Genomic DNA, 72,089 nt, shown 5'->3' with positions numbered 1-72,089 from the left:
TTCAGACATGCCACTTTTCAAAGAAAATACTTCATTGACATGAGTATGCATGTAGACATAGATGTTTGAATGTATTTATACCCTGCCTCATTTCACACTTCAAAAAATAATTTGAGATTGCCTTAAAAATTGTGTACTATACAAATTATTCCAAAATTGATTAACAGCTAAACATTATTGAGCTCTTACCAAACACTAGGTACCATTCTTTATTTCAATTAACTCATTTAATTATCCCAAAACTCTAAAAGGCAAGTGACTTTATTTATTTTTATTTTTATTTTTATTTTTTTGGCAAGTGACTTTAATATGAAAACTTTACAGTCCTAGAAACTAAGTCCTAGAGAATATATGCAGCTTGCCCAGTGTCACTCAGATAAGCATGTTATCAGAAGATATATAAAATCAGGCATCTAGCCCAAAGATTGCTAAAAGGAAAATACAAACACAGTTACAAAAAACATTATTTTTTCTTATAATAAGAATTTTGATAATAGTGAAGACATGAAACCTCCTATGACTATTATTTTGAAACTTGGATTACTTTTTGGATTTGGGTTAGTTGTTTATTTTATTCTAGTTTTTAAAAAGATTTTATTTATTTATTTGAGAGAGAGAGAGAGTAAGAGAATTAGCAGGGGTGGCAAGTAGAAGGAGAAGGAGAAGCAGGCAACCTGCTGAGCAGGGACCCCAATGTAGAGCTTGATCTCAGGACCCTGGGATCATGACCTGAGCTGACAGAAGATGTTTAACCAACTGAGTCACCCAGATGCCCCAGGTTAGTTGGTTAATATCATGTCAGCTCTTCAATGATTTTAGCTTGATGATTTTTTTAAGACATTTTAAACCAAACACATAAATTATTTTCAATACAAGTATTGGTCTCAATAATACCATCCACCATTCTTAAAAAGGGGGTCTCAATATGTTCTTTCAGTGTATTTCAGGAAAAGCAGATTCCTTTCCTTTGATATTCATCATTGAAGAAGGAATTTTTGCCTTTCTTTTGTAAAGAAAAAAAAGAAGAGATTCCAGAATAGATGACATTCCATCTCTGCACAGCAAAAGTAGAAGAGATACCTGCTGGATACAATGATTTACTTCAAATAATAGTTCTCAATTTCTTTCAACTGATGTCAAATAGGCAGTAGATTACTGGTTTTAAAACTACATTCCCTGGGTAGTTAAAGGGTTGTACAGTGACCCCTTTCTTTAGTTAGGAGGTTCAACTTTAGTGTTGAATTCTATTTTAGATCAAATTGAAGAAAGGCACTTACTAATGAAAAAATTAAATAGCTTTACATCATTTTTCAGATTCTTTGAAGATGGTGATTGGAATGTCTGCTGCCTTGACTCTGCTACCAACTCCAACTACATTTCTCTCCTGAGCAAAGCAACTGCTGGTTCTTTCCAGCACCTGAGACTTGCAGTGTGAAAATGTGCTCATTGATGCAGTGAGGTCTTTAAGAGTTTCTGTAAGTTCTCTCATCTCTGGGCCATATAGGGCTTTAGGAGTTAGGGTAAGAACATGGAACATGATTATCTGAACATAAAGCTTCTGGGAAAACCTCGGCTCAGAAGCTCCTGGACTTCATTAGAAGACAGTGACAATTTCTTTCTTTGGGGAATCTGGTTTCCTTGGCTCACAAAAAGCTAAAGGAAACAAACCAGATGACATGAAGATGCTCCTGCCATTGAGGAATGGAGCCTGAGAGAAAAAAAGCTTGCTCCTGGTATCTGGAGAATTGATTAAGGATTTGCTATTAATCTAAGGATTAACCCATTGATGAAGAGATCATTATATAGAGAGTTCAAACCTTTGCAAGACTTTTACAACCTTAGGGATTAGAGCTGCTCTACTCAAACCCTCATGAAAGATCAGCATACTTAGAAAATCCCACCAATTTTTTAATCACAGCAGATAAAATTTAGGGGGAAAATAACTAGAACATCATAGAGATTCAAGGACAGCAGAAAAAGATGGTCCACAAGTAAAATATACACTCTGTTTTTAAAAATGGTAAGATTAATAGAAGGAGATGGCCACATCATTGATACCTGATTTTAAAAACTTGAAACAAGATGGAACTTGTATCTCGAAGCACTAAAAGAAATACTGGTTACCACTGAATACACAATATTTCCTTTCTCCTTAGTAATGGATATCTCATCTTATTTAAAGTGGTAAAACATCCATTTTGAAGACTATTTTCCCCAGATTTCTGTGTAGTTATGCAGTTAGTTGTGGCCATGTGACTCAAACCAACCTGGTGGAATGCAAGCAGAGTTGTGTGGGATAATTTCTGGACTAGAAACATGATGACTGGAGCCTCAAAAATACACTTTGACCTGTGAAGGTAAAAACTGACATTAGCATGGTATAGAAAGAGCCCCGGTCCCTCAAGACCTGAGAGTCTTTATATCTGAACCAAACTACCTACCTCAGATCTTTTATGTGAAGGAGAAATGCATTTTATTTTATACCAGGAACCGTTATATAGCAGAAACCATTTGGAACTGATTCTGAGGACAGTCATAAGAGAATTGTAACAGACTTGGAAGAAGATTTCAAGAGACATAGTACGAAAAATTAATCTTGTAGATGGAAAAGAAAAATGGAAGACAGAAACATGTTTTTATATGTTATAAAAGATATTTCACTGAAGTTTTTGGGGCCCCTGAGTGCCCAGCTGGTTGAGAGTCCAACTCTTGATTTTGGCTCACACTATGCTCTCTCGGTTGTGGGATCGAGCCCTGCCTCAGGCTCTGTGGTCAGTAAGGATTCTGCTTGAGATTCTCTCTCTTTCTCCCTCTACCCCTACCCTGCTCACAGTCCCTCCCTCTTTCTATCTAAAATAAATAAAATAAATCTTAAAAAGGAAAGATACCCTAGCTTCAATATTGGTTAATTTTTCTCTCCTCTTCCACACTCTCCTCTCTTTGCTCTTTCCCCCTTTCACCTCTCCTCCTCTCTTCTTCTCTCCTCCTCTCCTTCCCTCTCTCTTGGGTCCATTATCATCCAAGGCTTAATAAAATGTAGCTATACGTTATAGTCATAGAACACAAAGCACAGCAACATAAGCCATTTCGTGAGACAAACTTGATCTAAACATAGGCTTTGCCCAGACTGGGCTGTAATTATGGAGTGGGATTCTAGTGAGATTGAGATCAAATAAATGTGATAAGAGAAGAATTTCAGGAGAAGCATAGAGATTTGTAAAAGCAATCCTTGCATCGCATTCTTCTTAATCACATTCCTATGACACTTCCCTGAAGTTTTATTCATTCTCAAGAAGGAGCTTTTCTATGTGAAATCCTTTCCTTCTGCAAATTGATTTAACCACTTCATTACTTTCACTTTTGTTCTAACTCATAATTTACTTGTATTTTATCATTGAAAATTTTGTTGATACTTCTTTCAGTTAACTATAGCTGATGGTTAGGGCAACACTGTTCCCATTACCTAGCATAAGATCTAGCATGTAGTGTATTCTTATCATACCTTCCTTTAATAAAATAAAAGGTGGCATCAAGGAGCTATGAAGCAAAATGTGGGGATACATCCATGAAACTCCAGCTCAAGAACAAAACTCCAGGTTTTGAAGGGAATAGCAAAGATGGTAGGGAACCACAGGGAAATGGCATAAATATAAGTCACAAAACATAATCTAGGGGTTGTGTACAGAGAAAGTATAGAAATCTAAGGTCCGGGATCCCTGGGTGGCGCAGCGGTTTGGCGCCTGCCTTTGGCTCAGGGCGCGATCCTGGAAACCCGGGATCGAATCCCATATCGGGCTCCCGGTGCATGGAGCCTGCTTATCCCTCTGCCTATGTCTCTGCCTCTGTCTCTCTCTCTGTGACTATCATAAATAAATAAATTTAAAAAAAAAAAAAAAGAAATCTAAGGTCCTAGAAGTAAATCTGATTACCTGCTGAATCATGTGAATGCAAAACTAGAGCTCTTTAGAACACCTTTACAAAAGGGAAGAATTGATTTCAAAAATTCCAACAGGCTGAGCTCTAAGGTTGGTAAGGAGGGAACACCACACATAACTGATTCTGAGCAGAAGTAGTTAGAGATAGAAATAAAATACTAGGACCCTAAGAGATACAGATTCCCTCAAATAGAGAAAATCCCCTCTTTTCCTATATTATTTTTGAGGTTTTAATAAGAAAAATACAATTTAAGCCTTAAAATATGTAATATGTTTTTTTCCTGCAATATATTCTAATTCAAAGTGAATCAATAGTAAAACGCCATGAATTCTTATTTTGACACTCATCAAAATAATCTCCTAGAAAACAAGATTTTTTGTGTGACAAAATACGGAAGGCTTGGTCCATTTAAATCACTAAGAACCTGAAGGAAATACTGTTGCAAACCGTAATCAACATCATGTCCATAAAAATCTTCTCACTGTTCATTTTACTATAGCCCAGTGTAATTGCTACATAACTAACTAGTGTAGCATAGAAGTAAAAACAGATTTAAATAAATGAAAGAAAACCACAAATCTAAAATGGTTAAACAGATAACAATCCCAAATTAGTAATCACATTTATATCTTTGAGTTTGTTAAAATAAATACTTTTATATCTTGCAGTGTATGATTTAAGATTTACTTGATACGAACCAAGTTTAAAATTAGTAGCTTGAGTGGCACAGTTGGTTGACTCTCTGACTCTTGGCTTCAGCTCAGGTCCTGATCTCAGGATCCTGAGATGGAGCCTATGTCAGGCTCCGTACTCAACACGAACTTGTTGGGATTCTCTTTCCCTTTCCTTCTGTCCCTTCCCACTCATACTCTCTCTCTCAAGTAAATAAATAAATCTTTAAATCAGCCCATCAATCAATCAAATTAGCAGCAGGTTTAAAAATGTAAAGATTTTGTTATTACAGTAACATATTTAGTTAAAGCACCCTTGGGGGGGGGAACTAAGTATCAAGATATTTGATAAAGTATAATTTACAAATTAAAAGAATATGAAATTATGCAACCTAGAAGTCATGCCGTGTTTTATTTAAGAAAATTTTTTTTAATTTAAGAAAATGTTAAAACCCAAAGGAAACTGGTAAAAATGGTTTTAAAGAGAGTGTGCAGTAGGTTTTGAAAAACAGATTTGGTAGGACTTTAAACTGGACCTGAGGTCCAACAGAATACATTAATAAACACTAGAATAATCATTTATCATTGGCAATTTTCATGACTGAAATAATTTTTTAATTGCTGTAAATTACTGACGCACATCGTTCCCTGAGACTTTTAGTGATGTCATTTGTAAGTTGCTCTTTTACAGGTGAAGTGTAGAGAATGTGTATATCTGCACAATACACAAGTGCCGTATTTCCTAGTGCCCGTATTTCAAGCTCCTTGTTAATGGAATGCAATAAATGCATGGGTACCATCATCTGAGTGTCCCCCGCAGGTGTCTGATCCCAGTGCCACTCTCCCCCACATTTCTGTCCAGAATAGCAGAGGGAATTCAATTGAATATAAAATGTATTAAAGGTGTTGCAGACTTTTTTCTTCTTTCTATCATTATCACACTTTTTAAACTAGTTTGAAATAGACAACTTATTGTTATCTGTATTTGGCATTATGAAAATATAATTTTTCTTTCATTCTTCTCCATCTCCTTTCACTCGTTTAAAAAATCATATCATGGCAAGCTTTTCTATAATTATTATTTTTTAATATATTAACCAAACATTGCTTTTATCATCTTCTACTTTTTTTATTAACGAACTGAACTAATGATCAGAAAATAGCATAAAGAATACAACTTGATGGAACGCCTAGGTGGCTCAGCGCTTGAGTAGCTACCTTCAGCCCAAGGCGTGATCCTGGAGCTCCAGGATTGAGTCCCACATCAGTCTCCCTGCATGGAGCCTGCCTCTCCCTCTGCCTATGTCTCTACCATTCTTTTCTCTCTTTTTGTCTCCTAAATAAATTAAAATTTTAGGAAAAGAACGCAACTTGAAGTACATATATCTATGTGATATATGTGATTAGAGTCTGTTTTCTTAATCATTGAACTGAATGACATTCATTTACTGCAAGGGACAGCTGTTTCATCATGCCCCTACTCAGATTTTAAATCAACAGATAAGTTTCCTTGTCAGTGATATGTGGTTGGTAATGGTGATGTATGGTACCAACGACAATTTGGGGATTTTTCATTCAGTATCGAAAAGCATCAGAGTAGAGAGAAACTTGCTGAAACAGCATTTAAAATGTAAAGGATGACTCTGGGTGAAACCACAGAGTGCCATAAAAGCCATTTTGCATTTTGTTCGGTGAACAGTACACTCTTAAAATATAGTTTAATCCATCTTAAAAATAGCAGCATAAATAACTGATTAGATCAATGGGCAACATTTTGAGAGTTTGATAAACCAAAGAAAATCCTCCTTTATCCGAGGGACTCATATAATAGATTGATAGAGTTTGCATCAAAATCAGCATGGGAAGTGTTTAATTCCATCTGATAAATGTTGAGGCAAATTAGAATTGATTAGAAGATAAACAGCATATTATAGACACACTTCATCTTCCTCCTTAGTATCAAGTTTAAATTTTATTACTCTATTAGAACTTACTGTCTACACACTTACTGCTTTGAAGAAATGGTCTTTACAGATCTACACTAAGAATTCTAGATTTTGTATTTGATATATTTATCTATTTATGTTTTCTTTTTCTTCTTTGAAGCTTAGGAACACATATAACACATTGATGAATATACTTCAAACCCAAAGGAGTTTCATGTCACATCACAAAGGAAAGTGAAAGGAAAAGAACATTATGGAGATAGACCTTCCTCTTCTGATAAATGATGAAATAACTTTGAAAACCCAAATGACAAATCCTCAAAAGAAATTTACTATCATGGTAGTAAATATTAATATATTCATTTTTCAAACTCACTTTTGACAAAAGTTTTACTCCTTCCCATTACAAACAAAGGGCCCCCCCCTTTTTTTTTTTTACAAGTTTATGTACTTGACAGATCTGTATCCCATAGTACAAAGTATTGTTTCCCAATTGTATGTACTAGATATAGGATCTCAGTTATGAATTGTTTCAGAATGCTGGTTTCCTGTTCAACAGAAGTTCTCAGAATGTTTGATATGCTAATTTTCATTATAAATCTCAAAAAATGAAAAAAGAAATCCAATGTGTCATAAAATTTACTTGGCAAAAGACATTACACTGAATATTGTTGTGTGAATGAACTTGAAGAAATGATAGAAGTTTGAGTTAAGTATAATAAATAGAAGGTTTTTAGTTTTAATTTTAAATACTCCCTAATGTTATTTATGTTCTCACATGTCAAGTTCACGTGTTATTATACAAATATGGAAAAGTATAATTTGAAAAATAATTCCACATCATACCACTTAGGAAAAACTAACAAACTTAGGTTTTATTCTTGTCATTATATTTACCCAAACTCACATACACAAACACATTTAAATATTAAAATATTCATACTTATAAATATTTTGTATATATATGAATATTGACTAGTTTTATAACCTGCTTTCTTCCTGTAAATCCCTTAATGATTGATTCCTAAAGAAAGTATCCATTTTATAGCTTATATACAATTAAATAATAATGACTAAAATATAAATAAAATGCATCAAGGCACATGTGAACAAAAATACTTCATGGTCGTTATATCAATACCAGAGTAGTATCAGTGACCAAATACCATATGATTTCATTCATATGTGAAATTTAAGAGAGAAAACAATTGAATATAAGGGAAGGGAAAAATAAAAGGGAGAGCGAGAAGGAGGCAAATCCAGACTACTAATTATAGAGAACAAACTGAGGATTGATGGAGGGAGGTGGATGAAGGATGTGCTAAATAAGCGATAGGCATTAAGGAGGGCACTTGTGATGAGCACTGGGTGTTATATGTAAGGATGAATCACTAAATCCTACTCCTGAAACCAATATTACACTATATGTTAACTAACTAGAATTTAAATAAAATATTGAAACATAAATAAATAAATAAATGGAAGCTACTTTCAGAGTAGCCTCATATTGGAAACAATCCAAATGTCCATCAGGTTGTAAAAGAATAAAGTATATATCTATAGGATGAAATGCAATTTCGGAATAGAAAAATAAACTTCTTGCCTGTGTAATAATTCAGGCAAATCTCAAAAGCATTATGCTGAGTAAAAGAGGCCCACAACAACAGATGCCATGCTATATTATTCTATTTATATGAAATTCTGGAAGAGACAAAATTATTGCAACAATAAGTACGTCAGTATTTGTGAGTGTTCATAGGAAAAAGTTGACAGAAAAGGGTCAATCCCTTTTTAGGGGAGGTGATATAAATATTCTATATCATGACTCCGGTAGTATTGATATGCCTGGGGGACATTTATCAAAAGTCATAAATTTGTTAACTTAGAATATGTAAATTCAATTATATGTAAATTTACCTCAATAGTGATGTTCTATTTAAAAAAAAATTATCGCCTTCACATAGCGTTTCTTAGCAGCTCATTCCCTATTTCCTGATCTCCTATTGTTCCACAAGTTCTCTTATCATATTTATATTTGCTCTAGTCTTTTGAAAAAGTTTTGATTGGTCCCCACTAGGTTGTCATTTTAAAGAAAAAAAATATCTCATGACCATTCTATGTCTAGAAAGTTTCCTGGCAATACACAGTCACATAACATTTCAGAGAATAAGCAACTCAGAGAAGGAAGTCTCTGATGACCTATAATGTTATGCTTACTGAAATAACTGATTGATGGGGCACCTCGGTGGCTCAGTCAGTTAAGCATCTGCCTTCCACTCAAGTCATGATCTCAGGGTCCTGGGATTGAGCACCAAGTCAGGCTCCCTTCCCAGCGAGGAGTCTGCTTCTCCCTCTCCCTCTGCTGATCCCCCTACTTGTTCTTGCTCTCTTTTTCTCTCTCTGTCAAATAAATAAATAAGATGTTTAAAAAAGAGAAAGAAATAACTGATTGAAACTCGAGTGCAGTTAGAGAACTCATAAGACATTACTGACCAAGCTGATCACACTAGTTAGATGTGTGGTCAAATATTTATGATAAAGAATTGTGAAAAACCATCTCTAAATTTGCTACATTAATACAATTTTTAAGGATAGTCTATTTGGGTGTATTTATGATTGAAGGGAAACGTACAATTTTTTTTAACTCCTTGTGAAATATCCTATAGCCTCTATAACAACACGACATGGAACTTTATTAAATTGTTTTAAAAGTGATTTTTAGAAATCAACAAATTTTAGGAGACCCCTGGGTGGCTCAGTAGTTTTGCGCCTGCCTTTGGCCCAGGGCATGATCCTGGATCCCGAGATTGAGTCTCACATCAGGCTCCCTGCGTAGAACCTGCTTCTCCCTCTGCCTGTGTTTCTGCCTCTCTCTCTCTCTTTCTCTATCTGTCTCTTATGAATAAATAAATACAATCTTTAAAAACATCAACAAATTTTTTAAATGATCTTAAATGCAACTGTTTATGCAGTGATATCAATTGCTTGATATTTCTAAATGTGTCTCCCCTCAGGCCCAAGATGTAATCTTCTTAAGTCCAAGGGTTGGCATTTGCTTCTAGTTTATTCCTGTTTCAGAGTGAATGGTAATTATTTTTCTGCTGTCTCACACATATAAATGCCAATCTAACATGGATCATGTATGTCCTTAGTTTTGATCAAGGGTAACTTTGAAAATTAAGTAACTTTGCTTTATCAGAAGAATAGCATCCATATTATTAACACATATGGTAATGACTATTTTTTTGTGGGCACAACATAAACAATTAAGCTATGTTAATCATGTAAAATCATATACAATTATTTAAATAAACGTATATGTATTGGGTATATGTGTATATAAGTCTATCTATCATAAATTATAGCGAATAATATCTTTAACCTGAAATTATTAGGCACATGCAATACGCCCAATGTTTTGTGTGCTTTAAAGGTATAGCAAGGTAATATTTTTTAAAAGCATTTAAATTATTTTTCATTGTGGGTAACTTTTCATTGTTAAGATGAGATCATTAACCTGAAGTTTATTCCCATGGGGACTGGAAAGAAGGATGGTATTTAGAATAAAAAATGTCTTTCTTTGGCTTTTCTCTCTGCGTACAATATCTTTAACCTTAGTAAAATAATAGTCTTGAAATTTCAGAAGGAGAAAGAATTATATTTTCATGAGATTTTTCAGATTTTAAATATTAAAATATTTTAAAAGATTTTGTTTATTCTTTTGAGACCAAAACATACAGAGATACACAGAGGGAAAGAGACAGAGAGAGAGAGAGAGAGAGAGAATGAGCATGAATAAGAGAAGGGGCAGAGGGAGAAATAGACCCCCAGCTGAGCCCAGCAAGGGGCTTTATCCCAGGTCCCTTGGATCATGACCTGAACTGAAGGCAGATGCTTGCCCAATTGAGCCACCCAAACACCCCAGATTTCAAATATTTTTTTCATATTTTAAATATTAAGAACTAGAACATTTAAGAAAGATTAATGTATCCCATAATATGGGAGAGATAGAAAATGTCATGCAAATTTCCGCCTCATTTGAACAGTTCTGGGGAGACCCAAGGGAATAAGATGTAGAGTGACAAAAGTTAGACTCATGGGTTTTGCCTCCCCTTAGTTACAAGTTAAGAATATCTGATAGAAATATCCAGATAAATCTCTGGGGTTTGGCAGTAAAGTTCAATAACTTGAAAGTTTGTAAGGTTTTAAAAAAAAAATCTCATAATATTGTCTTAAATCTAACATGGCATGTTTATGATAAAGTATCGATGGCTATGGGAGATACTAAGTAGATGGGCTTGGCTAAAACCTTGTTAGTTTACACATTATCAGAGTAGAAAAAGCTGCAGAATGTTTGTTTTCCCACGGACTCAAGGGCAGAGAACCAGTGCAAAACAGTCCTGAATTTGGAAGGAGGTGACTGCAGAATACAAGAATCTCCCAACGGAAGTCGACAGCGGGTACCTGGTAATAAGCAACAGAGTCTGGCCCCAAATGCAAAAGGCCTCTAGGACTTGGCACAAAGCAGCATATAACTTGCAGGATGCCCAGCTACCCACTTGGCCAGGATCTACCAGAAGGAAGAAAAACAAAAAGGAAAAGCAAACAAGTAAACAAAAACAGAGGCCAAAGAATGTAGGCCAAGTAGAATTAAACACTTGCATCAGTGCCCAGGAGGAACCAATCCCACTCAGCCAATACCCAGGTGGAAGTGAAAACTTCTCCTCCCTCCTGCCATTGAAGAAAGAGACACAGGGCAGACCCCATGGAAGGAGGGAACCTCCAAAAAAGACTTTGTTGTAAGCAACAAACAAATCCATCTAATTAGAAAGAAGAAAACATTCCTGCCATTAGTGTAATAGAAGTCTGAGACCAAGGGAGTTGCAGGAAATAGAAGTTTTGCCTCATCTTATGTATGCATAGTGAATAAAATTGTCGCAATAAGCTTGGCAAGTGAACAACATCATCCTCCTGTTCTTGATGAAACAAACAACAAAAGTTCAGACAGGTCACTAGATTTTCTAAAGTTATCAGTGCAAAGGGAGAGGCAATGACGAGATTCAAAATTGTTTCTGTCCAGTTCGGATTCATACACACTTAGACTGTGCCTCTGTGTCTTTGTCTCCACTTTCTTTCCGCACAGAAGCTATAATTAGTGGCTACACTAACATTTTGTGATCTTTCCACTCTGTGGAAATATCTGACAGGATCTCTGCAGCAAAATTATTGTAAAAAGATTATTTCTGCCTTTTCCCATTAAGCCTCAGGCTGTGTGGCTTGGGATTCAAATGATGATACAAAGACAAGAGTGCCTTGCATAGTTGGGATTTGTATTATGCTGCTAAGATTTAGTGTTTGAAGACTTCAGTTTATTTATTAAATCTTTAACTTCCTAGGGGTATGAACTTTGCATAACTTTTCTGAGACTTAGGTTGTGGTTGTTTTAACCTGCAAAAAGAAGATGACCTGGCTGTTCTATAGTCATTACTTGAAATAATCAACATTATTTAGAATAATGTATGTAAAAGAGGTTTTTGCATGTCATATAATATGTATTGTCATGTATTTATATTTATATATTTGTATAAAATATATACTTTTGTAAATATATGAATGTAACTTATTACAAAGGGCAGATTTCAGAAGGGGTTGGAAAAAAGCCTTGTAACATGTAACATGAATATATATATCTATTATACACACACACACACACACATTCTCTTTTTAGGCCTTATTTAAAGTCAGATTCCAGTAAAACCTATAGAACAATTTATTAGCTCTTTGAATGACATTTAGACTAGATTTAAGAACAGTGTGAAAGTTTATTAATAAAATAGGCAAATCCTACTTAAATATGGGAAATTAGGGTAAATGATCAACAGGGTTTCTGTTAAGTCCTTTTATTACATTGTTTCTGTGCATTGCTTTTTTATTTAAAGAGGAGTAAAATCTTTGAAGATGAATATAATAATGTATTTTCAGTTAGTGAAATCATTTTCTAAATAATTATAGATTGAAATAACAAATATAGATTGAAACTCAAATATCTTTAAAGATTTTATTTATTTATGAGAAAGAGAGACAGAGAGAGAGAGTGAGCATGAGCAGGGAGAGGGGTAGAGCAAGAGGGACAAGCAGACTCCATGCTGAGTGTGAGGCGAGACCTATCCCATGACCTGAGCCAAAACCAAGAGTCAGATGCTTAACTGGTTGAGCCACCTAGCTGCCCCTAAACTGGAATATCTTCAAATTGAATGTATGAGTTAATAATTTGCCTAAAATACAACTAACAGGTTTTGCTGTAATGCCCTATTATTATAAAGTCTACCACAGTTCTGTATGGAGCTGGTGTGGATGAGCCCATGGTGTGGCACCTGTCAATGTAAAGTGGTAACATCTGCTTTTATTTCCAGATGTAAACAAAATTATTTTGGAGGGCTTTCAATTTTTTTTTCAATTTTTTTTCTTGGAGTCTTGTTTTTGAGTGAAGAAATAAATCTTAACATAAATCTTGGATGGAATTGCAGCTCTAAATAGTTCAGAGTGCTATAGTTTTATTTCATGGAAGAATAAATCCCTCTCAGTGGCATTAAAAAAAAAAGACTCAATGAATGAGACAAAGACTCAATGGATTTTTTTAATGTGTGTGAACAAATGAGCAAATAGTTGAGCAGCCTTTGGGTATTTCTGATTAAAAAATATTTTCCAACAAACATCATTTTTAAGGTCATATTCCTATTCCTATTCTCATAGATGTGATTAAGTACCTTATTTGAGAATAAAAAAAAAAGATACAGGGTAGAGTGCATGCCTTGGAAAAATAATAGACATTCAAATTTTGATTATAACTTCTCTTTGTCTTTGGCCTCCCCTGCTTTATCCTTACAGATTTATTTTTGTAACCTCCCTTTCTCATATTGAAGAGGAATATTTTTTTTATCTTTTAGATTCTTCAAATTAAGAATTAAATTGACATGAGAAAGATTAACATAAGAATTAAATTGACATGAGAAAGATTAACAGGAAAAATAATCCAAAGTTTAATTAGATACATACAGAGACCCAATAACAAACTTAAGACTAAGAAATGAGCAAGGCAGGTAGTGTTTGTACCTTTTGGACAAAGAAACATAAATCTGTGAGAATTTAACAGGCCAAAGAAAGCTCCTTATGTTCAGGAGCTTCAATTAGTAATGAATTCTGAGCAGAATTATTTGGGCTTGGATAGTAAATTAGTAAAAGTAACAAGGTTTGTTTATTTGGGCTTCTGAGGCCCTAAATTCTCTATCTCTGATGATGAGGATGCTTCTCTTCCTCCTTGTCCAGGGACGGTATCTTTCATATGGGATATTTATTTCCTGTTTTCTGGAGACAAAGTATGTGTGGTGGAAGGCAGATCATATTACTGTTCTTGCACTGCCTATTTCTTCAGTAAGTTTAACTCAAAATAATCAGTATAGCAGAATGGTGCATTTTGAAGTGGCCTGCTCTAGACTCCCACACTCACATGACTCCTTAAAGAATGCCAAAATTGGGGGATACATATGTAGACTAATAAACATAATTTGAAGGCCAAATATAAACAAAGCTGTATATATCCCTTTTCTTCTTAACATTTAAATAAGATTATCAATCTATCATCTATATCTGTCATCATGGAAATGTTGTTAGGAATAAGTGGAATAAACATTGATTTAACTCATACTACCTGACTAAACTCTGCTCAGTGCTGGGATACAAGGATGAAAGTGATGGTACTTGACTGAAAGATTTTTACAATCATGTAGCTGTAGAGTTCAGTGCATCAGTTATGATGCCAGGAGGGAAAAGGACAGCGCACTCAAACAGAGTTAATTGAGGAAAGATTAATTATGCTTTTCTTCAAGAAAGATGTGCACAGGTCTAAAAGAAAGCAAAATGAATGATTTGCGATAGTAGGGAGTCTGCTAACCCTAGCACTGGAGGATTGAACAATTGGACTAAATAGTTACTGAAATCTAGATAGAATTCTAACTGTTCAACAAAACCAATGTGTTCAGCAGAGAAACATAGAAACTGCAAATCTGTGACCTCCCAGATATATTTATCATATCCCCCTTTCCTGGGGGGGGGAATATAATATGTTCTTTCAAACTTCTGTTTTCCTCTATGTTTCCATTAGCTGAACCAAATCAGAAGACAAAGAACAAGAGAGCTCTAACAGTACACCTAGAAGTGTACTAGAGGTGAGCTTTCCTTGATGTACAGGGTCATTATTCTACCACATAAATGGAGGAGGTGAAAGAGCTAGTTTGGAGGGATCCGTAGACAATATCCAATGACTCAAAGAAACAAAGAATTATAAATTCTACATGATACTTTTATGATAGAGATATGGGTATGACATGCATTGGATACAAAAGAGAGTGTATCAAGTCTTTTTTTTTTTTAATTCATGGATTGATTAATGGATTTTTTTGAGAGAGAGAATGAGAGACAGCATGAGTGGGATGAGAAGGCGAATCTCATGCATACTCCTCACTGAGCATGGAGCCCAACATTGAGCTGGATCCTGTGACCCTGAGACCATGACCTGAGCCGAAACCAAGAGTCAGATGTTTAACTGATTGAGCCACCCATGTGCTCCTATATCAATTCTTATAACGAGATTCAGGGTAAACTTTATACTTGAAGTGACATATCCATATATACCCATAGCCTCATGGCTGAGGGATGTTGAGGATAAGTTCTGAACGAGACAAACAGAAGCTACATTTGTAAGGCCTTTATGAGTTACAATATTTGATAAGCTAACATCATGATACCACCTTTGAATAAACTCTCAATATCTTTGCCTAGTATTCTCACATTCATAACTACTCTTCCCTGGAACAAATGGATTTATTATCCAGCTTATTTTCTAAAGGACATGGGTAAATTGGTTTCATAATTTTCATATTTTATTCAACAATAAATATTCGCTCAATACTGCTATTTTGGGGAATATGTGCATACATGCAATATAACGATGGAAAATAAATTTAGCTTGCCCTCATAGAGTTCACATTTTCTTTGGCTTTTTTCCCATCATTTCCCATTCTTTAAGTAAAAGAGTGGCTGAAAAATTCACAAACGCATTTAAATCATATGTTGGCAGTTTTAAATGAGCATGATGAATCGCATTTGCTTTAGGCTATGTGCAGTACTCAGTCATTTTCATGGTGATTGTCTGGAGATGAACTTACTGTGATTATTTCAACAACTCTCAGCACAAAAATATGATGGTGGGAATGAGAGATCTGAGAATATCTTTCCTCTACTCATTTACCACTGGATAAGAGGAAGGAGTATCAGAAAATGGCATAAATATTCATACTTCTTTTCTCAAATTTATCATTTCCAGACAGTGAAAGTTTGGCAGATATATATGTCTGATTATCCATATTGCATTTTTGGTTTTATTTTCAGGTGCTAAATGTTTTAAATTCTTCCTTTAAAAAATATTTTTAGGGATGCCAGGGTAGCTCAGCAGTTCAGCATCTGCCTTCAGCTCAGGATGTGATCCTGGGTCCAGGATCGATTCCTGCATTGGGCTCCCTGCATGGAGCCTGCTTCTCCTTCTGCCTATGCCTCTGCCTCTCTCTGCATCTCTCATGAATAAATAGATAAAATCTTTAAAAATATATAAGAATTATTTTTATTTGTGTATGCTTGACACATAACATTATATTAGTTTCAAGTGTATGACACAGTTCCAAGTCCATGTTTAGAACATTTTATTCCTTAAAATTTTGTTGAGAGTTTATCTGGTTTGGCAAAGAAGCATGAACTCTAATGTTGATTGAACACTAAAAACAGACAAACTACATGAAGTGATAGCATAAAAATGAGAATTGTGGTTGCCTTGCAAAAATATGAGTATTCTTTTTAATCCATTTTTCATCCACTTGCCTTAAATATGAAAGAGCTGTATATTCTTTCATGTACATCACATCTCACATAATCTACAGTGATATTGTTCCAGATTTCTCTATCACAATAAGAGAAGATTCATAATGATAGAAATATAAGGAGATCATAAAGTTTTCATTTACCAAGAACTGACATGAATATATCAGAAATGGACTCAACCAGTGTATAGTCATTGTTTCCAATACTGCTACTAAGGGTTTAGTATGCTGGGTCTTCCTTTGCAGTTTTCTTCAGAGGCTAAATGTATTTCTTCTGTTAAAAAATGCAAATGAGAAATATGGCTGTAAACCTTCAATAATATACCCAGAACTCTTACAGTGTTACTTTCCAAAGTTCAAACTTAAGCATAATTTGAAAGCAATTTTATCTGTAACTTTAGTTGGAAATATGTGTGCTGATGTACACTTACATATTTTCTTTTTTTTAATTGCCCAAGTAAACCATTAATACATTACCATGGCTTAAATCAAAATAATATAGAAATATAAAGAATGAAGTACAGATGTCATCTTTTACTTTCCTTTTCAAAATTGTTGTCATTTGTCATCTGCTTGATGTGTGTGTTTCCCTCTATTTCTTTTTCACATTTATTTAAATGCCTGTGTATGTGTCTGTGCACACTATTCCCTTTTATTAAGGAAAATGTGTAGTTTTATAGTAGCATTCTATGACTTTTTTTCCTGACAAAAACCTCTGAAACCTTCCAAAACTTTGTCTCATTCCTTTCTATTCACCTTAATATTAACACTAATATTAATAGATTAGTATATTTATATGCATAGAATAGCAACACTATTAGTATACTTGTATATTGTTTAAAGTTTTAAATGACATATGTGTACACTCAATTAAAATTTTAGCTGGCAAATGAATATGAGACAATGAGGTTATATGTAGTTTAAACATATCATTACTTAAAGAGAAAAAGGGCAAGAGAAAAAGTGCTATGCAAAGCTAATTGTCTAAGTTTTTGTTTTTGCTTTTATGTTTGTGTTTTGTTTTTCTCTGCTGTCCATATTAGTTTAGTTAGTGATTTCCAAAATTTTTTAAGAAAAATTTCATTGTTCTGCAGAAAACGATGGGAGGTATTAAGTTTTCAAATTACCTCAGAAACAGGAAAAATGGGGATCCCTGGGTGGCGCAGTGATTTAGCGCCTGCCTTTGGCCCAGGGCGCGATCCTGGAGACCCAGGATCGAATCCCACATCAGGCTCCCGGTGCATGGAGCCTGTTTCTCCCTCTGCCTATGTCTCTGCCTCTCTCTCTCTCTCTCTCTCTCTGTGTGACTATGATAAATAAATAAAAATTAAAAAAAAAGAAACATGAAAAATGTCTGTATGTACATGTGAGAATGTAAGTAACTAAATGAATAACAAAGCCTGAGTCTCTGTGAAAAGATACATCACTGCCATGAATTCCCCTGACTTTAAGCTATAACTGAAGACAGGAAGAAAAAATACTATAAACAGTTTTGTATTATTAGTAATGTTGTCCAGAATGGTCCTTTATTACAGAACTCAACTATCTTCCTCTGGTTATTGTACATACCATCTAGAGTTGAGGCTTCCGTTTAAAGGACTAAAGCTTTACAGAATTCCAAGATGGCTTGTAATTTTCGATATGACTTGTGGGAACAGTATTTTCATAAAGCTGGGAGTAAAACCATCTATGGCATAGGTCACCTGGGTTTCTAACCTATTGAATTCCACCCATTGGGTCCCCTGGACCTCATGGTGACACAACAAAACTAGGATACTACTGGCAGCCAATTAGACCAATTAGACATTGGGGTGCCTGGGTAACTCAGTTGATTAAGCCTCAGACTCTAGATTTCAGCTCAGATCATGATCTCAGGATTGTAAGATTAAGCCCCACATTGGGCTCCACACTGCTTAAGATTTTATCTTGCCTTCTTCCTCTGCCCCTCCCCCATATTCTCTCTCTCTCTCTTAAAGCAAAAACAAAATCAGACAAACAGAAAACAAGTAGATTACAGGTAATGTCTATGTGATCCCTTAATTTTGCTTTCAGGTTTTTACTTTTGGATTAAATCTTCAAACATACAAAGAGCAGAGATAATATCTCAAGGCCTAGACTCTCAAATATACCGTGGATGCAAATTTACAGATGAGTCTTCCATTTAAGTCAAGATTAGAAATAAAGAAAGTCATTTTTTCATTCATATACCAAATAGTTTTATAATGCCCAAGCCTCATAAGTTAGTCCAATAAGCACTGTGCTTACTCAAGGCAGTAGAAACAACAAACACAAAATCCAAGACTTAAAAAAAAAGATTTATTTATTTATTTTAGAGAGAGAGAGAGAGAGCTCCTGTGTGAGAGTTGGGAGGGGGAGACAGAGAATCTTAAGCAGACTCTATGCTAAAGTGCAGAGCCCAATGGAGGCCCCATCTCACGACCCTGAGATCATGACCTGAGCCAAAATCAATAGTTAGGAACTCAATCTACTGTGCCACCCAGACACCTGTGCAAAGTGCAAGAATTTTAAGAGAGTACAGGACATTAAGGATTTTAAAAGCATTTTTGTATTTCTGGAGTGAAGTGTAGGGATGAGATTGAAGGTGTAGTCAGGGCCAGTCTGGTAATATGTTAGAATTTGGATTTCATTCTGAAAAATGAAACCATGGAAGTTTAATGCCAGAGAAAAATCATGCTTCTCCCTAGATAGGGAGTAAATTTTAAGTAGGAACTGCAGATAAGTCAAATTTAAGAGTTACTACAGAAATTCAGTAAAACTTGATCATCGTGGGGCACCAGGCTATCTCAGTCATGGAGTGTGTAACTCTTGATCTTGAGGTTGTGAATTCCAGCCCCACACTGGGTGTAGAGATTCCTCAAAAATACAATTGGAAAAAAAACAAAAACAAAAACAACTTGACAGTAGCATTAGCTCCTGTGTTTTTCAGGAAGATGCAGAGAAAGTGTTGGGGTTGAGAGACCTTAACAAGGGCAGATGAATTTAATTTAAGTTTTGATATTTAGACAAGATTTAAATGTGTAAGTGATTCTCTTTGGAACATATATTCTCTTTTCAAACCCTAACAGTGTTTTCTAATTATAGAATTACTATGGGTCCTGGGACATGCAATTTAATTTTTATTATACTTGATCTATCTAGAAAACAAATAAAAATAATTTTCTGATCTAGAAAAAGAGTTAAGTTCCTTAAGTATGTATTACTGTATCTCCTCTACTTGAAAATTTCAAATGGTGTATTACTATAATTGTTTTGAGAGAAATGTTTTGTGGCTGGCATTTTGATTATTAGATTCCAGATCCACGTAGGAACTCAAATTACAACAGAAAATAATGATCTGAATTAATTGAAGGTAGCATTCAAAATTCCTAAAGTTCATCTCTTAGAAGAAGAGGATATTTACTTACACTATCTTTATCATGTGGTCAAGATTAACAAGACATTGGTTCAAAGATGCTGGTGAAATAAAAATTGTTTTTTTAAATGATCATAATTGTACTGGTCAAGACTACCAAATTTTCCTTTACTTGAAGAAACTTTTGTTACTGTTAAGATTGCTTAATTTAGTAATATTTAAATTCTGACTAATGAAATAGCAGTCTGATTTTTTGTAGCAGTGTGAAATTTTCTTCAGAAAAATCCAGTGGCACTAAATACATGGAAATGTAGTATTTTTTTGTTCTTGAAATATGGAAATCAATGCATGTGAATAAATATTACAGTTGTAACATAATCAGGATTTATTTCCAATACTAGTCCTGGGGCCACTATTACTAAAATCATAATGCAGGGATAAAGCCTTATGAAATTGTTGACAATGTTTATAGCTTGAATTAGAGGATTATAACTCAAGCATATTAAAAACATTTCCAGATACCAACTTTCTTCTTAAATTTTTAAGTTCCCTCTAGTGAAAATAATTTAAAAGAGTGGAGCTCCAGTCCATACCTTGGCTACCTTTCTACAAAGTTATGTGTAATGTGGCCCTATTACCAAAGGTGTCCTATCATACAGAATGGTTTTTCCTTGTGTATATCATTATTCTTTAGCTTAATAAATATTTATTAAACCATTATCATTTTTTAACATTCCACGATACAGTGGAATATTGGTACCTTCTTTTTAGTGTATTGAATGACTACATTGTTGATTGCAGATGCTTGAAAAATTGAACATTTATGCAAAAGTACTCATAAATGAATTTGCTCCCATCATCAGTAGATATTAAACTATTAAATTAATAGTTATTAAACTATCAAAAGTGTTTGGTGATCAAAACCAAAATCTTAGGAACCATTGTCCTAAGATTTCATTATCTTCATCTCCATCCAGAATTGTCCCAATATTCATCTCTTTTTCTTCTTTATTGAAAGTTCTACATTATTTAGTTGAAAACAATAATATCCAGTGTGAAGACAATACTTATTATCCTCCTTTACAGCTAATTATAACATGGTTATCAATTACTGGCCAATGAAGTGTATATTAGTAAGCCTCAGGAAGATCTATCTAAAAAGCTAATCCAACTGTGAATTATCCCCTAACCTATGGCCTGGATGTATGTGATTGCTAGAACTTCTGCTTCTAGCTCAGATCCCACATAATCTCTAAGACATATCACACAATGAAGATGGAGCATCCAACAGACAAAGGTGAATCATTAATGCTACCATAGAGTTGCCCTAAACTGCCTAACTGTAGATATCTGTAGTGATAAAAAGAAAGACAATTCTACTTAATACAAGGGGTTCTAATTGAGGAGGACGTGAAGAGATGGGAAAACATTCCATGCTCATGGAAGAGTATATGTTATGAAAATGTCAATGCTACCCAGAGCAATTTACATATTTAGCACAATCCCTATCAAAACACCATAGACTTTCTTCACAGAGTTGAAACAAATAATGCTAAGATTTATATGAAACCAGAAAAGACCTAAATAGCCAGATGAATGTTGAAAAAGAACACCAGAGCTGGGGACATCACAATACCTGACTTCAAGCTGTATTACAAAGTTATAGTCATCAAGACAGTGTGGTACTGGCATAAAAACAGATACATAGATCTGGGACAGAAGAGAGAACCCAGAAATGGACCATCAACTCTAGGTTGAGAAAAGCAGGAAAGAATATCCACTGGAAAAAAAGTCTTTTCGATAAATGATGTTGGGCAGCCACACACAGAAGAATGAAACTGGACCATTCTCTTACACCATACAGAGAGATAAGCTCAAAATGGTTGAAAGATCTAAATGTGAGACAAGAATCCATCAAAATCTTAAAGGAGAACACAGGCAGAAACCTGTATGAACTGGGCCACGGCAACTTCTTGCAAGACACATGTATGAAGGCAAGGGAAACAAAAGCAATAATGAACTATTGGGACTTCATCAAGGTAAAAAGATTCTGCACAGCAAAGGAAACTATCAACAAAACTAAAAGACAACCTACAGGAATGGGAGAAGATATTTGCAATATCATATCAGATAAAGGGTGTTAATATCCAAGATATATAAAGAACTTATCAAAATCAGCACTCAAAAAAACAAACAATCCACTCAAGAAATGGGCAGAAGACTCCGCATCACTTGCCATCAGGGAAATACAAATCAAAACCACAATGAAATACCACTTTTCACCAGTTAGAAGCTAAAATTAACAAGACAGGAAACAACAAATGTTGGCAGGGATGTGGAGAAAGGGGAACCCTCTTGCACTGTGGGTAGAAATACAAACTGGTACAGCCACTCTGGGAAATAGTACGGAGGTTCCTTAAGAAGTAAAAAATGAAACTACCCTATGATCCAGCAATTGCACAACTGGCTATTTACCCCAAAAATACAGATGTGGTGAATCAACAGGACACATGCACCCCAATGTTCATAGCAGCAATGTCCACAATAACCAAACTGTGAAAGGAGCCATGATATCTTTCAACAGATGAATGGATAAATATGTGGTATAGATATATAATGGAATAGTGTTCAGCCATCAGAAAGGATGAATACCTACTATTTGCATTGATGTAGATGGAACTAGAGGATATTATTACGCTGAGTGAAATAAATCAATCAGACAAAGACAATTATATGGTTTCATTCATATGTGGAATATAAGAAAGGGACCATAAGGGAAGTGAGGAAACTGAGTGGGGAAAACCTAGAGAGGAAGACAAACCATGAGAGTCTCCTATCTCTGGGAAAAAAATAGGTTGCAGAAGGGGTAACTGAGTGATAGGCATTAAGGAGGATACATGATGAGATGAGCACTGGGTGTTATACTATATGTTGGAAAATTGAATTTAAATAAAATTTTTAAAAATTAATTAAAAAAAGAAGAAAACCAGCATGACTAGAAACAAACAGAAATAACTATTAAGTAATGGAATAAGGGAGACAAAATAGGAATATTTTATGTTAGCTAGGCATTTTGAGAATAAAGCCTATTTTTCTTTCTTAAAAAAGAAATTATCAAGAGTTAGATATTTCAGGCAGGCAAGAAATTGAGACCCTTTCTGTTATTAGAAAGAATAAATATATTCTTAAAAGGAATAACTTTATTTATGTTTTTAATGTCACACTGATGTTAACTTATTCATTGCATATTAATTCCAAATGTATGTAATACAAGTCAAAGAAAATATTTTGAATAATAAGAACATTAAAAAAAGACAAGTGGGTTCTATTCTTTTCTGGCAAATGATAGTATTAATTTTTGCTTGTGTCTGGAACAATGCTTTTAGCTGAAATAACTTAGAATTACGATACAAACTTTCTCATACAAAAATAAAAGAAAAAAATTATTATTTTACCAGTTGGAAGTCCAAAAGTAAAATTGGCTCTTGTCATTTTGTGACCAGTGACTTTATGTAATGAGGGGTCATATTTAGTTAGTCTCACAGCTCTGCAGAACTAGCTCAGAGTGAGTGGCACTCCTGGTGACTCCTCATAACCATAAGATAGGTAATAGTGGTGATTGGGTCTGAATTCTTCCTTTTTCTTCTCAAACACAGGAAGATGGAAGGGAATGAGGGAGAAAAACATTTTGCTCAAACTTGTAAACATAAAATTTTCCTTTAATCTGAACCTAGTTAAGCCACATTTCCCCCATTTGAGCTTCAGCAGCCATTTACGATCTGCTTAGACTAGTAATTGGCTAAAATGGATCAGCATCTATACCTGGAGCTGCAGATGAGATCTCTTTCTTCTTAGTTGTAAGATGAGTTATGGATGTCTGAATCGAATTGTGTTCTACTGGGAAAGAAGAGTTATGTCCTTATTTCATGTCAGTGACAGTATATTAAGGATCGGTTGCCATTATCTTGACGGTTCAAACTAAACCAGATATTTTTGAGGGCTTTGAATGATTGGAATTGCAAGAGAGTGAAGGCAAACAGACTTAATTACACTTTTGAGTGATCGGCTTTTGGAAACATCTTTTTCAATATAAAGTATTGACCTGTTGAATAAGCAGATTCTATCAAACAAATCGAATGTTTAGAAATTTCAATTATGGTCCTAATAGTTTATGTTGTATTATGTCAATATTGTAAAATTTCAATGGTCTATGCTTGTGTTCAATATTAATTTCCAATGAGAATGTTTGTAATCTTATAAGCGAGATGTGCACGTATGCAAGTAGCTATAAGTCATATGGGGCAGAAGTTTAGACAAGAAAAATACTTAGCTTGAACTGAAAAATATTTTATGTTGAAGGTGAGATTTGTGCTGAAAAGCAGTGATGTTTTATGACTTACAGAATATATGAGGGATTGGAAAACAGATTTTAAGAATAAAATAGCAACATGAACAATAACACAAACATTAACTGCCACAAGATTTTCTTACATTCTAGTTGCGTGTTTATAAACAGGCAAAACAATACAGTGTATATTATCATTCTTACTATTATTAATATGACTTTAGCATTCCCACTGCGCTACTCCTCATATTTGACACTCATACAGCTCATGTGCCATGTCAGAAATTGAAGCACTTCGAATTTATTCTCTTCAAAGTGTACCTAAAAACAACCTTAAAGAATAATTCTGCATCCTCATTTTACAGATGAATTCTCTAAGACAGGTAAAATGACACTTCCAAGTATTTAAATGAAAAAGCTAGGATTTCTGTACAGATTTGTCTTAACTCTAAATAACACCTCTGTTGTCTCCCAGCAAAATTACTTACAATAATTCTTAATACATCATTTATTTAATTTCAGTACTCTTGCTAAACAACTTTTGTGTTTTCCTTGCAGAAGAAAATGTTTGATAAGTGAACTATAAAGTGAACCAAAGCTTTGACTATCTGATGTCTGATGAGTTATTTAAGAACATATAATTTCTTTAAGTTAAATAAAATTTAAAAAAATGAAAACAGCTATTTTTATTTTACCTTCAGTGTAAATATTTACACTGGAACCTAAATTGTACCTTGAAACTTGGAAGCACCATTTTTTTTTTCTGCTTGAAGAGTTAATTGCAAAATTCCTCTATTAACAATTTTGGAATATGAATATATCGTTTTCTGTTTGAGATGTAAAAAATTCACTGCTGAAAATAATAATAAAAGGACATGAGTGAGTGCAGAATAAAAATGTTGAAATTAATATTGAACCCAAACATATGCCACTGAACCCAAACATAGGATATTTATAATATTGACATAACACAACATAAACTATTAGGACTATAATTGAAATTTTTAAACGTTTAATAGATTTGTTTAATAGAGTCTGCTTATTCAAGGGGTCAATACTTTATATTGGAAAAGGTGTTTTCAAAAGCCTATCACTCAAAGTGTAATTAAATCTGTTTGCTTTCATTTTCTTGCAATTCCAATCATTCAAAGCTCTCAGAAATATGTGGCTTAGTTTGAATTTTCAAGATAATGGACCAATCTTTAATATACTGTCACTGGCATGAAATGGGGACCTAACTCTTTTGTACCTAAATAATCAAATGCAGAATTCAGTTACTCAAAATATGATCCTAAGTAAGGTCTCGTCTTTTGGCATAAGGGCAGTACTCCTTTCAAGTCAAATTTTTTAGACAAAACATAGACAAAACAGATGATATGTAGCAAGTACCTTTTAGTGCCTCTAAGTAACAGAATCAAACCAGAGAGGGAGAGGAGAGAGAAAGAGAGGAAAAGAGAAAAAATTAGTATATCACTTAACTCTACGAGAAACTACCAAATTTTTCCAAATGGTCGAACACAAGAGTATAGAGTTACTCCAAATTCTCATCAATTTTTGTTATTAGTCTTTTTAACTTTAACCATTTGAGTCTATGTAAAGTGATAACTAAATTTGGTTTTAATTTTAACTGTGATTTATTGAAGGTTTTGAAAATCTTTTATTGTGCTTATTTGTCATTTTCATATTTCTTTTCAGGAAGTGTCATTTTTTTCTTTGGTAGGTGTCAAGATATTTGATCATTCTTGTGCTTCCCTCCTTCCCTTACAATTATCTTCATATTGAGTTGTAAGAGTTCTTTTATACTTTGGATAGAAATCCTCTGTCAGATATAGGAACTGGGAATATTTTTTTCTCCTAGTTTATGGCTTGCCTTTCTATTTTATTAATGGTTCTTTGGATTTACTGTCTTTTCTTCTCTTTTAAAAAAGTCTGAAGAAATTTTTTTTTAATGGTTGCTGTTAAATATGTCATCTCAGGAAAATTTTTGCCTCTTCTAAACTGGTGAAGGTATTTTCATAATCTGCATTTAATTTTAACTATTTTTCAAGGTATAGCTTTTAACTTTCAATCTATGGTTCATTTAAAATAGTATGAACAACAGCCAAATTATGGAAACAGCCCAAATGTCCATCAGCTGATGAAGGGATAAAAAAGAGATGGTGTGCGTGTGTACACACACACACACACACACACACACATATATGTGTTTTAATATTCTACTATATATATGTATATATTGTGTTTTAATATTATATATATATATATATATATAGTAGAATATTATTCAGCCCTCAAAAAGAATGGAATCTTGCTATTTGTAACAATGGAGCTAGAGTATATTATGCTAAGTGAAATAAGTCAGCAGGAGGAAGAGAAATGCCATGTGACTTCACTCGATGTGGAATTTAAGAAACAAAACAGATGAAAATAGGAAGAGGTAGAAAAAAGAGAGAAAGGCAAACCGTAAAAGATTATTAACTATAGAGAACAAATTGATAGTTGCTGGGGTGGGGGGAGGAAAGTGAGGGGATGGGTTAAATGGTGATATGGATTAAGGAGGGCACTGTTGCGATGTGTGCTGAGTGTTTTATACTAGTGATGAATCATAAAATTCTACAACTAATATTACACTACCTGTTAACTAACTGGAATTTAAATAAAAACTCAAAAAACAAAAATAAATAAATAAATAAATAAATAAATAAATAAATAAATAAATAAACAAAAACACAAACAAACAAATAAATAAATAGAATAGTATTTTCTAAATAGAATAGTATCTGAAAATGCTATAAAGACTAAACTTAAATTTTTTCCCACAGTTTAATCAAATGCCCTAGAATTTTTTTGTTCCTAAACTTTGCATTTTTTTCCATTGATTTGAGTTGATCCTTAAAAGAAGACCTTTTTAAATTTCCATAGCTTTATAATGACTCTGGAAATCAGGTATCATATGTGCTCCATATTTCTATTTGTTCTCAAGACAGTTTTGACTTTTCCTTGAATTTCCATGTTCAACTTAGAATATGCTTCTGTCATTTTCTACAAAAAATGAAAAAAATACATTAGTTTGTTTTGATTGTGAATCTATCTTTAATTTCCAGAGGGTTTTCATTTAACAATATTGTGTCTCCTTTTATTTAGATCCTCATAGTTTCTTTCTGCATTGTTTACACTGAATTTGTGTATGTTTATATTTTCAGAAATACTTCTAAAAGGTATTGTAAAAAATGTTTCTAAATGTTTGCTGAGGAGGATCCCTGGGTGGCTCAGTGGTTTAATACCTGCCTTCCGCCCAGGGCATGATCCTGGAGTTCTGAGATCGAATTCCACATCGGGCTCCCTGCATGGAGCCTGCTTCTCCCTCTGCCTGTGTCTCTGCTTCTCTGTGTGTCTCTCACGAATAAATAAATAAATAAAATATTTTTTAAAAAGCTATCCATATTCAATAAATAAATAAATAAATAAATAAATAAATAAATAAATAAATAAATAAATGTTGGCTGCTACTATATAGGAGTGACTTTGTTTTTATTTGGGCACCTTGGTATATTTATTAATTCTAATTTTTATATTTTCCTAAAAAAATTCTTTGTAGTAGTGATTTTGACCGTATAAAAATATATTTATTTGGTTCCAACTTTTCTGTGTTGCCCTTTAACACTGGTAACCTTCATTACTATGCTGAATAGTAGTGAGAACTTGCCTACTTCTCAATTATGGGGGGGGGGGATGTGTTTAGTTTCACACCAGTATGTACTGTTAGCTGTAAGACTTTTCTGAATGCTTTCCTTCAGATTGAGAAAGTTTCTTTCTAGTCCTGTTTTGCTGTGATATCCTTTTTTTTTAAAGAATAAGTGTTTGATTTTGTCAAGTGCTTTGTTTTTGCACCTATTCGAATGATTACATGCATTTCTTTATTTTGTATGTGGTGAATGATATTGATTTAAAAATTTTAAGCCACCGCATTAAGTTATGATTGTCATGTAAAAAGCTATACATATTTAATGTAAATGACTCTTTGAGCTTGGGAATAAGTATATACCATCAAGCTTTAAACACAGTTATCAGTTCCCAAAGTTTCCTCCCAGCTCCTTTATTACAATTTTGTGTGTTATACAAAATTTATGTAAAATTTATGTAAACTGTGATAAGTACAGTTTACATAAATTCAACCTTCTTAGCAAATCTATACAAAACCATAATATTAGCTACAGGTACTACACAGTATAGTGCATCCCCAGTATATATATACTTGTATAACTGAATTTGTTGAGAATTTTAATCGTGAAAAAGTGTTGAATTTTGTCAAATGCTTTTTCTATATTTATTGAGATCATCATTTGGTTTTTATCCTTTATTCTGTTGTGGCACTGTATCATGGTTATTGGTTTGCATATGTCAAACCATCTTGCCTCCCAGGGATAAATCCCATTTGATCATATTATATAATCCTTTCAATGTGCTGTTTCAATTTGGCTTGCTAGATTTTGCTGAGGATATTCACACTTATTTTCATCCGAGGTACTTTCCTGTTATTTTCTTTATTTGTGGTGTCTTTGTCTAACTTTAGTTATCAAGGTAGCATTATCCTTATAAAGTGAGTTTGGAAGTATTCCCTCCTCTCCAGTGTTTTGGAAGAGTCTGAAGAACTGACATTATTCTTTAAATGTCTGGTAGAATTTACCAGTGAAACTATCTGGTCCTATTCTAGTCCTTTTCTTTGTTAAGAGTTTTTTGATTACCGAATCAATCTCCTTACCTATTGCAGCCATATTTGGCTTTATTGCACATCGCATTATTGCATTTCACAGATACTGCATTTTCTTTACAAATTGGAAGTTCAAGACTTCAATGGAAAAAGTAATTGCAAATGTGGTGGAAATAGCAAGAAAACTAGGACTGATTGTTATAAAATGATAAAATGTAAACAAATGAAGTTACTTCTTAAAGATGAGCAAAGAAAGAGGTTTCTTGAGATGGAAACTACTTGTGAAGGTACTGTTAAGATTGTTGAAATGACTGCAAGGATTTGGAATATTACATAAATTTAGTTAACAAAACTGGCAGGGTTCTAAAGGACTGATTCCAAGTTTGAAAGAAGTTCTACTGTGGGTAAAAAGCTATCAAACAGCATCAAATACTATAGAAGAATTATTTGTGAAAACAAATGTCAATGGAAGTAGCAAACTTTACTATTGCAGGATTTTTAAACATTTTTATTTAAATTCAATTAAATGAACATATGCTGTATTATTAGTTTCAGAGGTGAATTTAGTGATTCATCAATTGTGTGTAACTCCCAGTGCCCATTACATTATGTGCCCTCCTTAATGCCCAACTCTAGTTACCCCATGCCCCCACCCACCTCTCCTCCAGCAACTCTCAGTTTGTACTCTATAGTTAAGAATCCCGTATGGTTTGTCTCCCTCTCTGTTTTCACCTTATTTTATTTTTCCTTCCCTTTCCCTATGTTCATTTGTTTTATTTCTTAAATTCCACATGTGAGTGAAATCTATGTATTTGTCTTTCTCTGACTTATTTCACTTAGCATAATACCCTTTAGGTGCACCTACATTGTTGAAAATGGAAGATTTCATTATTTTTGATGGCTGAATAATATTCATTATTTTTGATGGCTGAATAATATATATATATATATATCACATCTTCTTTGTCCAGACATCTGGGGTCTTCCCATATTTTGGCTATCATGGACATTGCTGCTATAAACATTGGGGCACATTGCCCCCTTTTGAATCATTATGTTTAATGGTGTTGCTGAGTTCCCTAAGTCTGTTTTCATTATATTATTATTTTTTTCTCTCCTGTTCAATGTTACTGCTTTTGATTACTCTATACTCCAGGTCACTACTATTTATTCCATGTAGTGTATTTTTAGTTTCAGTTACTGACTTCTCATCTTTGATTGCTTCCTTTCTGTTTTCTATCTTTTTGTTAAGGTCTTACTAAGGTCTTCCTTTCTTTTCTCAAGTTCACTGAGTATCTTTACAATCAGTACTTTAACTTCTCTCAGGCATATTATTTATCTCCTTTTCACTTATAGGTGATTTGCTATCATTTTGTCTTGTTTTTCTCACTTGGGACATACTCCCCTGTCTCCTCATTTTGTCTAACTCTCTGTGTCTCTTTGTATATGTTGGGAAAGTCAGCTACTTCTATTGCTCTTGAAAGGAGTGGTCTCATGAAGAAGAGGTCCTGTAGTGCCCTGCAGTGCAATATTTCTTGCTCACTAGAGCCTAGTGCTTCAAGAGTGTCCCCTATAAGTGTTGTGTGTCCCTAAATGTTGTGGTTGAGACACTTTTTTCTTCAATTTAGTTGTCTGAAATGGTTCTCTTTGCCTGTTATGGGCAGTGTTTGGTCCCTATGTTGTTAGTGGGCCAGTCTGAGGCCATCTAGGGCTCGAGTTGAGTCAGACATAGGCATTTACCAGAGATTCAGTAGCACCAAACTGAGGGTACTTTCCCTTTGTTGTCCATAGAGAAGCTTTAGTTGGTGGGCAGGGCCTACAGTTAGATCAGATATCTGCCCCCAGTCCACTACTAGGGCCCCAGTGTGTGTGCATGTGTGTTTATCTTCCCCTCTTCCTCCTACAGAAGTCACTTTGGAGTAGTGCTGGTTCTTGGACCTACTTGCACACTGCCAGTCTTCTGGCACCACTTCAGATGGATTCCAGCCCAGAGCATGTTGGAGAGGGTGGGTCTGTAGGGAACACAGAGATGGGACATGAAGTGTTGGCAAATTTGGGCAGTACTGCTGTGGAAGGGGGTCTGGGGCAGAGACCTGCCTGGAGGGGGCATGTCCGGAGAAGAACATAAGGGCAAGACACACCTATAACAAGTGAGGTAGTGAGTATTGGTGCTGTGCTGGTTCTAGCAGGTGTTCTTGTGTCTCAGCTAGGGGGTAGAGGAGGAAAATGTCAGTTACCAGCTCTTTTGTTCTTGGAGAAATCTCCCAAAGATATCTTCCCTTTCCAGCACATGCTCTGAGATCAGTAAAGAAATCTCCCTACTTTATACCCTAGGCAGTTTTCAAACTCCTGCATCTATGCTATATCTCCAAGTGGCTATTTGCTGTGTTGTCTCTTTAAGAGCAGGGGTTCAGTTTCCTATAGCCCTCCTGGCTCTCCCAGAGCTGAATCTGTTGATTTTTAAAGGTTGAGGTGTTTAACCTCATTGATTGTAAGAACTCACAAAATTATGCCAAATGTTTTTCTTTTTTCTTTTAAAGATTTTATTTATTTACTCATGAGAGACACAGAGACAGATAGAGAGGCAGAGACACAAGCAGAGGGAGAAGCAGGCTCCATGCAGGGAGCCCGATGTGGGACTCGATCCCGGGTCTCCAGGATCACACCCTGGGCTGAAGGCAGGTGCTAAACTGCTGAGCCACCCAGGCATTCCCCAAATGTTTTTCAAAGCCAAATATCCCTGTGCAGATTCTCCATGCCCAAGGCACCTGTTTTGAGGGTCTGTTTCTGTTCCTTCTCTCTGCCCATGGCTTTCCTGTCCCCTATGGATAATTAGTCCTATGGGTCCCTTTAGCTCCCAACCATGTCTCCAACCATCATACCCTCTTCAATGTGGCCCCTTCCTTATGTTTAGCTGTGGAGAGGCCATTCTGCTAATATTTGGTCATTTTCTGAGTTATTTACACCGATGTTAGTGTTATCTAGTCGTATCCAAGAGACAAAGTGAGGTTATGATCCTCCATCATCTTCTCCAGAAGTCCCAATTTTTTTAAACATGACTTTTATATTTACTAGATACCAAAACATTTATTTTACTCACTTTATTGTGATAGCCCTTTATTGTAGTGGTCTGGAAATGAACCTGCAATATCTCCAAGGCATGTTCGGAGTTTCTATTTCTCCATAATTCAGTCTTGGTAGGTTACATGTGTCTAGGAATTTATCCATTTCTTCAAAGTTATCCATTTATTGGCATAAAAATATTTATAGTAATCTCAGGATCATTTTTATTTTATGGCTTCCAATTGTAATGTCTCCTTTTTCATTTATAATTTCATTTTTTGGGTTCCCTTTTTTCTTTAGTCTTCTTTCTTTAGTCAAAAATTTGTACATTTTATCTTTTTGAAAAACCCTATTTCATTTATCCTTTCTATTGTCTTTCTAGGCTCCATCTCATTTATTTCTGCACTAATCTTTATTTCCTTCCTCTGCTAACTTTGGGCTGATTTTGTTCTTATAGATTCTTAAGATGCAAAGTTAGGTTGTTTACTTTATATCTTTCTTTTTTCTTAATTTGGGCATTTATTACTATGAACTTTCCCTTTAGAATTGTTTTTGCTGCATCCCATATTTTTTAGTATGTTGTATTTCCACTTTCTTTGGTTAAAAGATATTTTTTGATTTCTCCTTTGAGCTATTGGTTGTTCAGGAGTGTGTGTGTGTGTGTTTTTTTTTTTTACATATTTCTTAATTTTCCATTTTTTTTCTCCTGATAATGATTTTTAGGTTATACCAATGTGGTTGGAAATGATTTAAAACTTTGAATAATTTAAAGCTTCTTGAATTTCTTGACTTTTTTTTTTTATCTAACATGTGACTTCCCCTGAGAATGTTCCATGTGCGCTTAGAACAATGTGTATTCTACTGCTGTTGGATGAAATAATGTTCTTTTTTGTTAGTTCCATTTGGTCTATACTGTTGTTCAAGTCTGCTGTTTCCTCATTGATTTTCTGTCTGGATGATATATCCATTTTTGAAAGTAGGGTAAAATGTTACCTACAATTATTATATTGCAATCTACTGCTCCTCTTAGTCTGGTTAATTTTTATTTTATGTACTTAAGTGATCATATTATGGATGAGTATATATTCATAATCTTTATATGTCTTAGGAATATTGTCTTGACCCTTGTGATGGTTTTGACTTAAAGTCTATTTTCTTTTATAGATATAACCATTCCTGCTCTCTTTTTGTTACCATTTACATAGAATATCTTTTCCTTCCCCTCACTTTCAGTTTTTGTGTATTTTTAAAGATCAAGTGAATGTCTTGCTGGCACCATATAGTTGGATTTTGTTTTATAATAACTAAGCAACTCAATGTCTTTGATTGGAGAATTTAATCCATTTATATTTAAAGCAGTTATTGACAGGTAGAAAGGTAGACAGATAGAAACAAAATTGCCATTTTGTTTACCATTTTCTGACTTTATAATTCCTTGTTGCATTCTTTCTCTCTCACCATCTTCCCATTGATTTGAAGGTCTTTTGTAGTGGTATATTTTGATTCTTTTTTCTTTAATATCTACTGCAGATAGCAGAGATTTGTATGTATTACAGATTTATTTTTTTGAGAATACCATGAGGTTTAGATAACTCGTGGTATAGTTATGTCAGTCTACTTTACACTAATAGAAATTTAACTTTGATCACATCTAAAAACTTTATACTTTACTGCTCTCTCCTGACATTTTATATTGTTGATATCACAATTTATATTCCATATTGTAAATTATACCTATAGCTATGCTTTTTTAGTACTGTTGTCTTTTAGCTTTTATATTAAAATTAAGAGTGATTTGCCTGCCCCCATTACAGTATTCAAGAATTTTGAATTTGACTATAAACTTACAGTGAATTTTATACTTTCATATGTTTTCATGTTGCTATTTAACAATCTTTTATTTCAAATTGGAAGTTCCCTTTAGTATTCTTGCAAGGTAGACTAGTGGTGATTAATGCATTCAGCTTTTATTTGTCTGAGAAAGACCATCTCTTCATTTTTGAAGGACAGGTTTTTTGGGTAAAATATTCTTAGTTGGAAGATTTTTTTCTCTCAGTACAGAGGGGCAGTGGTAGTTTTATAAGTAAGTAATACTAAGGTACCTATTATTCATATGAAACAAAAGGGAATTCTATCCTCTATTTTTTTAAAGATTTTATTTATTTATTCATGAAAGACATAAAGAGAGAGGCAGAGACATAGTCAAAGGGAGAAGCAGGCTCCCTGCTGGGAGTCCGACGCGGGATTCAATCCCAGAACCTGGGGATCACAATCTGAGCCAAAGGCAGACACTTAACCTCTGAGCCACCCAGGTGCCATGGAAATTCTATCTTTACATCACATCACACACAATCAATCCCATGTATAAACTTTAATATAAAAGATAATTCTATAATTTCTTGAAGACTATATAAGAGTATATATTTATGAACTAAAGTTAATAATTGGATTATTAGATAACATAAGACATGCAAATGGTAAAAAATTATTGTGAAATATCATTGTCTCATGTTAAGAACTTTTTCCATCAAATTGTCAGTATGTAAAAGACATATAAATACAAAAAAAAGGAAAAAAAATATTAGTATCCAGAATATGTAAAAAACAAGAAAAGGTAAAAATACCAATGTTATATAAGCAAGGAAGGAATAATAACTTCTCAAAAAAGAGAATGTACATGCCTATTATTGATTATACTATTGTTTTCAAATATTTGTACTTTTCTCTTTGATACAGTATCAAAGCAACATTAATTAGAAATAATCTTTGTTGTTGTACACTGCTGAGATTTTGAGGATACTTTGTTATCTCAGCCTATGCCAGAAAAGCTGATCAACACATGAGCCACAGACATGAAAAGGTGCTCCAAACCTTCAGTAATAAGAAATGCAAAAGTGTTGAGCCTCCATTTCACACTACACATTTGAAATGATATAAAATGCTAATTCCAGCTTTATAAAATATGTAAAGCATAGAATACTGAGTAGTTTTGAACATGTCAGTAAACAAAAGATTTGCAATCTGTTTCTAGATTTTTACCTTGAAGAAATTATTTTGCATGGATATCAGAAAGAAAAAAAATAGTCCATAAAGTTTTTATGTATTTAAAAGATATCTATTTCCCTAACCAAAGATATTAATTTACCTACAAGAGTAAAAAGTAAGGGGGCACCTGGGTGACTCAGTGGTTGAGTGTTTGCCTTTGGCTCAACTTGTGATCCTGGGGCCTGGGATCGAATTCTGCTTCAGGCTCCCTACAGGGATCTTGTTTTTCCCTCTGCTTATGTCTGCTTATGTCTCTGGGTGCCTGTCATGAATAAATAAATAAAATCTTTAAAAAGAGTAAAAAGTAAGAAGTAGTATGTTGAGCAGAGTCACTCTCATAGAATTGATTTTTTTGTTTGTTTTACATTGCTTGCATCTGATTTATCTCTTCTCAAGTCTTCTGAACATAGAGAGCTAACACGAAGGGAAATATGAGATCCTGATCATCTTTTCATCAGTAACAACACTAGGCATTATTTTCTGTGTTTATTATATGTGCCCTGTGAGCCAGCCAAAAGAGAAATGACAATTTTATTTCAGATTGTATTTTGCGCTTTGTAAGGTAAGGTAAGGATTGTCACAACTTCCCGGTCAGGGTCAAATTCCACTGCCCATGAAGGATAAAATCTCTACATGAGAAACAGAAGTCTATTTTAAAGATAAATGTAGTTCTAATTCCACATGATAATGTATTCCACATCAGGCTGGATATCTATTAAATGTGTGAATATAAAATATGACACATTAAGAATTATACTGATGAAACATATGTTTTCTGTAAAAATCACAAAATTGTGCAAAATTAATTTAATCTACAAAACTTCCATCTGGTTTACTATTGAAGTAGGCTTTTAAAAAATTTAAATCCAGACAATGTGTTTACTTTTTATAAATATTTTCAATCTGTTAATGTCAATGATTAGAAATGTAACAACTGCTGTTGGTTAACACCTAAGTGAGGACACTTTTTACTTTTCATTAATAAAAGTAGTTTATAAAGTTCTTGCCACAGATAGAGGAATTGAGATGCTCTTTCTGAAAAATCCATAAAGAGTCGTTAAAAGATAAAAGGAAAAAGCCACCATCTTTAATGAAATTAATGAACAGACTTAATCCCGACTACATATTCTGACCACACATGGTCTGGGTATATGGCTCAGCTTTTGTTCTCCTTTATTTATTTTGCTAATTAGCTTCTCCACAGCCACATCTTTATTCACCGATATGTCTCAAATACATAGAATAGTGCCTTGTACATTCTGTATTTTCAATAAAGTTTTGTTCAATGATTGAATAAATGGGAAAGATTTCATGTAATATCTTAAGAGAAAGCACTAAAGAAGTAACTATTGCAAGTAGTGATTCTTATTAGTATATTTGCATAATTATCATTAAAATTGCATTATCTTAATATTAGAAGTTCATGAAGTAGAAATTCATTTTCTAGAAATAAAATGTAGCAGATACTTTTGAAATTAAAAACAATGGTTTTCCACATATATTTTTTTCAAAAAGTGAAAAAAATTATAGAAATATTTTCCTCTTGAAATTGCTTTCTGCTAATTTTTTGTGTAATTATTCAATTTCTTCTGAGCTTTGATATATAATTATAAATATGAAATTTTATTTAATAAATATCATATAGATGAACATATATACTTATGTATTACATACATATAAACTTATAAAAGTGGGTTGAATATCAACTAGTCCTTTTTTATAAAATCGTTATATTTAAATAAGATAAAAGTTAGAATAGGTATTATGTGTGATTATATTAGCATAATGTCCTTGTGTGTGCACCTATCTTTAGAAAACATAGCATAAAGGGAGGAGAAGCTGTAGAATCCTGGAAATGAACCATCTTTAGTCTCTTAACTCCAGTGTTTCTAAACATACTATCAACAACCAATGAATGTAAACCAATAGTTCTAGCATTTACTTCTACTTCTTTCAGCATTTTTCTGGCTGCCTTGGCTATGAAAAGTCCTGGTCACATACTGTTTTAGGGCAAAGAGTGCATAATTATTTAAGAAAAATATCACAGAAAATATAATAATTCATTTTATTATAAGAAGGTAAATAAGATACTTCCAACTGGACATATATTATCTTTTTATATTTTACATTAATACACAAGGATGCAATAATGCATTAAGTGTTACTGTATATAGATGACTGGGATTGTCTGCACCAGTACAGCTATGTTACAGCCTGTGCTCAGTATAGCCAATGCCATACTGGTAATTAAATATGTTTAATGCCATTTCTTTAGGCAACTAATATTTTTTAAATGTTTTTGAGATAACTGAGCTTTTATTGTACAATTAGTGTGTGTATCTGTATATGAAGACATTTGTTTGAAGGAGTGTTCTGGATTTTATAAAAGGATTAAAAAAGGTCATTCTCAAAGTATGGTACTATAATTTCAGTGCAATAATTGCTTGAAAAATAGATAGATCTAGTTGTTTATAATTCCTGCCTATTATTATTCAATCAATCTCTTTCTCTTTCTTTTTGGACTGTACATTGTGGCTGTCAAAAGGCAATTAGACTTTTAATACATATTTTTTTCTTCATTTGCCAGATACCCTTAATCACAGGCAGCACTGAAGGAATTAATGGCAAAATTAAAGTCAAAGAGAAAATCAGTGATAGAACATATTAAAAGGGATAAGAAGAGGCATTATGAAATATTAAGGCAGGGGATCCCTGGGTGGCGCAGCGGTTTGGTGCCTGTCTTTGGCCCAGGGCGCGATCCTGGAGACCCGGGATCGAATCCCACATCGGGCTCCCGGTGCATGGAGCCTGCTTCTCCCTCTGCCTGTGTCTTTGCCTCTCTCTCTCTCTCTGTGACTATCATAAATAAAAAAAAAAAAAAAAAAAAGAAATATTAAGGCAGGAAGAAGTAAGAATATGAAATGCAGCTATGCCTTGTGTATTCTTAAGGGAAAATCTTACCTCTCCCTGAGGATTACTTGTTCTGTTGTACAGTGATTATTAGTCTTAATAAAATATGGCATACACATAAGTCATAAATCTCAATTTACATATGCCATGGCTTTTTTCTTAATTTAGAAAAATTTCAAGCAAAGTAAGTTAGGGAAGATTTTAGTTAAGGTAAGATCTAATTTAGTATATATAGTATAAAGATGTTAAAGGATATTAAGTTAAATTTGTGCGTTCTCAATGTGCATGATTCTTTTTTTTTTTTTTCCCAATGTGTACCATTCTTTTTAGAAGCCAGTGGAACTTGGGAAGTATATAATTCAAAGCAAGTAATGAAATAAAACATAGATAGACTCTGAGCACACTCATAGTGTTCCTGGAGAGATGATTATAGCTAGAGCTTCAAAGACCCTACAAGAAATAGAGAAGAAGGTGAAACCAGAAGGTGGAGGTTGGAGGTAGAACTGTAGTAATTTTGCCACATGCAAAAAAGCACAAGTAAAACCAAGAGTCACATTCTGATCTCACGAAAATCTGCAACTAAGTACAGCTCTGAGCACATAGAATGTGCTTTATAAACACTTGTCAGATGAATAATTCGTTCATTATAGATTTTAATATATGCATATTGTAATGCAACATTATATTTTCAGAAATAAATGTTAGATATGTATAAATAATATAGACATATTCAGTATTATTCACAATTACATAATTACATGGCTAAAACCACATCTACAACGAAAAATGGCTATATAAAAAAGCATCCAAGTATAATAAAATAACCCTTTTTATTTAGAGCCATAATATAGACCATGTACTTTGAGGAAATTTCCAGGATTTAAATGAAGCTTATCAAACACGTAATAAAATAATCTTCAATTATAACAAAGTTAAATATAATTTATTTGTATAATTAGACTCTACTCCCACTGACAGTATCTGTAAGAGATTTACAGGCTATCATGCAACATACTGAAATAACTCTAACCTAAATAATAGGAACTATAAGATAAAAAGGAAAGCAATTTTAAAACTTCAATGGTGCTATTTTTTTTAATTTTTGTAAATGAAAAAAGACAAGTAATTTTTCTTTGATGTGTCTCCAAATCTTGAAGTAAGGTTCATTTCAAAAGTCCTGTTTTCATTTTTGGAGTGAATATTGATGGGATAGGTCACCCATTTTTTTTTTCACATTAAAAAAAGAAGACTATTTATTTATTTATTTATTTGAGCGCGAGTGGGGAGAGAGAGGCAGAGGGAGAGGCAGACTCCTTGCTGAGCAGGGAGCTGTTGCTAGTCTTGATCCCAGGACTCTGGAATCATGACCTAAGCTGAAGGCAGACACTTAAGTAAACAACCAGGCACCACTTTTTCATATTTTTAATACAAATATTTACAATGTAAACTTTTGCAAAATAGTGAAGGGCTAGAGCAAAATCCAACTCAAGTAGATATTTTATCTAAAATATCTGTATTGCTCTCATTTGTTCTTTAACCTTTCAAGAAATACTCCCAAATTTTAAGCTGCATCCTGGATTTTATTTCATTAAACAAAAGGGGGATAGCTCTGGAATATGTAGCTCTGTTTGAAACACAAAAATGTGAGCAGTTTATTTGTGTGCAGAAATAAATTCCCAAACTATATACATCTTTTACCAGATTGAATATATACACAATATATACACTTTCACTTGTCAAAACGTCACATTAGGTATTAGGTATTACCGGTCTGTTCAAAACACAGAATCACCTTCACGATCATGGCCAAACCATAGAAACGTCAAATAATTACTTAAAATATTTTATCTATGGGCTTATATGTATATAGATTTCCCAAGCTTGGTATGAATCCGTTGGGCCAAAGAGTTTCTCCGTTGGGTCTGAGAAACTCTATCTGTAATTTCATGAGTATCATCTGCAATTGATGGACATGAATTTTCAGACGTCAGCATCTTATTATTTAATATTAATGAAACAATTAGCTTCAAAGCCTATGGGAATGATTGTGATTATTTTGTGCTTGCAGGCTTATGTAAACTATTGGTTTTCTCTGGATGCTGAGGTACTTATTTAAACTTGCCTCACTTGTTGCCATCATAAAATGTAACATGTCAATCTTTGAGAAATACCATGGAAAGTAATTAGGTTTGGATTGTTAAGGACATTAAATTACAAAAAAATCAAGAATAACAGGAAGTATTTATTATAATTTATATGAATTTGCAGCAAATAGGAGGAGTTGCCTTATATTTTATCCATTAGAAAAGACTCATTTCTACTAGTATAAATCAGGTTTTGATTATCTTGTATATCAGGTGAGGATAACTTTCAAATTTGCAACAAGGAGCAACCTCGTTTGTCAGGTTTCAATGCCTTGTCTTTTTAAAGTTATTTCTTGCAACATATTGCAAGTCAGGGCTTTGAAATACATTAGTTAAACCCTCTGAGACAAAGGATTAAACCCAACAGTTGAAACAGTAGAAATAGGACTAACATTTCAATGTGAAAGGTATACAGGATTGAGCAATATATTAAATTTCCTTAATAAAATCCTAGTTGGATTAAATTCTGTCCTATAATAAATAAAAACACTTCACTCAAAATTGATTTTTTTTATATATTTCCACTCAAAGGTGGATTTAACTGTACTTTTTCAGCTGACTTTGCTTCTGTTTCTGAAACAGCACAGCTTTCAAGAATACTTTTAAGGGGAAATTAATGCTTTTAGCTGTGTGTATTTTGATGACTCAGCAAGAATACTGCTGAGTGGATGACACTTTCTAGAGCTCAAATCCAGTATTTAATGAAGTCCTTCCTAATCTCTTGGCAAGAGGAAGAATAACTGAATGTTCTTCTAAATTAACAGCATATAAACATGAAAGATGGTTCTTCTTTTATTGTGATATCTATTCAGATATATTTATGTTTCGTGTATAACTCCAACATATTTTAAAAGTTTTAGAATCTACTTACAAATATTGGATATTGCTAAAAAATCCCCTCACTAGCAATATTACATACCTATGAGAAATTCTTATTTTATTTTACAAGTAGGTAAGTTATTTAAAATTATCATTCATACTGTATCATTATAAGAATTAATGTTTACCCCCAATTTTGACCAATATTACAAATTCCTTGATAGTTGAATATATATGCTTAAATATTTTGCCAAATTCTTAGTACCTCATGAAACCTGATGTATGAAATATAAAACTATAGTATTGCTTTACTTGACACTTCTGTTTGAATTATATGTGAGTCATGTTTGGTGACTACTTTAAATGGAATTGGAAAAGCTTTGTGTATATCCCACTTAGAATATGGCAATCACCTTCTGTATTAGACTACTTTTCCATTCAAAGTATCACCTCCATTTTGCTTTGAGTTTGCGTTCACTTATTCATTCCTTCTCTGAGAATGTACTGAAGAGCTACTTAGAATACTAAGGAGACATACAAATGGGTAATAGATACATGAAAAGATGCTCAACATTACTCATCATCAGGGAAATACAAACCAAAACTATAATGAGATACCACCTCACACCTGTCAGAATGACTAAAACTAACAACACAGGAAACAACAGATGTTGGCCAGGATGCAGAGAAATGTAAATCCTCTTATACTTGGTAGGAATGCGAATTGGTGCAACCACTCTGGAAAATAGTATGGAGGTTCCTTAAAAAGTTAAAGATAGAGCAACTGCACTACTGGTAAGTATTGAAAGGATAAAAAATACTGATTTGAAGGAGCACATGGGGATGCCTGGGTGGCTCAGTGTTGAGCATCTGCCTTTGGCTCAGGGCATGATCCCGGGATCTGGGATAGAGTCTCACATTGGGGTCCCTGCATGGAGCCTGCTTCTTCCTCTGCCTGTGTCTCTGCTTCTCTCTCTGTGTGTCTCTTATGAATAAACAAAATCTTTAAAAAAAATTAAGGGGCACATGTACCTCGATATTATAGCAGCATTATCAACAATAGCCAAATTATGAGAAAGAGCCCAAATGTCCATTGAGAGATAAATGGATAAAGAAGATGTGATATATATATACACACACAAACACTTTTATATATATTCTATTATATATAGAATATTACACAACCATCAAAAAGAATGAAATCTTGCAACTTGCAATGAAATGGATGGCGAAGTCAAGTACCATATGATTTCACTCATATGTGGAATTTAAGAAATAAAACAAATGAACATGGGGAAAAGGAAAAAAAAACAGAGAGGAAGGCAAACTGTAAAAAGAGACTTAAGTATAGAGAACAGACTGTTGTTGGAGAGGAGGTGGGTGGGGAGATGAATTAAATGGGTGATGGGTATTAAGGAGGGCACTTGTGATGAGCATGGAATATTAGATGTAAGTAATGAATTACTACTACATTCTACTCCTGAAACTAATATTACACTATATGTTAACTAAGTAGAATTTAAATTGAAACTTCAAACAACAACAACAAAAAATTAAAAACAAAACAAAACAAGCCAGACTACTATGAGAGCAAATGTGAACCTGTGGCTAGTACACTCTTGCAAGGATAAGAAGAGTAAAACATAAGCCAGGTATTTATGAGAGACTTTCTAGGTTGAGAAGAGAAATGGAGAGCTCTGTAAACACAGAACAGGTGCACCTGGGTGGCTCATTTGGTTAAACATCTGCCTTCAGCTTAAATTATGATCCCAGGGTCCTGGGATTGAGTATTTCATTGGACTTATTGCTTAGTGAGGAGTCTGCTTCACCTTCTCCCTCTGCCTCTTCTCCCACTCATGCTCTCTCTCTCTCTCTCTCTCTCTCTCTTTCAAATAAAAAAAATATTTTTAAAAAGGCAAAATAGTAATGAAACAATTGGAACAGGATGAGGAATGAGAAGGTTTGCGGGAGAAGAAAATAAAATATATCTGTAAGATAATCAGGAATTTGAGATAAGCTTCATATCTTGAGCCTTAATGGCCTTTTTTTTTCTGTTCTTTTAATCAGTAGCAACTGATTCAGGGCTTTGAGATGAGGAATAAAGGGTGGCAGTATTTTATGATCCTTTCACACACATCCCTTCTTCTTTTACTCCCCTTCTCTGCCCCCCTTCCCTTCCTCCTCCTTTTCTCCTCTTTCAGTAATAGATTCCTAGAAGTCATGTGGAGAATTAATATAGGTTGAGGAAACCAACATAAAAGAGAAAAGTAAGCTGCAGAAGTTTCAAAAGGAGTAAAACAAGGTGATTCTAGGAACGTGGTGGTTAGATTTTAGCCCCTTTCCTGCTTTTTTTCAATTCTATTTTATTTGCTTCAACTGAGCCAAGAAGTCTTGGGTTCTATTCGAGACCCAACAGAGAGAAATAGTGTGAGGCTTCTAATACTGTAGTAGAAATATGAAAACCTGCCCCTTCCCCACACCAGAAATCAATCCTCAGAGATGTGTGAGGCTAGAGTGTGCTCTGGTTTAAAATATAAAAGAAAAAGAACCAGATCGTTTAAGTGAACAAACAAAAATAAACCAGGAAAGAATATTAAATGTTCTGAATGGTAAGAAGAAAACCAGGAAGGACAATATTGTCTTTGAGGCAAAAGAACTATTGTCCCAGAAGAAATTGTTGTCTACTACATTGCTTGCTTAAGTAACTTACTTGCTACTCATAAGTCAACAAAGGTGCTTACAAGAGGAATCATGGGATTCAGGAAATAGAACCTTGGGTAAGACTGGGAAAGGAGACATTTCAATAGAGAGGCAAGGACTACATGATATTGAAGCAATTGAAAGATGAGGAAATAGAAACAATATGTATTATTTCAGTAGATTTTTGCAATTAAGTGCAAGTCACAGGTAAATTGATCTTGAAAACGACATAAAATATAATGATGCTGGATATTTATGTAAGGGAGATTGGAACATGTCATAAACTGAGAGGTGAGAGAAAAAAGGTAGTAATATATGAAGATAATTACTAAATTGCTTGGATTTATAGATTTAAACCTCCAAATTCTAAGTTTGCAAATTAAAGTTCCCTTCTCACTATTCTGTAAACAATAGATGAGGGTAATAAAAAGCATATGTACTTGTTATTTAGGGGAACTATGTACTGAGAATAATTTACTCTAAAAATATGTGTATTTATGTGTTTGTGTGTTTTCACTCAGAATTTTTAAATATAATTTATAAAGACTCCATAAGGGTCTTGAATATTGTAACACAAAATATTAGAATACTGTTAAATGTCATACTTGCATGTCTTATTTTTAGTTTAAGGAACCAATTTTTTTCAAAGAACAGGCATGAACCATTGTATTGGAACTGTTTAAAGAGTTTCTGTGAATTTCCCATATTTGAGTAAAGACAAATGTTTATTTTCACTTGACCATAAAGATTCTCCAAATGAAAGGTGTATATGTTATAAAAAATTGAGATCTGAAGAAAAATATTTAGAGTTCATTTTGTAGCAGAATATTTTTCGCACACTGATTAATGATTGACTCATAATAAATGGTAAGCATGGCTTAGATTGGTATTTCCTAACATGACCTGACTGATAGCTATCTAAAAAAACAAAACAAAACAAAACAAAACAAAACAAAAAAACACACAGTGAACATTGTCTCTCCATGCCACGTATTTATTTCAAAAAGTATTTTGATAATATTTGCTGTGCACACTGAAAATACAAACGTAATGCTAATATTCTTTCACAAAGTGAAGTCTATTAAACTGCTTCAATAACCACATTGTTCCTCAAGTTTATGTGAGTTTAAATATGATAAACTCTTCATTTGTAACTGAATTTTTACTAATGATTGATAGGTTTGGGTTTCAGCTTAATGAAATCTTACCTATATTGAAAGAAAATAATTTAGTTTAGTATTATCCCCAATTTTTTCATTTCCTATCATGCTCCAAATTATATCATTTAAAAATTAAGAACGTCTTCTTTGCCCAAGATTTAGAGGAGTTCCCCTACTGGAGTTAAATTATTTTCATCAGCAAAAAACAATTAATTGATGGGATGTGTTTGGGAGACAGCAAACAAACCTAATATATTCCATTTACTCATCTAATTGGTTTAGTGTCTTTTATTGTTTTAGAAACAGTTTTACAAAGAAATTCTGAATACCGTATACAATAACTACCAATATGCCTTAGATTGAATCTTTGTCTTCTCCCCACCTCTGAGGTGGACCATGTACAGGTGATAGTAGCAGAGGGCAAACCAAATAGATGATTTGTTTATAGCTCTGACTCTCCTACCTGGAGAACTTCTACTTCCCATTCCAGTTCCTGGATTTCCTTAGCTCCACTTCAAGCAACCTCGTTGTGGCCTAGACTAGGCAATAACATGTTTATATTGCTACAGAGTCTTACGTTATTACTTGCCACCGACTTTAATGAAGCAGGCCATCAGGTTTAGAAGTCTTCTGCTTTCTTCTCTGAACTTGTAGATCCAAGTTCATTTATAAAAAACTCATTCAGAAAAACGATTTTCTTACGAACTCATTTCCTGTCTACATTGCATATTTACTACTCTTAAATTCCTTCTCATATACTCCCCCCGTGTGGATCTCACTCATTGTTATTTATTTAAAGTCATCTGATTTTCTCATTAAACAGAGATTACTAGAAAACTGTATCCTATTCCGAGCACCAACAGAAATGGACCATGTCCACTACCCCTGGTAGAGTTAAAGATCAACTCTCCCTTGTCACGCCCCCCATACCATTAGATACCTCTACCATACTGGCCAAAAAACATAACCCATCTTGCAGTTCTGAAGTTTGTTTGTTTTTTTTCCTCCTTTGTTGCTCTTTCTGTAATTTCTTTTTCTTCTTGCTCACCGGTTTTGAATGACCTGTACAGTTTCTTCTGGATTTGCTTCTTTAACTACTCTTCTGGATTTGCTTCTTTAGCTACTCCTAACTTCTCATCTACTTCTCTATAACAGATTCTTCACAGGTCAGTATTTCTCACCTATTCACATATACCAGGTATCTCTCTCCACTGAGCTGTGATAGAATTTTTGAAAAAATAAAGTTTAAAATAGCATGGCAAATATTAGTCTAACAGAAGAAAAGAAAGAAGAAAAGAAAGGGAGAGAAAGGATATATCTTCTAGAATCTTGTTATCAATACCAGAAGCCAAAAGAGTAAACTATATGTTAGGAAAGGACAAATGAATTATATGGGCTTTCTATACAATGTTATAATATTTAGTGAGAAATAAAGTGATTATTAAGGAATATAGAAAATAACACTGTAGTTTAAAAATATTGGATTGCTAGATGAGCTTTATACCATAAAATGCTGAATTAGGACAATATCTGATAAGTGAACCCAAGTGACTAATACATTCTGTCATAATCTTTAGCATAGATTAATATAAAACTTATTAACATAAGTGTTCAATATTTTGGTGACCATCCTGCCAACACTCAACAAGCAATGACATGGATCTAGGGCTATTTATTTCATTTATTTCCTGAGTATTTGTATAATTATTATTAATTATATATAAATTATTATTAATTATATATAAATATATAATATATTTAAAGGTAAAATATATTATAATTTTGTGTAATAACAAATATATTTAAGTGCCTACCCTGTACCAAGCATTTTGTGGGAGAATAGAAATGACAAGCATGTCTACAGTTTTCTTTCTCAATTGCAATCGCAATTGCAATTACTTTCTTTCTGCTTTAATATTTGAGTAAAACAGCTTTCAGAAAATGATAAATACCAATATACTCAATTATTTGCAACAATGCACCTTGAAAATCATATGAATAGCAAGTAACTATTTAAAGAAAAAAAACTATGGTCTACTAGCAATCTATAATATTATTTGTTAGACTATTATTGCAATCCTTGAAGTTTCAGATAAAACAATGCTCCTCCTCCTTCTTCTCTGATGATCTCTATAATTCCCAAATTTAATCATATGATTAAGGGTGTAATTGTGTGATCCCATGTTACCTTTTTAAAGAAAATTTTTTTGGTTAATTCTGGGAATTTTTTTTCCCAAATAAAATCCTTCCTCCATCACCACTACCCTTGCTTCTATTTTTCTTCTAGAAAGTCTTTCACCAGGGTATTGACACTCCTTTTTTAAGGTCTCCATGTTTTATACATATCTTTTAAACCTTTTGTGCTTCCTTCTTGAAATTCTTCAATCTGATCATCTACCTCACTCACTTGCTTTTTTGATATTTATACTACCAATTGACTTATTAATATGGTGTGTTATTCAAACTAATCTCCCCTATTGTTTTATCTTGATCTTAAAAAAATACTTATTTTTGTTTAGTATTGCTAACATCTGTCCCTATTTCCTTACATTCTTTTGATTTTTATTTCTAATTGTAGGTCTTTACTTTCTTTTAATTTTCGTTTACTTGATGTATGTTGTCCAATGTGTTGATTTTCTTTTTTAATTTCGAACAGTTTTTTTGAAATAGCATTCCTCTACATATGTCTGTTTAGTCTGTAAATATAATTTTACCTAAGATTATAATTTACTCTGCCTGACAATATGTCCTGTGGAAAAGTTTAAAATGAGATCCCAATGATTTGAAAAGAAGAAATGGTGTATCTCAGGAAAGGGAGCCTTGAGTGCCACAAAGTCACTATTAATCATCATTCTTTTTTGTTGCCAACCCTGGCACACACTTCAGTCAATATTTCACTAAGTTTGAAAGAAGCAGCATTTGGAAAAGGCAGTTTACCCTGAGAATTTTTGTCTTCATTTGCAAAAGGTATTGCCTTTGGGTATAGAATTCGAGTTTGACAGATTTTGTGTTTGCTTTTGTTTTCTTATTAATACTTAAGATTCTCTTTCATGGTCTTCTGTTTTAATACAATTTAACAGGAGTATACTCTAATTTTTATATTTGTTCCTTTGCCGATAAAGATTCTTTTTTTCTTCTGGCTGCTTTTAAAACTTTCTCTTTTTCACTGGTTTTAAGCAACTTTATCATGACATGCCTTGATGTTATATTCTCTATATTTCTTCTGCTTTGGTTTATTGAACTTCTAAGATCTATGAATTTATTCTTTGTATTAAACTGGGAAATTTTAATCATTATTAATAGAATATCTGTTCCTTCAACTCCTTACTTCTGAATTTCCAATTACACTATATTACACTACTTTATATGGCCCCATATATGTTTCTGTTCATATTTATTAAGTCTTCTTTAATATTTGTACTTAATTTTAAATGCTTTTATTTTTTAAAAGATTTTATTTATTCATGAGAGGGAGAAAGAGAGAGAGAGAGAGAGGCAAAGACACAGGAGAGGGAGAAGGAGGCTCCTGCAGGGAGTCCGACATGGGACTCGATCCTGGGTCTCTGGGATCACACCCTGGGCTGAAGGCAACGCTAAACCACTGAGCTACCTGGGTTGCCCTTAAATGCTTTAAATTCAGTATCGGTATCAGATATGCAGATATTTTCTGCAGAACTTAATCTCCTGTTAGTTTCATCCAGTGTATTATCTTTTCTTTATAAGCTCCATTTTCATTCTTTTAAAATTTCTTCCACTATTTTCCTCATCAATGCTCCTTTTTCCAGTAAATCTTTATATTCCTTAAAAATTACACCTCCAACACCACCATTCCACCAGTGCTTTAGACTTAAGATATTATATATAGCCAAATTATTGGTGAAGACTAGGATTTCATATCTGGGACCATATTATTAATATACATATGTACTTATATAGATTATATAGATTATATAGATAAAGATGTAGATAGAGACATACATATATAGATATCCTAATAGACCATTTAAAGTTCTGATCTGCTAATTCCAATGCCTTACATTTCTGGATCTGTTTATGTGAATAGTTTTACTCCTGCTTATAGGTTATAACTATGTGCTTCTCTCTATGCTTCATGATTTTAAAATTGGGTATCAGAAATTGTGCATTTTGTCCTTTTTCGGTCCAGTACTTTGAGATATTTCTTTAAAGGGAATTAGGTTTCAATCTAATGTGTAGGTAAGTAACCCATAGATTAGTTTGGTCCTTTTGAGTTTTGGTTTCTAAGTCTTTGTATGGCCAATTTAAAGAAGGATTTATTCTGGGATGAGTTCAGCCCCACTAATAAGGGAATATCTTTGTAAGAAATGTATCAGATGTCCTCTGAATTATAAGTTCTCTCCAAACTAGCTGATGAGAACACTCTTTTCCGGCCATTTGTGAACTCTAGGAATTATTTGAGCTAATGTTTTCCAGTGGTCTTTCCCTGTTCTCAGGCGGTTTCTTAAGCACGTAGGGAGCACTACTCAGCTAAAACCTCCTATCTTTCTCTAGATATTTGCATCATTCATTCCTTATGTGTTTTTCTCCTCACCATTACTCTGCTCCACATATTCTAGTTGCCTCAACCTCTCTAAATTCATACATCCATCCCTTCAGCTAAGTGAGACTACTAGGATGTTCAGCTCCCCTCCACTTTCCTTACCTGGAAACTACTTTCAGGCAGTTGTCTGGCTCCTCTCAGGGACCTCTTCTTTCACATATCAGAGCCTTCCATTACTTGCTACCCAACATCTGAAAATGAGTGTATTTTTGTTTTCTATCTGTTTATAATGGTGGGATAATTCATCTAGTAGTTAACCATTTATGGAAGTCTAAATGAAGGTTTTTTTTTTAAAAAAAAGATTTTATTTATTTATTCATGTGAGACAGGGAGAGAGGCAAAGACATAGGCAGAGGGAGAAGCAGGCTCCCCCACTGAACCACCCACGGCCCCTAAATGAAAGTTTTCAAGAGAAATGATTGGAGAGGCAAATCTTCAGAAGCAACTGATCAGTTCTGACCTGTATTCATGAGTCTCTCATGCCAATAAAAGTTAGTGCCATCTGATGTTGCCTCCCCCCCAACTGTTTAGATAGAGAATATTTTACATATATCTAATTTCTGTGATCAAAAGTTAGTAAGTAAAGGGGAGCCTGGGTCGTTGAGTCAGTTAAGCATCTAACTCTTGATTTTGGCATAGGTCCTGATCTGAGGATGGTCAGATAGAGCACCACGTTGGGTTCTGCACTTGGTGTGGAGGCTGCTTGAGATTCTCTCCCTCTTCCTCTGCCTCTACCTCCCCACTCTCTCCCTCTAAAATAATAAATAAATAAATCTTTTTGAAAAGTAAGTAAAGGTGATCTCATACAATGCAGAAGAAAAGCAGTTCCTTAGGGAAGGCAATTTGTTTGATAAAGAAAATTACTGTGTATCTCAAGGCACTAGAAGAGAAACACATAGCTAACTAAAATTATCTTTTTCCAATCTACACTTTCCTTCCCACCACCTTTCCAGGCTGCATTCATTCAACCAAAACTATTTCAAGTAAATCTTCTTAGATTCCCTCACAGTATTTTATGATCTCATTATTATATCCATGCCCACTCCTCTTTAACAGTTTACCTAGGATTGATTTTGGGGAGACACATGGAAGCTTGTCCTAGTTCACTCTCTTGGCAGGAAATTAACAAGTTGTTGTTGTTGTTGTTTTTCAAACTTCTTTTACTGACTTTTTCATAGATCCTTTCTAAAGTTTCCATATTGATATTCCCCTCAAATTCATAAAAGGCTACACTCCTAACCCAGAAGTGTGCTGGTATTAATCGGTAAGAATTTGTGGGGGGTGATTTCATCATAAGGGTAGAGCCCTAATGAATGCTTTTATTAAAAAGGCCCTTTAGAGCTCTCTCACCCCTTAAGCCATGTAGTGACCCAACAAGAAGTCTGCAACTAGGAAGAGATCTCTCACTAGAACCTAACTATGCTGGCATCCTAATCTTGGACTTCCATTCTCCAAGACTGTGAGCAATAAATGTCTGGTTATGAGCTACCCAGTTTGTAGTATTTTGTTATAGCAGTTTGGATAGACAAAGACAACCCTCAGCATTCTATTTTAACTCCATCTATAATCCACCATTGTAGATTTCTTTAAACCTGCTACTGAAATTTGACTTTACTTTCACAGTGGTTTCCAACCAAGAAGTGGTGACTAAGTTTTCAAAAAGAAAGCCTTTTATGCAGAGCATGACTCCTAGAAGATACATGTGAGGTCTGAGCCTAGACAGGAAATACCCTGTGGATGATCTAGCATACGGACAATAAGAATATAATTTATCTTTAGGCTTGCGTAGTCTTGTAAGGCATTGGTTGAGGGAGAATGATTTGGTTGACATTTTAGACAGATGTCTCTGGAGTGTATAAAAAATGATTTGAGGGGAGAATAATTAATGAAAAGAGATCAGTTAAGTTGTTGAGTGGTAGCATGGAGTTAATATGGAGAGACATGGGAAAGTGGATTTCATTTCTGAAAAATTCATCAGGATTTGTCAATGATCAAATGTGGAAAATAAAGTAGAGTGAGAAAAGGAAAAATGACTTTTGTGTTTCTAGTTTGGATATTAGGATGGATAAGTGAGCTATCATTTGAAATACAGATACAGTACTTTTTATTTGTTGAGTTTAGATGTCTGTGGGATATACGGATGGAATCAGTGCTTTGTGATTGCAGGTGGAAATTCAGATATATTTTTGCTTCAGTTATAATTCCCAGATGGTGTATATTGATGATCTTGCTATCTCATCAAGTTATTATTAGGTAATCTCACTCTCTTAAATTTAGTATCCAATTTTTAAATGTTAAAAATAGATAAAAAGAGATTAAATATTATAGTTCTGTATCAAATACAACCAAATAAGAATATTTTGTATTTTGGTAACAAAACACCATTGCATATGGTCCAAGATGAAGTTAATTTAAATTGAATTATTTTCCATAGTAAGCATGAGAGTAGGAAGATTTTACTTTTCAGATATCTAGTGTAGAAAATTATTTTTAGAGGCACCTGGGTGGCTCAGTGGTTGAGCGTCTGCCTTCAGCTCAGAACATGATCCCAGGGTCCTGGGATCAAGTTCCGCATCAGGCTCCCCTTAGGGAGTCTGCTTCTCCCTCTGCCTGTGTCTCTGTCTCTCTCTATGTGTCTCTCATGATAAACCAATAAAATCTTTAAAAAATTTTTGTATTCATATGAAGAAAAGTCCTGTTTTCCTGAACATAAAGGGACTACCATCCTGAAAAACCTATATATAACATGGTCACCAAGCAACCTTACAGCCAAGAGTTCCAATCTTCTCATCCATGAATCCCTTGGGTATGGCCCATAAGATGAAAAAGTATATATATTACAAATTTGTTAGTCTTTGATTCTGCTCCTTGACACGCAAAATGGCCTCAAAAGCCAATGGGAAAATATTAAAAATCTAAATAAACACATGTGGAAATTGGGAGACAGCATACTACGAAAGCAATGATGTTTACTCTATAATATGTTAATACAGTCTCAAAGGTGCCTGGGATATTGAGAGGTGAGAAAACACAGCCTGTTTTTGCTTTCTGCATGAGAAAACCTGATGGCAAATAACATAGCTGCAAAGGGATAGTGCTCTATTAAAAGCATTTTCAAGATTCCTTTCTCTTTAACTTCAGTCCTGACTGAAGGGCATACCCCCAGAATAGACCCTATTATGACTTTTGTAACATTGTGACATTACATCTTGCTTCCAGCTGTGTTAAATATTCCAAAATGATATTTTTGGAGATAAGATACAATTAGTGGTGCCAGAAACTCTCACTACATGTAGGCAGCATGGATTATAGCTGAAGAAAGGTGGGCCAATCATAGTTTTGCTCTATCATTATCTTGGCCTCAGGGATATCTACAAAACTGAGAATCTCATTGACAATTTACAGAGGGCTTTGTCATGCTACAACAATCCAGTTTAAATTGGCCAGGATAACATATACATGAGAAGTCATTTTGGCTAAATGGTTAAGCTCCTTTAATCACAGAACGTGAGAGATAATTCTGGTATGTTTGGAATCTCAGAAAAGTTTCTGGGAGAAAGACCACATTTTGCAGTGTATTCTGAGAGCAAAAGCCAGGTTAATGAAACCAGACATGTAATATTCCTATATATTCAGAGCTGAAAAAGTTTTTCTGACTTATCCCTGCCACTGAAGTAGCCTGCCAATGAAAGAGCACATATATTTTTTTTTGTTCTTAATATAAAATTATCTTAAAAACCAGTGAATTCATTTAAACTGCTTATCAACCACTTCTATTCCTTTCAACTCCCTTAAACTCTGCAAAAAAATCATTTACATATTAATTCAAGAAAAATTTAAACAATTTTGGAATATCAAGGCATATTAAGAATACTGTTATTAGAATAGGAAACAAAAATTCTATTTTTATTTTGCATCTTATTTTCTTAGGATAGGAAATGCAGAACACATTAATGGAATTATTGCTAAAAGGCTTGTTTTTAAGGGCCAACTCTACCCTTTACTATTTGTGTTCAACAACACAATTTCCCATAACTTGATTTTTATCATAGTATTGTTGTAAAAGCAATCCAAGACTATAAAGTGCTTTTCAACAACAACAAAATATAGAAATTTAATTACTATTAGCAAGAATTTTTCTAAGTGGCAAAAGGATGCTAAATTTCCATTATATCTTGTTTTCTAAATTTCCTATTCATACCTAAATTTCCATTCCACCTCATAATGTTTTTTGCTCTTCTTCTATATTCAAATCTAAAGTGTTTTACTGTTTACAAAAAGATTAATATTAATTTGTAAAACATTAATGCTTATTAAAAATATTGGGGGGATTTTGTTACTACTATCACATTTAGAAGCATTTTATTTCTTTCTTATTCCTTTCTATGATCTAAACCTTTCATTAGTTGGGTAAGTATTACTTTTATGAAATTCTATTAACACTGCTGGCATAATTTCTAGGCAAGAGACACTTATAAAGAATTATCCCTATGTTATTCTTCTGCAATGCTTCCCCCACCAAATAATGCAATGATATAATGCAATGCAGTAATGGCAAACTGCAAGAATTTTTATTCTAGTTCCTGTGAAAAGTAAATGAAAATGTATTGAAAATACTCCCTGGAGACTATCCTGGTAAAACTTTTATATTTTTATGCCCTTATAGGGAATAGCAGTAATAATTATAATAATAGCAGCCAGTATTATTGATTAATAATATTAATTATTAATAATTATAATTATTAATAAGTAATAATTAATTAGTATTAATTAATATGCTATGCTGTTCACACTCTTCTCAGGACTTTGTATATATTATCTCAACTAACCTAAAAGATTACATGTTAGAGAACCAGAAACAGGTTTAGAACATTTCAATTGACCAGGGTTATAAGCACTTAAGATAGGATTCTGTCTAGGTTCTAATTCCAGAATCCTTGTACTTGTAATTAGAGTGGCACATGTAAGAGACATATATCTTTAGTGAAACTGAAATATGATTTGTGAAACTTCATGAACATATAGACCAAACTGCAAGGGTACTAATGCTTTATCCATAAAATTGAGAAAGGTCAGGAATTTTTAAAAATGTGTTATCAAATTGACCTTGAATGTGATATATCAATATCTCTCAGAATAATACTCTACTTTAGTATTGTCTCTCCCATCTTTTTCTATGTTTAGAGTTTACTATGGTCCTTGTCATGGTGAGTACTCAATAAACGTTATCAAAAGCAGAACCCAATGTGCTGGGTGCTCTCATTTCTGTTGTAAGAGAAATGTATAACTTGACCAAGTAGACAGGAGGACAACATTAAATGGAGTACCTACTAACTTGCAAGCACATTTTATTTGTTTTATATTTTAGAAAGATTTTATTTATTTATTCATGAGAGACACACACACACACACAGAGAGAGAGAGAGAGAGAGAGAGAGAGAGAGAAGAGGGAGAAGCAGGCTCCATTGCAGGGAGCCTGTTGCAGGACTTGATCCCGGGTATCCAGGGTCACACCCTGAGCCTAAGGCAGATGCTCAACCACTGAGCCACCCAGGCGTCCCAGCAAGCACATTTTATATACATCATTGCATTTAGTCTGCATCACAAGCAGTAAGGTTGTTATTTTGAACCTCACATTACATGATGAGTCATTTGCTTGAGCGAGCACATTTGGCCATTGAAGGAATCAGGATCTGGATCCAGGTCTGTTTAATTACAAATCTAAAAGTTTTCCAACGAGCCTACACAAATTTGTAGGAGTTAAAGTGTTTCTTCGCTTCACTGTCATGTTTTTGCCTCTGCAGCAGCTGATGGAAGCTTCACAACCATCAGGTGACTGGCTTTTTGAGGAAATATGGGAGGGCAGTATCCTTGATGCACATACAGTGTTCTCTCCCTACAGTGTCCATATTTCTTACTTTTACTAATATGGAAGACTTTCATTTGTAGGTATAGCCGCGTCAGCTTTCGAACTTGAAGGTCAGAAAATCAGACTTGTCTTTTAGAAATGGGTCTGTGGTTTTGCTCTGCTGATAAGCCATGATTAGTTTTCATAGAATCACCAACAATGATTTTTTTCCCTCAGTTCAGTAAAAATCAGTCAAATAATAAGGGGTTTTGGTTATTTTCTGAAAGGATTCCTACAATTATTCTACTCATGCTTAGCAATATCCTCCCCCCGCCTCGTTTTCTTCTTTTTGCTCAGAAGTCACATTTCAATGAAACATTCAGAATGTCTAATTAGAAAAACAAATGCTTTCATAGATGTGAAAAATCTATGGCATATTTTCTCTTGGGATGTAAAATTTAAATTATCCTGCTGAGGTGTGTGATTTTTGCTCTTTTATAATAAGCAGGTTATGTGCTCAAAAGAAAAGAGCAAAAATCCCTGAAGATTGACCTTGGTTTGGAAAGTTTTTTGAATATACAAAGTATCGTGCTCTACCATGTAATTTTATGGAAATTTGATACCAGGCCTTATTTAATTTATACACGAAGTTATGATAACTCTAGGCTTTCTAGTCTGATTTATGCTGGAGGAACTATGGGAAAAGAGGACATTATTTTGTGGTCATGCTCAGTAATTGCTACACGCTGTAGAGATTGTGCTATGGTAAATCGAAATAATTACAAAGTTATCTATACAATATGACATGCTTTTTATTCTCCTGAGATGGTGCACCAGACCAGAAATTCTAAAATTTCACTTAGGCTGATAATATCCCTCCAATTAATTGTGAAATATATTATCACCAGACAAGAGAGAACACCAAAAGTGCAGAGAAGCAACTATGTACTAGATTTGTGAAGCGTATGATGGATGAGAAAAGACTCACCTTGACTGACCCAGGAAAGTGTGATAGCTATTAGGATATATGGGAACCTGTCATTCTTTATCCTATATTAACTAATATGTAATATATGTGTCTCCGGAGAAACTTCACACCAGAGCAGCAACATTACCACACGCTCTGTCATATCTAGCATAGGAAAGGTTGTAAAAAATGATTGTCCAAAAGATTTTGTCTATCTTTTTCATTTATAGGTCTTTCCATGCGTCTGCTATTACCTATATCTCCATCATTGATTATTTAGTTGATGGACACATTGATTTTCCAAATATATTCATATCTCATAGGTCAAAATATGTTACACAAATTTGCCTGTTCTTGATGAGTATGTATGGTGCGAATGTCTATATTTAAAGAAATATTTTCCTGAAGCCAAATCCGTAGTAAAATAGGTGTTTAGGAAAATCTTCCCAAATAAATATAATAGTATACAGATAGTATACAGATCATATATATCTATGATTTTTTCCTCTGGAGACACACATATCTCCAAAGAAAATCTATATATGCTGTCCATATCATTCCTCTGCTCCACTCCCCATATATGGCATTTAGCATAAATTTGTAATTACTATTAAAGCTTAAAATGCCTATCTCTAATCATAACTTCTTCCTTTTTTCCCCCAGATTCTATGGTTCACCCAATAGCCTTGTTTCTAATGGGTGAACGTGCCAATATATTTCCTTCCATAATATCTTTGGTCTTGCTGTTCTTTGCTTGGAGATCACTACTCCAAAATTTTATATGATATGTCCTTCTTGTCATTCAATTTTCAGTTCCCCTATCCCTTGCTATGACATACCCAGCTTAAGTCTGCCTCTCATAATGACATTTTTAAAAAAGGATTGCCATTATATATTATTCATAGTACTTACCACTTGTCTTCAATCCTCACTTTTGTTTTAGTCTTGCATATACAGTTAGACTTGGCTACACTAACACAAAGCATGAAATACTCATGTCAGTCAATTTATGGCAGTAACATTAATGGATACTAAAATGTGTAGGTGAAATTTTGATAAGTTACGGGAGAATTATGGAGACTCAATCTGTCCCCTCACAAATTAATTATTGATCTCAAAGAGAAAATAGTTACTTCACAGAGAAGAAGTGTGGCAGAAACTACTTTAGCAAATAGATAAAATGTATCATCACGAGTAATAGAATCCACTGGCATTATGATGTTCCTGATATGATGCACTGAGAAAGATCAAATACCATTTTGATGTTGCTTTAGCCATAAAACATAACCTAAGTCTAATAATGAAGAAACTCCAGACATATCCAAATTGAGGGACATTCTACAAAATTGGGTTCTGTAAGCTCTAAAAACTGTAAGGTCTTGAAATACAAAGAAAACTGAAGAATTGTTCCAGATTATGATAGATTTAATTAAAAGATAACAGTTTTTCCAAAGGAAATGCAGATACAGGATATTAATCAATCTTGCCTTTGCTTGGCTACCCTGAAGACTAGGGTCTAGTAGTCCCCTATGGGAGGGCAGAAGAATGTAAGCATTGCTTCCAATGAATGGATCTGACAGTTATTTACTGGATGCATTTGCTTATCTCATTGTCTTCAACTTAACATCATCAAAATGTTACTGAGCTCCAAGGAGAATGCATGTTGAATATTGTGGGAGACCACATCTTTCCAGGCATGAGGAGCTAACACTTCCCTCACGGAACTTATTGTTTTTAAGATTTTATTTATTTATTTATGAGAGAGAGAGACACACACACACAAAGAGAGAGAGGCAGAGACACAGGCAGAGGGAGAAGCAGGCTCCATGCAGGGAGCCCAACGTGGGACGCGATCCTGGGTCTCCAGGATCCTGCCCTGGGCCGATCCTGCCGCTAAACCGCTGACCCACCCGGGCTGCCCCAGAACTTAGAATATACTTCTACTTAGTTATTTCATCAATGATTACAGTCTTGTAATTGTAATAAATCGTATGCTATTTTTCTCTTTGGAAAACATTAAAGACTACTTAGTTTCCAGACCATGTGGTGGGTGAAATTTGGAATCTAGAGTTTGGTTATAAAGTAACCAGTAGTCTATTGGAAAAGATAAGCAAGAAGATTATTCATCATTCAATAAAGCCCATTGAAGTAGATTTCACTGCCAGTATCTCCTTCTGCAAATATTTTCTGTTTCTACAGGCCTGTTCCATTTTTTTCTCATCATTTCTGATATAATCTTGAAAAATCTCTTTTTGGGTTTTAATAGCACATAGCTATTCCATATGTGCTAAGATTAATGGATCATTCATTATGTGACCCATGTACATAAAGAACCTAGACATTGGCCTCCTACCAGGTAGATAGTTCAGAGTGAGAGACAGAATGACAGCTTGATCAAATACTTCCTGTATGATTTTTCAGAGGCCTGAGCTTAGAGACTCTGCTGAAAGTGAAGGCTTGATTCTCCAAGACTAGTGATCAGAAAGCAAAAGGAAGGGCAAGAAGCGAGGTCAGGAATGGAGCAGGGTGAAAAAAGATGCCAAAGCATCTTCATTGAACACTTTTTGCCTCTAGACATAGAGTCACTCAAGCTCACCGAAGCCAACCATCCAGCAGAGATTGAGAAGAGGTCTGGGAAAGTTTTGAGAAAGGGTGTTGGGTGTTTTAAGAGGTAGCAAAACAAATAGAGGCAAAGTCTACTGTAGCATTGAGAAGACAGGTCACTTTTGGTCTCAGAGCTACAAAAGAATCCTAGGATAAAGAGGTGCTGACTCCAGATTAATTAGCATCTGTAATGAGGACAATTAATCAGACACTAATAGGCATTACATTGACATGGATCAGTTCCCACAAATGTAGAGCAATGACCAACATCATAAATCAGAATGGAAAAGATCTACTTGAGCCACCAAAGAGATTTAAAAAAATCATTTTCCCTATGACTTCTTATTGTGACAAAAATGTATGCTAATATTTCTATTACAACATATTTAAATTTGCTTTTTATTTAAAATATGTTGGGTTTCAACGAACAGACTGCTAACTCCCACAAGGCAGAGAGGGAGGCTTCTCCTTCTTTTAGAATCTTTCACAGTGTTTTAAATTTGTTATACAGCCTTCTAACTCCTTTCCCTGTTCCCAATCTTTCCTCCTCTAACCTGTTCTCCATATGGCACACAAAAGAATAATTCTTTTAATACATGACTGTCTCATTCCACTCTCTCTCTGGTTTCTGATTTCCTGTATAACGATCTACACTTCCAATTATGACCTGAAGGTAGGGCAACCATATAATTTATCATTCAGACCAGGGCACTTTTAAGAGCGAACAAAGAAGCCATTTAAAATTGTGAAGGCATAACATAATTAATGGATATCTTAGGGAAATTGAATGTACGTCCTTTCCAACCTCATCTACCGACAACCTCTGTCCCTCTGGTGTATCCACAACACTTACCCAGTAGCTGGCATGTTGTAGGCATGCTGCCAATAAACAGCTGTTGAATGTATGAGTGAATGTAGTGTAAGTTTATGTTGAATGGCTCTGGAATCCAATTTTCCAGTAACATTGCATAAGTTATTTTTAGTTCTTCCTCAGAGTCTTCCAAATTTATGTTTATAGTTTCCCTCCTGACCTATATTTATCACTTACCTATGTGCATATTAGTTTCTTTTTTATTAAAATTCTAGTTAGTCAATATATAGTGTATTAGTGGCATATAATATATAACATATAACACCCAGTGCAAATCACAGGCGCTCTCCCAGATTCCAAGGCTGCCAAGAGCCACAAGCTGGGTAGCTTGAACAATGGAAATGTATTATTTCCCAGTTCCGAAGGAGAGAAGTCAGGGATCTGTTGTCAGCAGAATTGTTTGCTTTGGAAAACAGGAAGAATCTGTTCCATGCCTCTCCCTAGCTTCCAGTGGTTTGCTGGCACTTTCTCGCACTCCTTGGCTGGTAGCTGCATCCCCCCAATTTCTGCCTTCCTCCTCACATGGCCTTCTCCCTATGTAACTATCTGCCTCTGTGTCTCCATTTCCCCTTTTTATAGGAACACAGTCAGTCATATTGGTTTAAGGCCCATCTTAATGACCTGAACCCTTAACTCTTAATTTGATGACCTGTAAAGACCCTATTTTCATGTAGGACATACTACATATAACTAGAAGGTTTTTTTTTTTCTATTATTTAAAAATAGTTGATCTTGATTACAAGAACCTTTGGGGTCAGGGCAAGGTTTATGAGATGCTATTTTACACCCGAATCCTTCATTTGCCAGCCACAGAGAGCAAAATAAGACTATTTATTTTAAATAATATGCATGGATGTGTGTATGTGTGCTTGGAGTGTATGTCTTTTGAGTTAGGGGATCCAAGTACTATAATTAGCTTCAAGTAGAGCTCAATCCAGAAACTGTCAATCTGTAGCTGTTGACACAGAGGTGGAACACAGCTCCTTCCTTATTTAAGGCAGAAAGAATATATTGTGATCCTAAATCTTTTGAGGCAGCTATTGTTTACCTCTTTATTAGGAGGGTTCCTATATGTTCCCTTTGGCAGCACAATATGTGTGTGTGTGTGTGTGTGTGTGTGTGTGTGTGTACTTTAGTAAGATACTTCCTGAATTATCTTAAATTATGGCAAAGGATTATCACCAAATTCTGAAATTAGCCCTCAATAGGTTTTGAAGGAGAAACTGGGAAAATTAAAGTATACAAACATTCCTTGGGCTGCGTATTTCGATGTAGGCTGGTCAAAGAAATACACAGTTTTTATGTTTGTTCTCTGTGTGTATTTTCAGGTGATTTTGCCAGGGGTCAGGGAGTCAGGGTGGAATTTGATGGAGCACTGTGGATTACTGGAGTGTGAGACAGTATAGAAGGAAATAAGTTAATAAGAAAAGGGAAACAAAGGGTAAGGAGTGCTTACATCAAACCTTCCTGGATTGCTTCCACTTAAGATTTTTCACTGAGGGGAGGGGCAAGATGGCGGAAGAGCAGGGTCCCCGAGTCACCTGTCCCCACCAAATTACCTAGATAACCTTCAAACCATCCTGAAAATTTACGAATTCGGCCTGAGATGTAAAGAGAGACCAGCTGGAACGCTACAGTGAGAAGAGTCCGCGCTTCTATCAAGGTAGGAAGACGGGGAAAAAGAAATAAAGGAACAAAAGGCCTCCGAGGGGGAGGGGCCCGCGAGGAGCCGGGCTGAGGCCGGGGCGAGTGTCCCCAGGACAGGAGAGCCCCGTCCCCGTCCCGGAGGAGCAGGAGCTGCACCAACCTTCCCGGGTGGAAAGGGGCCCGCAGGGAGTTGGAGCAGGACCCAGGAGGGCGGGGATGCCCTCGGGCTCCCGGGGACACTAACAGACACCTGCGCCCCGGGAGAGTGCGCCGAGCTCCCTAAGGGCTGCAGCGCGCACGGCGGGGCCGGAGCAGCTCGGAGGGGCTCGGGCGGCGGCTCCGCGGAGGGGGCTGCGGGGCGGGAGCGCGAATCCACCAGCGCAGGCCCCGGAGCACAGGGCGCCGGGACACAGCCCAGGATCCGGCCTCCCCCGGGACAGGCAGAGGCCGGGAGGGTCCCCGAGCTGAGCAGATCAGCGGCCCCGCCCCGGAGCCTCCAGGCCCTGCGGACGGAGAGCCGAGAGCCCCGAGCCCCGTAGTTCCTGCGGAGGCTGAATCCAGGCTTCCAGAGTTGCCATAGCAACTGCAACTGTTCCTCCTGAGACCTCACGGGGTAAACAACCCCCACTGAGCCCTGCAGCAGGCAGGGGCAGAGCAGCTCCCCCAAGTGCTAACACCTGAAAATCAGCACAGCAGGCCCCTCCCCCAGAAGACCAGCTAGAGGGACCAGTGATACTCCCCCGTGTTCCAATACAACTTGTTTTTGGCCACTCTGCACTGAGCAAAATGACTAAAAGGAAAACCTCACTTCAAAAGAAAGAATCAGAAACAGCCCTCTCTCCCACAGAGTTACAAAATCTGGATTACACTTCAATGTCAGAAAGCCAATTCAGAAGCACTATTCTACAGCTACTGGTGGCTCTAGAAAAAAGCATTAAGGCCTCACGAGACTTCATGACTGCAGAATTTAGATCCAATCAGGCAGAAATTAAAAATCAATTGAATGAGATGCAATCCAAACTAGAAGTCCTAACGACGAGGGTTAACGAGGTGGAAGAACGAGTGAGTGACATAGAAGACAAGTTAATGGCAAAGAGGGAAACTGAGGAAAAAAGAGACAATCAATTAAGGGACCATGAAGACAGACTAAGGCAAATAAATGACACTCTAAGGAAGAAAAACCTACGTTTAATTGGGGTTCCCAAGGGCGCCGAAAGGGCCAGAGGGCCAGAATATGTATTTGAACAAATCCTAGCTGAAAACTTTCCCAATCTGGGAAGGGAAACAGGCATTCAGATCCAGGAAATAGAGAGATCCCCCCCTAAAATCAATAAAAACCGTTCAACACCTCGACATCTAATAGTGAAGCTTGCAAATTCCAAAGATAAAGAGAAGATCCTTAAAGCAGCAAGAGACAAGAAGTCCCTGACTTTCATGGGGAGGAATATTAGGGTAACAGCAGACCTCTCCACAGAGACCTGGCAGGCCAGAAAGGGCTGGCAGGATATATTCAGGGTCCTAAATGAGAAGAACATGCAACCAAGAATACTTTATCCAGCAAGGCTCTCATTCAAAATGGAAGGAGAGATAAAGAGCTTCCAAGACAGGCAGGAACTGAAAGAATATGTGACCTCCAAACCAGCTCTGCAAGAAATTTTAAGGGGGACTCTTAAAACTCCCCTTTAAGAAGAAGTTCAAGTAACTCTGAACGTGAATGTGCTTAATGACCCCATCAAAAGGCGCAGAGTTTCAGACTGGATAAAAAAACAGGACCCATCTATTTGCTGTCTACAAGAGACTCATTTTAGACAGAAGGACACCTACAACCTGAAAATAAAAGGTTGGAGAACCATTTACCATTCAAATGGTTCTCAAAATATACCCTAAAAACTACAGAACACTTCTGAAAGAAATTGAGGAAGACACAAAGAGATGGAAAAATATTCCATGCTCATGGATTGGCAGAATTAATATTGTGAAAATGTCAATGTCAACCAGGGCAATTTACACGTATAATGCAATCCCTATCAAAATACCATGGACTTTCTTCAGAGACTTAGAACAAATTATTTTAAGATTTGTGTGGAATCAGAAAAGACCCCAAATAGCCAGGGGAATTTTAAAAAAAAGAAAACCATATCTGGGGGCATCACAATGCCAGATTTCAGGTTGTACTACAAAGCTGTGTTCTTCAAGACAGTGTGGTACTGGCACAAAAACAGACATATAGATCAATGGAACAGAACAGAGAACCCAGAAGTGGACCCTGAACTTTATGCTCAACTAATATACGATAAAGGAGGAAAGACGATCCACTAGAAGAAAGACAGTCTCTTCAATAAATGGTGCTGGGAAAATTGGACATCCACATGCAGAAGAATGAAACTGGACCACTCTCTTGCACCATACACAAAGATAAACTCAAAATAGATGAAAGATCTAAATGTGAGACAAGATTCCATCAAAATCCCAGAGAAGAACTCAGGCAACACCCTTTTTGAACTTGGCCACAGTAACCGGAGAAGGACAAACAGTGTATGTTCTCATTCATTTGGGGAATATGAATAATAGCGAAAGGGAATATAAGGGAAGGGAGAAGAAATGTGTGAGAAATATCAGAAAGGGAGACAGAACATAAAGACTTCTAACTCTGGGAAATGAACTAGGGGGGGGTGGAGGGGGAGGAGGGAGGGGGGTGGGGGTGAATGGGTGACGGGCACTGAGGGGTACACTTGACGGGATGAGCACTGGGTGTTATTCTGTATGTTGGTAAATCGAACACCAATAAAAATTAATTTATAAAAAAAAAAAAAAGATTTTTCACTGACGTGTCAGTCCCGGGCAATTTTATATATGCCCCATGGAGTCAGATCATGCATACCAGTTCTGATTTGAAAGATTTATGAAGATCGCGGCTAGTTATATTCCATAACACATTTTTCCCCTCCAGTTTTATTTTATGTTTGTCTAGCCTTTAAGGGTTGCAAATTATTTGAGGCTAAGGAGCCTTTTCTCTCTCTCGTTTTCTCTCCCAACTGCCTCACCCCCATTACAACTGGGCAGTATCTTACAAAGACTAGTGGCTGGCAATTGCTTTTTAAAATTATATTCATTAATCAATGTGAACTTTCTTAAAGAGGAATTTAAACCTCAGACACTCCTTAAAATTAAATTTTTATGTCACAATATTTAGTTGTTTGCTTAAACATTACTTACTAACAGCTTAATTAAATGCCAAACACACGCATACACATACACACACACATACACACACACAGACTCCCAGGCATTGGTGTGCTGGAAGCAACTTGTACTGTTATTAGAGCCAGAGCTATTTGACAAATTTTCAGATACATTGTGTGATAGTTGTTAAACACAGCTGTTATAAAATTTCCATAAAATAAGTTATATTTAAAGCAGTGATGATAAATGCTCAAAACTCATCACTTTCCAATTATTTTCTGCTTACTGCTCATAGGTGTTATCCTAGTTCTTGAAGTTCCTACCTGTGATATCCACTAAGGAAGTTATATGATGCTTCAGCATCGACAGGCTGTGACCTGGCAGTGGATGAGGATGGGATGACTTGAGGGTAGGCCTAGGGGGAATTTTTCTTTGTTTAAAGTAGACAGTGTTTTTTATATTTACAAAAAGACAGAAGAAAGAACAGAGTTCTTAGGTACTCAAGCACCCACTTTCCCCCATAAGTAACATTTTACATTCATACCTTCCATTTGTTAGTTAGTGAAGGAACATGGGTATGTTATTACCAGCCAAACTCTGTAGTATATTTATGGCTCTTTAATTTTTACCTAATGTGCTTTTTCTGTTTCAGGATCCCACCGAGAATACCACATCATGTTCAGTAGTCATGTCTCCTTAGGCCTCTCTTTCTTGTGACATTTTCTAAGACTTTATTCTCTGTGATCATGATAGCTCTGAGAGTATTGGTCAGTTAGTTATTTTGTAGGATATTCCACTATTGGAATTTTTCTTTTTTTTTAATAAATTAATTTTTATTGGTGTTCAATTTACCAACATACAGAATAACACCCAGTGCTCATCCCGTCAAGTGTCCCCCTCCGTGCCCGTCACCCATTCACCCCCACCCCCACCCTCCTCCCCTTCCACCACCCCTAGTTCGTTTCCCAGAGTTAGGAGTCTTTATGTTCTGTCTCCCTTTCTGATATTTCCCACACATTTCTTCTCCCTTCCCTTATACTCCCCTTCACTATTATTCATATTCCCCAAATGAGTGAGAACATACACTGTTTGTCCTTCTCCGATTGACTTACTTCACTCAGCATAATACCCTCCAGTTCCATCCACGTTGAAGCAAATGGTGGGTATTTGTCGTTTCTAATGGCTGAGTAATATTCCATTGTATACATAAACCACATCTTCTTTATCCATTCATCTTTCGATGGGCACCGAGGCTCCTTCCACAGTTTGGCTATTGTGGACATGGCTGCTAGAAACATCGGGGTGCAGGTGTCCCGGCGTTTCATTGCATCTGAATCTTTGGGGTAAATCCCTAACAGTGCAATTGCTGGGTCGTAGGGCAGGTCTATTTTTAATTCTTTGAGGAACCTCCACACAGTTTTCCAGAGTGGCTGCACCAGTTCGCATTCCCACCAACAGTGTAAGAGGGTTCCCTTTTCTCCGCATCCTCTCCAACATTTGTTGTTTCCTGCCTTGTTAATTTTCCCCATTCTCACTGGTGTGAGGTGGTATCTCATCCAAACTCAACTGAATACACATTCTTCTCAAGTGCACATGGAACTTTTTCCAGAATAGACCACATACTGGGTCACAAATCGGCACTATTGGAATTTTTCAAATGCTTCTGCTACGATAGGACTGCAATGATGGGTTGGGAGAAGCAAGAATCAAGTTTCACTTTCAATACATCATATCCAGGGTACATTTTAGCAACATAATTTTTGATTTGATCACCTCAGTGAGGCAGTGTTTGTTAGGTTTCTCCACAGTAAAGTTTCTCCCTTTTATCCCTTTGTATAGCATTATTATTTAAAAGGAAATTGCTATGCACAACCCATGTTGAAGAAGTGGGAGTTGTGCTCCTTCTGTTTAGTGCAGATTTTCTACATTAATTATTTGGAATTTTTCTGGATGGCACAATTGTCTTTTCTCCTTATTTATTTTTTGTTTATTTATTTATCTATTTATTTATTTATTTAATCAATATGAACTTATTGGTATTTATTTTAGCCTTTGGGTTATAACCCAGTATTACTTCTTTTGTACTGTTGCTCAAGTTGTTATAGCTTTGTTCATTTGGCTCTTTCGGTTGGCTTCTGTGTGCTTTTGACACACACACCAATGTGTGTGGGGTGTGTGTGTGTGTGTGTGTGTGTGTGTGTGTTGAACACTCCTAGTTTCTGACACCATAAGACACTCCAGGCTTACTTTGTGTGTTGCTTGTCCGAAGACTAGAATTAGCCATTTCTCCTTTTATTAGAATTATTTTTATTGTAGAATGGCATTAGAAACCAATAAATTCATGTTAGGTGTGCTTACCTATTGAGCCCTTGTAGCATTTAGGGTCTCTTAACTGACAGAAAAAAATATAACTGTACTTATCTTAACCTGTATATATACACCTATGTCTTTAACTAAAGTCACCTGTGTCTATATGAAGCTAAACATGAGTACATTCTATTTCCAACACTAACCAATTATCACATTGATCATTTTAGCCTCTTTCACTTACTGAAATGACTTATTCTGTAGCTCCGATCCAAAACAAGTTTTGATTCTTATTTCTAAATGAGGCTTAAAGTACTTATCCATGGTGAAAATGGTTCAGTTGCTAGAAGTACTAGAGTGCTTAAAATAAAAGACAAAGAGCCTCAGTATCACAAATATGAATTTTTTCTTAACAAGAACACAAAAAGAGGCTAAAAATTACTTGTCAGGTCACATTAAGTGCCTAAAATCATATGCTAATAACTTTAGAAATGTGAGAGTAGACAGATTAGGCCAGAACATGATAGAACATTCCAATTAGAATACCAGAATCTTAGATTTAAAAGAACCCAGACTTGAACACCATTTCCCCTTGTCATATAAACAGTTTTTTGATTGTACCATTTAGGAAACTGGTATCAGACTACACAGAAAGGCTGTCAATAATGGATACGAATACATAAATTGTATGTATAAATATATATAAAATGTGTGTATGCATTTGCATGTATTCATACATTTATGTATGTGTCATTTCAGAAAATGTGTCTTATTTCAATAATTCTGAATAATTATTTTATAATTTTTATAAATATTATAATTACTAATTATTAAGCCACCCCAGTTATAATAATATAGGAATGCATAGTTTTTATCTATTACAGTATTATGACTATTAGAATAAAAAAGTAAGGACCCTAGAGAACCCTAGATTACAGAGGATTATTTCTGCCCATATGTGCTACATACTTAATAAGCAGGATTTACTATGGGGAAGTAAAATATTTGGACTTGAAATTAAGAATTTAATTGCATTAACACTTTAGTTCCTCTGGGCTATGGAGATTATTCTAATATGTAAAATATCAGCAACATCTGCAGAACAAGCTTTCCTCATGTATGGCTCAGGGTATTAGGGGATCATGGAGTTGGCTTGTCTAAACAAGAGCAAACAAGGAAAAATTAGCAGCCTTGTTTATTTTTATCTAGGCATTCACTGAAATAAGAAATTTTGTATATAAAAAGGCACTAAGTAGTGAAATGCTGTGATGGTAAGCAGCTTATATTTGTAAAGGCAAGAAAAACTATTAATTTTTCATTAAATAATGCATATAATTAAATAGAAAAGTGGTTGTCCTGATTATGAAATAAATATATTTAATTAAGCATTTTAACTGAATTTTATCTAAACTATTTGGATTTATGAAAGCCAAGCTAAAATGGAAAATTATGCCACTGTCATAAGATCTGATCTTCCATGTTATTGTATTAAAAATGTGTGTACAGATTATATTAGCAGATTATTGAATTTCTACCTCTTTTAAATTCTCAAATCCACTTCACACACACACACCCACACACATGCATACAATATTACATTGTTTAGGAGAACAATATATTATGACATTGTCTGCATTCACCCTAGAGTCAATACTATGGAGGAAAATGTGAAATGGCATTCAGAACTAAAAATTGGCAAATTGAAATATTTTGTTGTGTCTTTATGCATCCCCAAATGAATAGATGGCTCTGTAGTGGGTGTCCACTTTTAATACATGTAGGCTTAATGTACAAAAACAGATAAGCTGCCTACCTTCAATGTATCACCACCTTTATCTCCATTGCTTTTACATAGCATCATAGCTCCTGTGGAGCACCATGAAATTTCCTTAAGAAAAAAAAAATTAGGAAATGCCTCAGACGTTTTCTAAAATAAACATTTCAACATATGGCTGGGAATGGAGGGCAAGGAGGAGAATGGGTGAAGATGGTCAAAGGTATAAACTGCCAGTTATAAAGTACAAAAGCCATGGAGATGTAATGTACAACAATGGGTGGCTTGTATTGTGTATTTGAAAATTGTTAAGAGAGTAGGTCTTGAAAGTTCTCATCATGAGAAAAAAAAAATCCATCACTATGTGTGGTAATGGGTGCTAACTAGATTTACTGCAGTGATCACTATGCAATATACACATATATCAAATCCTGTTGCACACTTGAAATTGATATAATGTATGCCAATTATATCTCAATTTTTAAATTTCACATTTAAAATTGGGAGGATTTTATCTAACTGTAGAAGACAGAATATAGTAAAGGAGAAGAAAGCAAAAATTATAGAGTCACCTGGATGGTGTAATCAGTTAAGTAATTAATTTCTGGTTTCAGCTCAGGCCATGATCTCGTAAGATTGAGCCCCCATTGACCATCGTGCCCAACACAGAGTCTGACTGAGATTCTCTCTCTCCTGCTGCTCTTCCCCCTACTCAAGCACTGTTTATCTCTCTCTAAAATAAATGAATAACTCTTTTAAAAAATAAAGCCTTTAAGAGCAAAAATTATAGCTTTTTAGCGATCATAATTATGGCATATGAAAAAATAATTGTTTTGATAGTTTCTTATCTGGAATCTCAAATAGTTTTCTGTTGTCTGTCTATTTACTCTTCTCCTCTCTGGTAAATCAGAGCTACAGATGTGTTGTTTAAGATGACACCCACAACTAGAAGTGAGCATAATGTCTGACTGTAACCCATATAAATGGGATATCTAGATCTATTAAAAATGTCGATTTTTGTTGTGTTTATTTTTAATTCCCCCACCATAATTGTGCATTGTAACATAAGCCACATGAGTCTTTTCCCAAGTAAGAAATTAAACACCCACACATCATTATCAACACTATTTTATGTATTTACAGTATTTCCATTTTGTCTTTTATGAAAGAGAATCTCACAGTTTCCAAAAATCTACTCAGCATTGATTCTAGATTAAAACACCTTGCTTCTCTTTCACCCAATTTTTACTGTGTATACTAGACCTAGAGTGGGAAGACATTAACTGGAAATGCAATGGAGTTCAGGACATGGTTTCCTGGAAGTGGCTTTCTTTCTTTCTTCCTTTTTTTTTTAAGATTTTATTTATTTATCTATGAGAGATGCAGAGAGAGAGGCAGAGACATAGGCAGAGGGAGAAGCAGACCCCCCATAGGGGGTCTGAAGCAGGACTCCATCCCACGACCCCAGGATCATGACCTGAGCCAAAGGCAGATGGTCAACCACTGAGACACTCAGGTGCCCCCAGAAGTAGTTTTCTGTTCAAAAATTTCTTAAGAGGGTAAATCTCATGTTAAGTGTTACCACCAACAAGACAAAACAAACAAAACATATACACACACATACACACACACAAAGGGACACAAAGAAACTTTTGGAAGTCATGGATATGATTATTACCTTGAATGTGGTGATGGTATCATGGGTTTATGTATATGCTAAGTTCATCAAGTTGTACATATTTAAACACGTGCAGTTTTTGTTGCATACCAACTCTATCTCAAAAAGTTGTTAAAACAGAAAGATATGGTTAGGTAGAAATAAGCTTCTTTTGCTCTTGTCAGAATCTTCTTGGTTATTGGAAGATTACTGATATGAAGCTGCATTAGAAGCAAGTCTAGGACTTAAGAAAGTTCTGATTATGATAAATTGCTATCCTAATATCTTAATATCAATAGTTAAGGTATCTCTTGTATTTCTTTTTCCAGCAGCCCTTGGCTCTTTCATTTTTTGATATTCCTCTAATTTTCCCTTAGGCAATTACAGTTGACTTTTTCTTGAAATAGCATTAAAATTGTAGGTCATGGGGTGGGCCAATATCAATTTTTATATAAAGAATTTGAATGTTACATTACATTATAATGAAACTGTGTGGCTCTAAGTAATTTTAATGATGGTACACTGAAAAAAATTGTTTATGGCTTTTTGCTACTCAGATTAGATAAGGAGCTCCTTTATTGTTTTCCATCCTACGCAATGTTGGTTCAAATTTTCTCTAAATTCTTTTAGTTATTTCATACTTTGAATAAGCTTTAAAATATTTTTTGTTTGCAATTGAAAATAAAAAGCAAAAAATCCCTCACAAATAAGGTCCCTAGTATGCTATAGGTGACTGTGCATGAACTATGTTAAAACCTTTGCAAATTTAAAATACATAATTAATCATTAAATATTAAATCAAACTCCTTCATTAAGCTATCTGCTTTTTAAAACCTTATCTGCTATCTTATTTCTTTTCTGTAGATCCTTGGCTTTGGCACCTTTGGGTTTTTTATGGGTTTCTGGGTTCTTTCCTGAGTCTGACCAGTTCCCATTCCAGTCTTTGTTTGTACAATTTTGTCCTTGCATTAGTATTCCCTGCTTAACATATTACCATTTCTCTGTGGCCAGCTGCTTATATGGACTCTGTGTTGATGCTTAGCATTAATATCCATGTTTTATTGCTGCTGCTTACAGCCTTGGTCTATGCTCTTGAGTGGCATTTGAGACACAGGTGTTAATCTCATACATTTATTATGATCATTTTTCTAAAATTTCTAAAAAAGTTGAGCTCCTGTTGACGATTCTTTTTAAATTCTTAGGCCTGGATTAGTCAGGGAGAAAAAAAAAACAATCTTATTGATGGATTTTAATAGCAAATGGTATAATAACTTACTCATTTAATAAAACATATCTTAGAAATTCTTATAATTTTCATCTATAAACGTGGTACTAAAAGTAAACTTTTAGGAGCAAAGAGCTCACCATGCTTTCATGGATACCTGTTCTGACATGTATTTCATGTCATGGCAGACTCTCTGGGTCAGACTGTGCTTTAATACTTTTAATCACAATGAGTGAAATTTTAAGATGCCAAAAGACAGAAACTGATTTCTTATTCAATGAAATGTAAAAACCATACTTAAATTCTGTCTATATTGAATATTGCTTTATTTCCTTCACCTATTTTTTTTTTGTAGTGTTGATATTGTTCTGATCACCAAGCTAACAATGCTCATTCATGGTTGGTATAAGACAACTGAAGGCTGGGCATGCTTTACAATTGAATCTTCAAAAAATTGAAAGTAGTGCCCTAAATTGTTAGTGTTTTTACTTAGCCTCTTGGGATTCATCCAGAGTTAAATCTCATTAGTCCTTGCCCAGGCAGACAAAGTTTAATGATATTGAACAAAGGGTTAGGAGGAGAGGCTATCTAAGCAAAGACAAGGCTTTTGTATATATTTTCAATTCTCTCCAAATGCAAAATACATAAGATGATAATGTTGCAATGTGAATTGCA

This window comes from Nyctereutes procyonoides, unplaced genomic scaffold, assembly GCF_905146905.1.
Source record: "Nyctereutes procyonoides isolate TBG_1078 unplaced genomic scaffold, NYPRO_anot_genome, whole genome shotgun sequence".
Lineage (NCBI taxonomy): Eukaryota > Metazoa > Chordata > Mammalia > Carnivora > Canidae > Nyctereutes > Nyctereutes procyonoides.
This window is presented reverse-complemented; position numbering follows the sequence as displayed.